Genomic DNA, 72,089 nt, shown 5'->3' with positions numbered 1-72,089 from the left:
TTAAAAATTGTTAAATGATGGCATATAATGTTGAAAATGAAGACAATATTATCAGTCAAGGTCGGGTTATCTTTAAAATCTCTTGTTTGGTTAACTAAAATTAATCTTTTAAACACAAAATGAGTTTGAAGTAGGACGGAATTAGAGTCTCAGCTACCGATTTGATCGGATTCGGTAGCACTTTGGTTCAAATTCTGTATTTGTCTTAAAAGTTCATTAAATGTGTATAAGTTATTAATTTAGAACTAAATAACTTAAAAAATTAGGATTCGAAACTCATATATTTCAAATTATGGCTCCGCATTTAATTTGAAGTAAATAATTTCGTCAAAATAAAAGTTAAGATATTAAAGGAGTGAAATGAAAGTTTTGCTTTTATATATTAAAAATATACTTATTTGAAGTTTAATTATTACCAACATAAATTATATTTTTTTAATTAAAATATTACTTTTTTATATCCGGAGTTGGGCCCGGGCTTAGCACGGGCCTCGTGAGACTAGTATACTCATAAATAAAAGGCTTAATGCATATGCATCCCCCTCAACTTGTTTTTTTTTTTTTTTTCATTTTGGCACCTTAACTAAGTGTTGTTCCTATTGAACCCTTGAACTCGTCCTCAAACGTGTCTATCAAATACAATCTGACTTACATGATATTCTATCTTCAATGTAGCAACATACTAATATATCATCTAATTTAATTATGCAATCTTTTAGCTAAGATTAGCAACAAGTGAGAGGGAAAAAAAGAGTAAGCTCTTAATTAAGCTGGCAGTGGAAGAGCAGAACCAGCAGAAACCGACACATCCATGACCTAAAGAATAGCTTACCACACGTCTAAAATATCACTTCACCTTTATTACCACAGTTTAATTTTTGCTTATAATAAAAATCAGAGGGTTTGATAGATACACTTGAGGATGAGTTCAGAGGTTCAATAGGAACAACACTTAATTGAGATGCCAAAATGAAAAAAAGGACAAATTTAGAGAACTGCACATGCATTAAAATTATGAAATTAATTACTACTATATATAAGCAGCGATCTACAAATTTTTATCGTCCTCACATTCCTTTGTGATCCTATGAGGCTGCTCCACCTGGATCTTGCTTTTCCCCTTTGAACTCTCATTTTCTCCTCATCATTGTCTTAAAGACAATCCACTCGGGCCATTTTAATTGATGTGATTTTTTGTGGATTTTCTCTTCTCTCTTTGTTTATCCGTCTAAATTTATGTAGCACTTATTTTTTTTTAGTTTGTCTCAAAAAGAATGTTACATTTTTATAATGTGAAACAACTTAACTTTAAAATTTTCATTCTGCCCTAAATGAAATGATTTATAACTACGCAAATGCCTAAGGTTTGTTTTATACAACAAATTTTAAAATTCTTCCTTTATTTCTTAAACTTTGTGCCAAGTCAAACGGTGCCACATAAATTAGGACGGAGGGAATAATGGAGAAACATTTATTACAATTATCATTTTGAAGAAGTTCAAACTTTCTTGAATTTTGGGATTGTATGATGTCATATTTTATTCGTGTTGAATAAGTGCGATTCTCATGTAATGATTTTTTTTTCCAAACTAATTTTATTGAACTGCATAAGAAGATTTTGTGAACAATTTTATCCACGCCTTTGAAAAATCTATGATGTTTTACAAACACTAAAGTAGAAGTTATTAATTGGTATCATATAATTTGCAAAATGAAAGTAGTATTATCAGTCAAGATATTTTTTATCTTTAAAAACTCTTGTTTGATTAACTCAAAATGAATATTTTTAAGCACGAGATTTATATATGAAGAATTAAATTGATTATTGAGTTTCATATTAATGGGTTTATTTTTTTTCCTTAATTTTGTTTAAAATTAAGTTTAAATCGCCACATTTAACTTGCATAAACCTTGCCACATGAACTTATGAGTGAAGCTAAAACTTAACAAATACCAAAAATATTATTTTCATTTATAATTAAAAAAATTATATGCACATAAATTCAAAAAAAATCTAATATTTTTCAATTTATGATCCTCACCGAGTCGTAATCATTTCCATACTTTAAATGATGTTACTTCGTAGAATATTGAATTTTGTGCCCCCTTTGTTACTAATTCTCCTTCCAAACTTCCTTTGTCATAAAAAAATTTTCTTTAAAAAAATATTCAATTATGTTACTGAGAAGCTTTAATAATTTTAAATACTCATCAACAAGAAATGATTAATGCACCATTAAATTAAATTAATTATGTAATAGAAAAATAGGACATAAATTATATTTTCTTAATTTAAAATTTTCTAGTTTTATATCATGAATTAAGCCTGGAAGCAACTATATTTTCTTACTATAGCTCATAATTTCAAATTTTGGATACGATGCCAATACCTATGGTGCGATATCCAATTGCGGATTCTTCTCCCTTTGCATGGCTTAAACGTGGTGGTACTATATAGCAATAGCAACAACCGTTTCTTGAGAGATATACACGTCGGCAGGATACATGTTGAGCTAAAGTAGTTGAGTACAAACTACAAAGTTGTTTACCTCTGATGTTTACTAATTGGATTTTGCCATTTGTTTTCTTTTGTGAAGGAAAATATTTTATTTATAAACTCATAAATCTCTTAATGTTCTCTACAATCCGCACAATCTCTCTTGTTTTCTCTTATTTTCTCTTGTCGTGAAAATAGCTAGTAGCACCCCTATTTATAATAGGGAAAAGGGTCAAATATATCCCTCTACTTTAGTTTAATGGTGAAATATAGCCTCCGTTAGTTAAAGTAGATAAATATACCCCTTCCGTTAGTCAAAGTAGATAAATATATCCCTTCCATTAAGAAAGTAAACAAATATACCCCTCAGTTGACAAAATCCCCGATTCCACCATTAATTACCCGATTTAACTTAAAAAAACTCATGCCCGACCCGCCCCGACCCGCAAATTAAATTCTTTCCACCCAAATACACTCACTACCACTAGAACCGACCCAACACAACAACCACCACCACCACTGTTTAGCACTCCCCCTTCCTCCTTATCCCCTAAACAGTTCCGGCAACAATGGTAAGCTTCTCTACCACTATTTTTCCTTCATTCTCTTTTTTTATCCACCTTAGTCCTTAGTTATTGAAAAGTTAAAGAAAAAATGAAAAGAAGTCCTGACGTTTTTCTCGGAAACAGACAAGGAAGTACAAAATAAAAAAAGAAATAAAAAGATTAAAGAAAAAACAGAAAAAGGTAAAAGAAAGAGAAAGGAGAATATTACAGAAGAATTTCATGCAATTCGATTTCGTCAATTTGGGGTTGATAGATTCTCTCTTCTTTATTGTGATTGGTTTTCTAGACATTCTTTTTAGATTTTAAAGGAGAATAACTCTATTTTGGATGTATTTTAAGTCAACTCTCAAACAAATGATTGTTCTCATTTTACACATTCAGTGGTGGCGGTAGTGGTGGTAGTTGTTGTGTTGGGTCGGTTGTAGTGGTGGTGGGTATATTTGGGTGGGAAGAATTTAATTTGCGGGTCGGGCATGGTTTTTTTTAAGTTAAATCGGGTAATTAATGGTGAAATTGGGAATTTTCTCAACTGAGGGGTATATTTGTTTACTTTCTTAATGGAAGGGGTATATTTATCTACTTTGACTAACGGAAGGGGTATATTTATCTACTTTGACTAACGGAGGCTATATTTAACCATTAAACTAAAGTAGAGGGGTATATTTGACCATTTTCCCTTTATAATACTATATGAAAGCTACTTTAACTCAACATAGGAAAGCCTATTTCTATACTAATTTGACTATAAATCCTAACTGAACCTGAATTAAAATACTGAATCCTAATCAAATTTGATTTCTTACAAATTTGAATTATTATTTCCAACATTCTTCCGTAATTCAAAATTGTATAGCTAATTCTTGATCCAATTGTCACCATCTTCAAATTGCTGAGCGACTTATTTCCAACCCATCAATTGTTGAAGCACTTTCTCTTCAACCGTCACTCATCATCTTCTTATTTTGTCGAAGCACTTGTCTTCAACCCCGTTGAAATGCTGTCGATCACCAACCCCAAATTTTATTGAAACACTTGTCTTCAACCTCGTTGATGCACTTGTTACCAACCTTCAATTTTTGTTGAAGCACTTGTCTTCAACCCTGTTGATACACTTGTTAGCAACCCCGTTGATGCACTTGTTACCAATACCAAATTTTGTTGAAACACTTGTCTCCAACCCCGTTGATGCACTTTGTTACCAACCCTTTTTTTAACCCACTTCTCCAATTTCTAGAGAAGATTGTTCCTTCCTCTTGTGCAAATTTGTTTGCACCTCTTGAAACCTGCAATATTTTTTTCAATCATTCTCAGCATGATTATTGTTCATGCCTATATTATTGGCCCGACGTTTGCCATCATAATCATTAGCCAGACGGGCGGCATATATGTTTTATAGCCGCCCGCCGACAGCAGAAGCAATTTGATTATCTACCACGATCGTAGAAGTTCTGATATCAATTTGAAGGAAAATATTTTATTTATAAATTCATAAATCTCTGAACGCTCTCTACAATCTCCACAATCTCTCTTGTTTTCTCTTCTTGTGAACATAGCTAGAAGCACCCATATATATAATACTAGGGATAAGGCATCATTACCCCCATCACCTAGTAGCGTTTTTGCTACGACACACCTTACCTAATGTTTGGTCCTATCACCCCCCTAAACTATTTAAAACCGTAATATTTTACCCTCTAAACGCTGACGTGGCAAGGAGAGTGTGTTTTACTCTCTTTGAGAGAGTGAGAAACATAAAAAACGGGAGAAATTAATTTTTTTCTTAAAAATTTGTATTTTTTTTAAATATGAAAATAAATGTAGTTTTCCAAATTTAGTTTTAAAAACGGGTTTTCCACATTTTAAAAAAATAATTATTTTTTTCAAAATTTTATAAAAAATCAGTTTTTTTTTTCAAATTTTGACAAGAAAAACACTTTTTTTATTTGAAAAATAAAAGTGTCCTAAGAAAATGAAATCATGAAAATCAATATCTTTTAAGACATTTTAAAAAAAATAATCAAGCTTTCCATATTTTTAACAAATCCATTTTTCCATATTTTAAAAAAAATTCATGTTTTCAGTTTTTAAAAATCTGTTTTTTAATTCGCGCTTTCAGTTTTATTTTTTAAAAAAAAATAATCAAATTTTCAATTTAAAAAAAAAAAGGGTTTTAAATTTATTTTTTAAAGAAAATTCAATTTTTTAATTCGCGTTTTCAGTTTTTTTTTTTTTTTTAAAATGGGTTTTAAAAATATTTTTTTTAAAAGAAAAATCAGTTTTTTAATTCGCGTTTTCATTTTTTTTTTAAGAAAATTCAATTTTTTAATTCTCGTTTTCAGTTTTTTTTTTTTTTTTTTTTTTAAAAACGGGTTTTAAAAATAAATATTTTAAAAGAAAAATCAGTTTTTTATTTTTTTATTCTTAAAAATTGACACGTAAGCTGATTTTTTTTTTAAAAAAAGAAAATAAATAAATGCATATGTGGCAAGGAGAGTGTATGTCACTCTCTCATATGAGAGTGGGCATCAGCGTTTAGGGGGTAAAAAATTACGGTTTTAAATAGTTTAGGGGGTGATAGGACCAAACATTAGGTAAGGTGTGTTGTAGCAAAAACACTACTAGGTGAGAGGGGTATTGATGCCTTATCCGTATAATACTATGTGAAACCTACTTTAACTCAAAACAGGAAAGCCTATTCATATATTAATTTGATTATAAATGCTAACTGGACATGAATTAAAAAATTGAATCCTGATCAAATTTAATTTTCTACAATTTTAAATTATTATTTCCAACATTTTGATTTAAATTCACGCGCCGAAAAGTCACACATTAGAGGCAAAACATTCCTAACAAAGATAGATTTTGTATCCAAAAGGCTGAACACGACTCCAACAACCCCTGCTCCTGTAGTTTTTTCGGTTTCCCAGTCTGCCATGTTTTTCATGCATATCACGTTGAGAACAAAGAGTGAGGACTACTTTTGCTATTTATAATTGCGAGGCTCTAACTTTCTGATGCAAATCAAATCCTTCCCATCACTCACTGATCAGCTAAGCAACACTCAAAAAATGACATATATCACCTCTCTCCTCAAAATTGTATAGCTAATTCTTGATCCAATTGTCACCATCTTCAAATTGCTTAGCGACTTATTTGCAATCCATCAATTGTTGAAGCACTTTCTCTTCAACCGTCACTCATCATCTTCCTATTTTGTCGAAGCACTTGTCTTCAACCCCGTTGAAATGCTGTCGATCACCAACCTCAAATTTTATTGAAACACTTGTCTCCAACCTCGTTGATGCACTTGTTACCAACCTTCAATTTTTGTTGAAGCACTTGTCTTCAACCCTGTTGATACACTTATTAGCAACCCCGTTGATGCACTTGTTACCAATACCAAATTTTGTTGAAACACTTGTCTACAACCCCATTGATGCACTTTGTTACCAACACTCAATTTTGTTGAAGCACTTGTCTCCAACCTCGTCGATGCACTTGTCTCCAAACCCGTCGATGCACTTGTCACCAACCCCGTTGATGCACTTGTCACAAACCCTTTTTTTAACCCACTTCTCCAATTTCTAGAGAAGATTGTTCCTTCCTCTTGTGCAAATTTGTTTGCACCTCTTGAAACCTGCAATATTTTTTTCAATCATTCTCAGCATGATTATTGTTCATGCCTATATTATTGGCCCGACGTTTGCCATCATAATCATTAGCCAGACGGGCGGCATATATGTTTTATAGCCGCCCGCCGACAGCAGAAGCAATTTGATTATCTACCACGATCGTAGAAGTTCTGATATCAATTTGAAGGAAAATATTTTATTTATAAATTCATAAATCTCTGAACGTTCTCTACAATCTCCACAATCTCTCTTGTTTTCTCTTCTTGTGAACATAGCTAGAAGCACCCATATATATAATACTAGGGATAAGGCATCATTACCCCCATCACCTAGTAGCGTTTTTGCTACGACACACCTTACCTAATGTTTGGTCCTATCACCCCCCTAAACTATTTAAAACCGTAATATTTTACCCTCTAAACGCTGACGTGGCAAGGAGAGTGTGTTTTACTCTCTTTGAGAGAGTGAGAAACATAAAAAACGGAAAAACTTAATTTTTTTCTTAAAAATCTGTATTTTTTTTTAAAATATGAAAATAAATGTAGTTTTCCAAATTTAGTTTTAAAAATGGGTTTTCCACATTTTAAAAAAATAATTATTTTTTCCAAAATTTTATAAAAAATCAGTTTTTTTTTTCAAATTTTGACAAGAAAAACACTTTTTTTATTTGAAAAATAAAAGTGTCCTAAGAAAATGAAATCATGAAAATCAAGATCTTTTAAGACATTTAAAAAAAAAATAATCAAGCTTTCCATATTTTTAAAAAAATTCATGTTTTCAGTTTTTTTTTTTTTTTTTTTTTTAAAAAAAACATATGGGTTTTTAAAAAAAAATTCAATTTTTTTTTAAAAAAAGGGTTTTAAATTTTTTTTTTTAAAGAAATTCAGTTTTTTAATTCGAGTTTTCAGTTTTTTTTTTTTTTAAAAAAACGGGTTTTAAAAATAAATTTTTTAAAAGAAAAATCAGTTTTTTAATTCGTGTTTTCAGTTTTTTTTTTTTCAAAAAACATATGGGTTTTAAAAAAAATCAAAATTTCAATTTATTTTTTAAAAAAAGGGTTTTAAATTTATTTTTTTAAAGAAAATTCAATTTTTTAATTCGCGTTTTCAGTTTTTTTTTTTTTTTTTTTTAAAATGGGTTTTAAAAATAAATTTTTTAAAAGAAAAATCAGTTTTTTAATTCGCGTTTGCAGTTTTTTTTTTTTTTTTTTAAAAACGGGTTTGAAAAATATTTTTTTTAAGAAAATTCAATTTTTTAATTCGCGTTTTTAGTTTTTTTTTTTTTTTTTTTTTTTTTTAAAAACGGGTTTTAAAAATAAATTTTTTAAAAGAAAATCAGTTTTTTATTTTTTTATTCTTGAAAATTGACACGTAAGCTGAATTTTTTTTTAAAAAAGAAAATAAATAAATGCACATCTGGCAAGGAGAGTGTATGTCACTCTCTACCATATGAGAGTGGACATCAGCGTTTAGGGGGTAAAAAATTACGGTTTTAAATAGTTTAGGGGGGTGATAGGACCAAACATTAGGTAAGGTGTGTCGTAGCAAAAACGCTACTAGGTGAGGGGGGTATTGATGCCTTATCCCTATAATACTATATGAAACCTACTTTAACTCAAAACAGGAAAGCCTATTCATATATTAATTTGACTATAAATCCTAACTGGACATGAATTAAAAAACTGAATCCTAATCAAATTTAATTTTCTACAATTTTAAATTATTATTTCAACATTTTGATTTGAATTCACGCGCCGAAAAGTCACACACTAGAGGCAAAACATTCCTAACAAAGATAGATTTTGTATCCAAAAGGCTGAACACGACTCCAACAACCCCTGCTCCTGTAGTTTTTTCGGTTTCCCAGTCTGCCATGTTTTTCATGCATATCACGTTGAGAACAAAGAGTGAGGACTACTTTTGCTATTTATAATTGCGAGGCTCTAACTTTCTGATGCAAATCAAATCCTTCCCATCACTCACTGATCAGCTAAGCAACACTCAAAAAATGACATATATCACCTCTCTCCTCAAAACCCAATCCAAGAATGGAAAACCAAAACAAGAAGAAACTCTCAGTGAAGAGCTTGATGAGTTTCTCACTTCTCTTCCCAAAGAAAAAGGCTGGAGAACACCCAATCTCTTCCTATTTCAAGGCTTTTGGTGTCAACCCCAAGAAATCCGAGCCATAATTTCGACACAAAATCACTTTAAAGCTCAAGATAGTGACCTTATCCTTGCCAGCATACCAAAATCGGGCACCACTTGGCTAAAAGCACTCACATTCGCCATCGTAAACCGGAACAAATTCAGTGTTCAACCAAAGAACCTTCATCATCCTTTGCTCACTCAGAATCCTCATGAACTTGTACCTTTCCTAGAATACAAACTTTACGCCGATTGTAATCGCCTCCCTGATCTTTCCCTGCTTTCTTCTCCACGACTTGTTGCCACCCACGTCCCTTTCGTGGCACTACCTGATTCAGTTAATACCACAAATTGCAAAATTGTGTACATTTGCAGGAACCCTTTTGATACCTTTGTTTCAATTTGGCACTACCTTGGCAAAATCAGGCCTGAATCTCTGAGCCCTCTTCCTTTTGAGGAAGCATTTGATTTGTATTGCAGGGGAGTTATAGGGTTTGGTCCTTACTGGGAACATATGTTGGGTTACTGGAAAGAAAGCTTAGAAAGGCCAGATAAAGTCTTGTTCTTGAAATATGAAGACATGAAAGTAGATATGTGTGGCCAATTGAAGAAATTAGCTGAGTTTTTGGGGTTTCCTTTTACAGAGGAAGAGGAAAAGGGAGGAATGATTGAAGATATATCAAGTCTTTGTAGTTTCCAGAACATGAAAGATTTACAAGTGAATAAGAAAGGGAAAGGAGCAATTTCAAACTATGAAAACAGAGATTTGTTCAGGAAAGCTGAGATTGGAGATTGGGTGAATTATTTTACCCCTTCCATGTTTGAGAGACTTACTAATGTTATGGAAGAAAAATTAGGAGGCTCAGGGCTTACCTTCACAGTCCGTTGAATTAAGAAACTATTAAGTTTGCTTCCAATTTGGTCAGTTTGGTTCAAAGATAAGTTATGCATGAATGATAATGTGAAGATTAGTACTGCATGAATTAATAATGCGTTGATTGTAATAAGGATTAGTATATGAGTAGTATTTCTTGTATAATGCAGAATATCTGTTTTGTTTGCTATTGTTTAGTAAAGATTGTTTAATGGATGAAAGTTGTAATGGACATTTGAGATATTTTAATCCATGTACTATTAATCAGGGGCGGAGCTAGCCCTTCGAGCGTGGGTTCGGCCGAACCCAATAGCTTTGGTCTGAACTATATATTTATATTAATTTTTTTGTCAAATATGTACAAATTATTAATTTAGAACCAGTAACTTTGAAGAATTAGAAATCCGAACCCACAAGCTTCAAATTCTGGCTCCGCCTCTGCTATTGATCACGTATATTCTTACTCAATCTTCTATTCCTCATAAAATAGATTTATGTAGATTGAAACCTTTGTTACAGCCTCCCTCCCTATCTTGAGCGGAGGGTCTATCGAAAACAGCATCTCCACCTTCACAAGGTAAGGGCAAGGTCCCTGCGTACACTGTACCTTCCCCAGACCTACCTGGTGGGAATATACTGGGTATGTTGTTGTAACCTCTATTACAACAACATACAAGTGTAATTCCACAAGTGGATTTGGAGAAGATAGTGTGTATGCAGACCTTTTCCCTACCTTTTGCAGGTAGAGCCCGTTCCCAATAGACCATCTAACTATTGTAGCCTCCATAATACTTTTGAAATTCAGTATTGCTACTCTTGACTTAATGCTTGTGTTAAGTATACACCAAAGCCAAAGATAAAAAGGTGGACCTGGAAACTAGCAATGAGAAATTAAAATTTTCTACACAAAACTTGAAAACCAGATCATTCCACACAAATTGTAATACTAATAAGAAAACTAAGAAAGAGTGAATTCAAAAGAAGAACTTCTATACAAATTCTAACGTACTCCATTAACACCGCCGCAACATCATCTCTGATAATAAGCCAATTGCGCAAGAGAAGTAGTGGCCGCAGGCGGCGTTAATGGAGAAGCAGGAGAGCTTCTACAAATCGGACAAGTCCCACTCTTCCTCAACCATTCATCGACACAATGCACGTGGAAACAGTGATGACATTCTGGTATACAACGAACTGAATCCTTAGCACAATATTCACACAAGCATATAGCACATGTACTTGAATCACTAATGGGGCTAGGCAATCTCTTGCTTTCACCTAACACTACTTTAGGGAATGACTCTATCACAGGTCGATCCAATCCGAGGAAGTAGCTATAAATGTAACTATTATTAGTCACATTGGAAGATGACGAAGGTGTACTAAAATTTCCAGCTAATTTGAAACGAAGACAAGCATAGGAAGCAAATATGATGAGTGAAATGAGAATTAATATGCCAATGGCAATGGCGATACCGTATCCCAGGCTAATTGAAGAATCTACAGGTGAGTTAGATATGGACATTTTTTTATTTTTTTTTTTGTGTGTGAGTTGTTATGACTTATGTGTAGCTGAAAATGAACGAAGAAAGTTATTAGCTTTGGAGGGGTGGTCCTTGGATGAATTGGGAAGAAATTAACGAGGTTAGACAGGAGAGTAAATGTTGTCAGAACTAAATAAATGAGGAATACTAAGATATAATGTGCAATGTTCATCATGTGCATGAGAAATTAAAGTCTACAGAGGGGTTTGAAAACGAGATCCAGTTCTTCTTTGGGAATTGGGTTTGGAGGAAAATCTGGGAATTCAAAATGTTTAGTTTCTTGTAGAACAAAAGTATGACGTTGATTTCATCTTGAACTTCCCAATTTCCATCAGGATTTTTTTAATATATTATCCATTATCTATATATGTGTGTAAATATTATTAAATAATGAAAACAAAGTTAAACAACATAAGTTTCATCTTAATTTCACGACTCAATCCTCTCCCTCTTTTTTGAGGACTCGATTTTCTCTTATTTGATATAATCACTTGAAACTCGAACTAAAATATATGTCAAAACTCAAAAATTGAGAGTGCGACTCATGCAATTGAAGGTGGTTGAGACTTGAGAGTAGAGATGTCCTAATTTGAGCCAAAGTGGGCACATGACAAATTTACTACTACCTATCTTCATTTACGTATCGCTTTCGTTTATATCTTTCTTTACATTTAAGCCTCTAACAACCCATCATTATCCATTGTTATTTTATTCCATTATCAATCACATGATTTTGTTCATTTTACTACTATCTTATATCTATCTTCAAGCATTTACGTATCGATTTCGTCCATGTCTTTCTTTACATTTAATCTAACAACCCATCATTATCTCTTGTTATTTAATTCCATTATCAATCACGTGATTTAATTTGGTTCATTTTACTACTAACTTTTATCTATATTCAAGCATTTACGTACTGCTTTCGTTTATATCTTCTTTACATTTAAGCATTTAATAGCCCGTCGTTATCTCTTTTTATTTATTTCTACCATCAATCACGTAATTTTGTTCATTTTACTACTACCTTCTATCTATCTTCAAGCATTTACGTAATGCTCTCATTTATATCTTTCTTTACATTTAAGCATTCCTTGGCCTTAATCACTTACCCATATCTCTATACTAGTAAATTTATCCGCGCGAACATATAACTATTGTAAGAAAAATTTGTTGTATTTAGGAATTTCATGCATAGAGAAACTTTTCTGTATATGTCGTTCGTGAAGGGAAGTCTTGAAGCAACAGTAAAGTTATCTCCGTGTGACCTATAGGTCACAAGTTTGAGCCGTCGAAGCAGCCACTAATTCTTGCATTAGAGTAGGTTGTTTACATCACATCCTTTGGGGTGCGGTCCTTCTCCAGACCCTGCTAATTCAGAATGCTTTGTGTACCGGGCTACCCTGCGTATATGTTGTTTGTAAATAATATGTTAGTTATTGTAAATAATAGTTTTTATTATCAACTATGTTTAGGGACTTTTGAAATTTATTATTTATAAATAATATTTCTTGCGTCTAAATTTATGTAAAGGTATTTGAGTGACACGAAGTTTAAGAAAGAAAAAGAGTTTTAAAACTTGTGGTCTAAAAAACTTCAGTTATTTGTGTGTCTATAGATCATCTCATTAATCTGTAACACCTCGTGCATTCGGGCTAGACTTCGACTCGTAAGACGGGGGTATAATAGAACTAATATGAGGAGTATAGGAAGTGTTTTGAAAACTAATCAAGTCATAAGAAGAGTCTTTGGACAAAGCAAAGTCGGAAGCCACTCTACGGAGCATGTTTTCAAGTGAGTTTGCAGAAGGTATTACTTCAAGAGACTATAACCCCTTTATTAATTGGGAATTTGGGAAAATTTCCTTAATGAAAGTTGTAGTCCTTTGAAATATCTTTCTAACGGTATATTATGGAGCTCAAAAGGATATTCATACAAAGTTCTATGGCCATTTCTGAATGGTCGCAGAGAAGTGGGCTCACTGGAAATTGCCATGACTAAATAACGACCAAATATACGGTCCGTATATATGGACCGTATTTAGTGAGAAAATCACCCCTACATTATGTTTTTGTTCCATGAGAATATACGGTCCATAAATACGGACCGTATCTCAAAATACGAACTGTATTTATGGTCATTAATTCTCCAGACGCAGTTAAGTATAAATACACCAGCTTAGTCTTCTAATTCTATTTTTCATTCCTTTAAGCACTAGAACGAAATTCCTCTTCTCCCATCAATCCAAGACATTAAGGTAAGCCATTCCAAGTCAATTCTAACATGTATTCATGTAATCTAATAAGGAAATCATTGTTCCTAACCTAGGATTTCCAAGAAAACCCGAATTTAAGGGATAAGATTCAGGCTTTTGGATTTCTTCTTCAAGACACGAACTTTATCAGGTATTGTGGAGAGATTAAGGTATTAAGGTTTCTATCTACGTGTGGAAACATCATTATTCTTCCCCACGCCACATTCTTCCATGATTATATGAAAGTTCACCAAAAACTAGGGTTCTAGATATGTTCATGATAACCTTAAGTATATGTATCATGATATACCATGTTTGTATTAATAATTCGTTATTGTGTTCTTGATATTCCATTTTGGTTATTGAGAATCTGTCCATAATCCATGAAAACTCATACTTTGCATTCCATGGTTCTTAAATGCAAGATATGAACTATTATGCTTATTTTCATGAAAATCCTGCATGTTTCCATGTTTTCATACAAGTATGTTATGTAATTATGTATTCATGTTATATTATACTTACAATTCATGTCTATAACTCGTGTTTAAGAAAATCATGGGCTCAGATGCCACATATTTTCATGTTCATGTTTTTGGGAGTTGCACAAATTACCAAGAAGGCTCAGATAGCCTGAAACTACGCTTGCTACCGTAGGATAAGGATTGCTCTGCCCAGTTAGGACGATTCCTTCATGTTTTATTGGTTGGATCCTTTCATGTCATGTTTATGTCTCATACCCCTGGCAAGGTATGAGATTGATATGCTGATCGGGCCAGGTACCAGACTCCACGTATCCACTGGTGATTCAGGTTGTCGGTTATATTAATGCTCTCCCAACTATAAATGCTTTTACCCTTGTTTTATACACACACACACACACACACACACACACACACACACACACACATATATATATATATATATATATATATATATGTCAGATGATACTCAGGTTCATGTTCAGCTTATAGATACAGTTTCAGTTCTAGTATTTCCATGTGTCATGCTTATTCCATTCAGTTGCTTTACATACCAGTACAATTCAAATGTACTGATGTCCCCCTTTATTTGCCCGGGGACCTACATTTCACGATGCAGATTTACAGGATGACGGATCAACTCGTTAGGACACTACTCGTATCAGCTTTTTAGTGAGCCCCATCTTATTCAGAGTTTAGTCAGTATTTATATTTCATGTTAGTTTTGCAGTTAAGGTATGCCGGAGGCCTTGTCCCGGTAAATAGCTTAGCAGTCAGACTCATGTCAGAGGTTTCATAGACTAGTCAGTTATATCATATCAGATGTTCAGAGTCGTATAGTGTCACGACCCAAATCTGACACTCAGGCCGTGACAGGGCACCAGACGAGCTTCTAAATGAATAATGTCCAATGTCTCTCATAATATAAAGAAAAGTGCGGAAGCGAAATACAAATACTGAGTTTGCCCAAAAACCCCGTAAAATGTCTAAGTCATGAAACTACTAGGCTGAATATAAAAGTACGAGACATAGCTCAGAATACTACTAAGTCAACTAAAGAAGAAGAAGGCACCATGATCTAATGGTGGCTCACCTCGACTGAACTGGACTGAAGTAAGCTAGAATGATCAAGTATCGGCTACCTGGTCGCCGTTAACCACACCTGCACACATACAAATATCAACAAGCGTGAGTCTAAAATACCTAGCAAGATCATCGACACTCTCAGCTTACCCCTGGGGCAAGTCTTTGGAATCACTGATAATGCATAAAAGCACTTAAACAGTACAAGAATATTAAATATATACAAGAACTGAAGCTGAAGCTGAAATCATGAAGCATAAACAAGCAAGACATGAAATGCACTGAATCTGAATCATGCTCACGGACACAATACATATTTGTCCATGTTTTACCCCGTCTTCCGGAGTGGGCATTATTTACCCACATCTTACTCGAGTCACTTATAATTCTGGCATCTACCTTGAAATACACTGAATCTGAATCTATGCTCACGGGACACGATACATATTTGTCCATGTCTTACGTATACCCCGTCTTCCGGAGTGGGTATTATTTACCCACATCTTACCTGGGTCACTTATAATTCTTGCACCTACCTCGAAATACACTGAATATGAATCTATGCTCATGGGACACGGTATGTATTTGTCCATGTCTTACCCCATCTTCCGGAGTGGGCATTATTTACCCACATTTTACCCGGATCACTTAAAATTCTTGCATCTACCTCCAACCAAACCCAATAGGGCCTGTCAGAGTATGTCTCTCTGAAGATATGATGAAGTGGAACAAACATTCAATCAATACCAATTCTAAACTTTAAATCTATAGCAAGTATCTACTTAAGCGGAATTACGCTAAAGGATTCATACGGTCATTACTTTAGACACTTGAAATTACCCAATTTAGATCATGCTTGCTCACTCACAGGAACTAAATGGTTTAAATGCATACATACAACACAAAACATATGCTTTTTATGAAAAGCAAGCAAACTAAGAGTTTAAGTCTCACTTGCCTTATAATCAAAACACAGTCTCTCTTGAAATGCAAAATACTCTTCAAACAATCTCCAATAGCCTCAATCTATTCAATAACATAAATAAATGGTCCAAGTTAGTCTAGGGAAACTAATCCTATAATTTTAGGTTTAGAACTGAATCCCAACATCCTAAACCTTGATTCCATAATTCTTTTTAAAAAATGAAAATTGTATCTCAATACCACTAATAAATAATTATATAAAATATACACATGCTGTAGTCTCAAAATAATAATAATAATAATTATTATACTGTGTAACATAGAAAGAAAAGAAACTAAAACAAAGATAAAAATAAAAACGACACAGTGAACGAGTTGGAAAAAAATTGGAGAACTTGCAGTAAAGTTAAGAGATAAGGGTAAAAAACACACCCCAACTCTCATTTTTTTTTTTTTTGAGTTTCATACCTAAACTACTAGAAGGTTGAGAAAACTACCTAAACTATCACTAGCTAGTTTGCAAAACACACCTCAAATTATTCTTGAATGGCATGTGATCTACACTCTCCATTTTATATAAAAATGTTGCTAAGTGTTGTCCACGTGGATAAATAATGTCACAATGGCACCAACATGGAAATTAAAAAAAAATTATTTGTTTTAAAAAACAAACTGAATAATAATAATTTTTGTAAAAAAAATCAAAAATTATAGAAAAAAAAAGTTTAAAAATGGAAAAGTTATTTTTCTTAAAAAATAAATAAGAAAACTGATTATTTAGTTTTCACATTTAAAAAACAAATCAACTTTTCCATTTTTTAAATCATTTTTTTTTATTTTCTAAATTTTTTGATATATTTTCATACTTTTTTAGAAAACCAGATTTTTTTTTAAAATGCTGATTTAAAAAAAAAATATACAGTTTTTTTAATAATTTTTTTTTAATTCAAAGTAGATGCCACCGTAGCATTACTTATGCCATGTGGACAATTTTTTTGAGAAAAATTCAGCTTCACTTGTCTTTTGGAGAGTGAGTTCACACATTTAGTTCAGGTGTGTTTGCAAACAAGATAGTGATAGTTTAGATAATTTTCTCAACTTTATGATAGTTTAGGTATGAAACTAAAAAAAAAAGTGATAGTTAGGGTGTGTTTTTAACCCTTATCTCTAAAGTTAATTTCCATTTTGAATACCCATTTTGTCTTATCTGAAAACCCACCAATCAGTTCTACAACTATCAACAATCATAGGGTTATCATTGGTTCACCTCTAAGACTTTTTGTCATCAGGATTTTTACTTAAATATCTACATCTCCACAGTAGTACTATGTACATTTTAAAGATAAAATAAAAATATGTACCTGAATGTGATTAACCCCAAGAGATATCTTCCACTGTAATGGTTGCTTGAACGCAGCAGCCAATGAACTGCCTATGCGCCTTTTTATTTTTTTTTATTTTTATTACACTAGGAATAAAATAATGATTTTTCTGTCCCTCCACTTTCACCTAAAAGCTAACCAGCAGCTGAAGTAGTGGGCCTGACCCACTAATTTACTCTTTACTAATTCACTAACTAATATTATATCATGTAAATAATATTTCAACACTAATATATAGGGAAAATACATAAAAACCCTCCAACGTATATTCGGATTAATTATGACGCACCCAACCATTGCGAGCGACCTATTACCCCCTGACTTTATTTTTTCTGTATTTTTGTATCATTTTCGACTGACGTGGCAAAAAAAATAATAATAGCGAGTGAAAGCAGTAAAAATAGTTTTTATAATTTAATAAAAATTAATTTTTAAAAATTTATTTATATTTTATCCTCTCACCCACCCCCACCCTCCCTTTCTTCCACATTTCAATTGTTAAAGCTACTAATTACAATTTATTTTTCTCTTTCTTCTTCTTTCTCCTCAACCACCCCCACCGACGCCGCCATGATTGAACATAGCCCAGTTCGTGAAATCATGGGCAGTTCGTGCAATTTTTACATTGTTGTTAAATTCCATTCCCCATGAATTTCCATGAAATTTAACAAATAGCAAGAGGAGAGGGTTGGACAAGTTCCATGAAATTTAACAAACAACAATTTCCATTGTTGTTAGATTCCAGTCCATGATCGAACATAGCCCAGAAAGGAAGAAATTGCACAGTTTGTCCTTCAAATGGCAATTTCTTCAAATGGGGGGGGGCAAGAGCAGCGGCTTTGGGGGGGGGGGGGGGCAGCAGCAACAACAGCAGGAGAATGAAAATTGTACAATCTCGAGTTTGGGGAGGGGGGGGGGGGGGGGGGGGGGGGGGGGGGGTTGGTGGCCTGAAATGAAGAAGAAGAAGGGGGGTTTATGATGAAATTGAATGTGCGTGTTAATAGAGGAAGAACATGGGTTGAAGAAAATGAGTTGAATGTTTCTTGAAAATAAGCTCTTTATGATTGATGATTAAATGGGTTGAATGTGTGTGTGTGAATGGAGGAAGAAAATGGGTTGAATGTGTGTGTGTGTTAATGGAGGAAGAATATGGATTGGTTGATTTTCTTGAAAAGATATTTATGATTGATGAAAGAAATTGAATGTGTGTGTTAATGGAAGAAGAAAATGGGTTGAATATGTGTTGTTAATGGAGGAAGAAAATGGGTTGAATGTGTGTGTGTGTTAATGAAGGAAGAAAATGGATTGAATGTGTGTTAATGGAGGAAGAAAATGGGTTGATGGATTTTTTGAAATGAAGAAGAAGAAGAAGAAAAAGAAGAAGGGTTTAGTGATGAAGAAGACAAAATTAATGGAGGGTTTAATGGTTAATTAGAGGTTAATTAGTGCAAATATAATTAACAAAAGAAAAATTGAATGAAAAAAAGAAAGGAAAAGTGGCAGTGACGTGTCAGTGATGTGGCGTCAATGTGGCAGTGACGTGTCAGTGTGCATCAAATTTTTATTGTGCCACGTCAGTCGAAAATGGTACAAAAATACAGAAAAAATAAGGCCAGGGGGGTAATAGGTCGCCCGCAAAGGTTGGGTACGTCATAATTAATCCAAGTATACGTTGGAGTTTTTTTTTTAATGTATTTTCCCCTAATATATATATACATGTTATGTGGATATAATTAATACCCGCTTCCATATGAAATTCGTTAAAATTAGTAAGCTATAATTAAGGAAGTAACTCTAAAATTCACTTGAAAAATATCGGGTAGTTACATATAGCCAGTATTGGCTCAACATTTATTATATTTTCATATTATTTCTGCATCATGTTTAAACAATATTTTCATTAGTATTATGATAACTCATGCTATCCAGACTATCCATGTTTTAAAGTTATATTCCACATTCAGTTCAAGCCCCGTGTTGATTCAACAAGTCATGTGGTTCGTTCGGTCACATGCAGTCAGACACCGAGTGTCGTGTTACGCCCAAGTCATGGTTCGGGGCGTGACATAATCCCATAAAGTATAAATGAAAAATATAATATTTAAATTATTTCTAATTTAGAATATTTCATTTGTTTTTTACTGACTAAAAGGGAAAATGTGTGAGGAGTGAAAGTAACAATTTATGTATGCACATTAAAGTTTTTGAGCTTAGCACATAAAAGTTTTTGAGCTTACATACATCAACTCGACTTTCCATACTGTTTAAATAATAATCATAAAAAAGTACTTATTTGTTATTTTAAATATAGTTTTGTAGTAATTGAATTTAGGCTCTTGCAAAATAAGTGAGATCACTCTCATTCAGTTATTGTTTAAATATTCTTCATAAGTATTAAGTACGGGTACTATTATTAATCATTTTTAAGAAGATTATTAATCGTTATAAAAAAGATTATTACTTGTGTTTAGATGGCATTAATGACAGAAAAAAGCAAACAAAATTAGAGAAAAGATAAACATGTGTTTTGGTCTAAGTTTCACTTCAACTCTCCCAAATGAAAAATATACATCGTCAAAAATACTTTAATATTTTTCATCTTTCCAAAAACAAAATCATTAGAAGAGATCTTCTTTCATATATATTTCATACAAAATTAGTGCTATTGATTGATGAAATCACATATATAAATTGAATTATAGTTAGAAGTTCTTTTTGACGTGCAATTTTCAATTCCCAAACTCTTATTTGTATTCTCAAATTTTAAAAAGATTATTTTGGAGGTAAATTGCATTAGCAAATAATGAAACTCGATTAAAAAAAAAAAAAAAAAAACAAAGTTTTGTTTCTTTTTTTTTTAACGCTTTCCGAATTGGGACTCATTAACAACATTTAGCTTTAGTTGGACCTTTTCGGAGAGGATGATTAAGTATTTATTTTTTTCTTTTACCATGGTTGTACCCCAAAAATGTAGTTAGGAAGCATAAATATTTTTGCTATTCATCAGGCACCCTTTACTCAAGGGAATTTTCAAAAAATGTAACAATAAACTCAGGTTAAGAAAATATGAATAGAGAATGTATTTTTTTAATTATGTTTTACCCCTCCTAGGAGCTCTTTCTTTTGCTCCCTAAGTGATTCAAACCTCGTAATCTTAGGGTTGGAGGTCAAGGGCATGTCCTGTCTTCTGAAATATTACTTCTAATAAATGGAGCAAAGAGGGTTGAGAGCTCGGAGCCAAAATGGGTTTTTTTTGCATACATTCAACAAAAATGGTATGCTTTTTTTTTTATAGACCCAAATGGGCAGTTCGTGATACAATCCACGAAATAGGCAATTTTTTTTTATTTCGTGAATTAAATGAAGAAATTGATTTATTATTTTTTTTTCTTTGCATTTCGTGTATCAATTCACGAAATGCTTTTTTTTTTATTTCCTGAATAAAAAAGAAAGTAATTTATATTTTGTTTTGCATTTCGTGACACAAATCACGAAATAGGTTTGTTTTCTTTTTTTTTTTGCAATTCTTCAATTAAAGAACGAAACTGTTTTTTTTTTTTTTTTTTTTTTTTGCATTTCGTGTAGCAATTCACGAAATGCCTTTTTATTTTCTGAATAAAAAAGAAAGTAGTTTGTATTTTTTTTATTTTTTTTTGCATTTCGTGACACAAATCACGAAATAGGTTTTTTTGTTTTTTTTTTCAATTCATGAAATAAATGAAAGAAACAATTTTTTTTTTTTTGGCATTTCTTTGCATGATTCACGAAATGGCCCTTTTTTTTTTTTGGCATTTCGTGTATCAATTCACGAAATCCCTTTTTTTTTATTTTTTATTTCCTGAATAAAAAAGAAAGTGATTTATATATTTTTTTTTCATTTCGTGACACAAATCACGAAATAGGTTTTTTTTTTTTTTTTTTTTTTTTTGCAATTCATGAAATAAAGCATTTCGTTGCATGATTCACGAAATGGCTTTTTTTTTTTCATTTCGTTGCCCAATTCACGAAATAGCCTTTTTTTTTTTTTTTGCATTTCGTGACACAATTCACGAAATAGCCTTTTTTTTTTAATTTCGTGAATATTAATTAACTTACCTGTATTTTTTTTTATTTTTTAGCATTTCGTGAAATAGTCAACCAAATGGGTGTTTTTTTTTTATTTCTTGAATAAAAAAAGAAATAGGAAATTATATATTTTTTTTTTTGCATTTCGTGTATTAAAAAACGAAATAGGATAATTTTTTTTTATTTTGTTCATATAAAAATGAAATTAGAAAAAAAAAATATATATATATATATATATTGCATTTCGTGTATTAATGAACGAAATAGGTTTTTTTTTTTTTTTGTATTTCGTGTATTAATGAAGGAAACTGATTTGTTTTTTTTTGTTTTTTTGCATTTCGTAATCTAATGAAAGAAATTAGTTTTTTTTTTTGTATTTCGTGAATAAAAAAACGAAATAGGAAATTATATATATATATATATATATATATATATATATATATATATATATATATATATATTTTGCATTTCGTGTATTAAAAAACGAAATAGGAAAATAATTTTAAAATAGGAATACATACATACATACATACATACATACATATATATATATATATATATATATTTTGTATTTCATTTATATAAAAACGAAATAGGAAAATAATTTTTTTTTTCGTTTATATACCAACGAAATGTTTTGTTCCATTTCGGAGGTATATAACGAAACCTCCCCCCCTCCCCCCCCCCCCCCCCCCCTTTTTTACCGTTTTTCTGCTCTCCATATCGCTATGGTTTTAATTTAATTTTTTTGTTTCATTTCTGTTGGTTCAATCAGTTTCAGACGAGCATTGAATACTTGTCAAAATAATATCTTTTACATTTCGTGACTTAATTTGCGAATTTTTTTACTTTTCTTCATTTATAAATATTGTCCTATCTTTACTTATGGTATATCCTTAGTCTTTCAATTTTCTTTTATCCATCTCATATCTTTCATCTATTGTTTTCTCTTATCTGTTTCATATCCTTCAACTTTTATTTTTTCTCTCATATATTTCATAAAATATGACGGAAACTCATGTTAAAGTGTATTTATTTTGGGGTGGTGAAGTTGTGTATGAAGCTGGTTCGGTTAGATACAACCGTGGTCCTGAAATAGGGCAAAGGTTTCCAATTTCCCTAAAATATGATCGTCTGCAACGCGTCTTAAGGAGTAAAATGTTCGTAAATGATCCTGAACTATCGGTGGTTATAACCGGACGATGTCCAAGTTCATTTACAACCGATGGTTCACCAATTTATGGTGAGATGCCAATTACGGACGATGAATCTTTATCGTCATTTCTTCGTTGTCCTGAGATTTTTAAAAATCACATATGCATAGCGGCGCTTGACATGTATGCTACAGTTCAACGCTCTACCCAGGTTGAAGTACCGACCGACAATGAGTTCGATTTTGGAGGTACTACCTATCTCCCAAGTTTGAATATTGGTTTTTCAAGGGGTGTAGTTCAACAACAAACAATTGTAGGATTTGGTAGTCAGTCAAATGATACAACTAATTATGGTACACAGTATGATGGTATGGCTTCAACGCATGATCATAACTTTGATTGGAGTGGACAGAATCGTGAGACGGGAGGACCAAATAATGCTACTACGCAGTTGCATAATTCTAATTGTAATGTACGACACCCTTCACATCCTGGTCCAAGTGAATTGGACAGTGATAGGTAAATATAATCATATTTTATTCACTTTATTCATGGATTGTATAATTGTATTTGACTCGTAAATTCTATGAATTTTTCTTATTTATAGGCATAATGATTTTGAAGATAACCCCATGTTGACTCAACTCACACAAATTGTGAGAAATAACGATTTAGCTAATGATATAATAAATGAGTCGGATAGCGATACTCCATTAGATCATGACGGGACGGACGATGATCAATCGTCTGCTGATGGTGACGATTCTGATGAAGATGTTGCGGCCCCCAGTAATGTTAGTGATAATTATCATTCAAATGTGATCCCATATTTGGATAATACAGAAGAAGTAGAACCGGAAGATTTTGCATACATGAGAGATAACGGGTCTGTTCGGGCTGCACTTTGGAATTCTAGTAATCCTAAAGTTATCAAATCAGGTTAGTTTCGTGCGATTAATTTTTGTAATAATATATTATTTTTGAATTTGTGATTTTAATTGGTGTAATTAGGAGTTGATATTTTTTCTTGGACATGCAAATAGGTATGTTATTTCACAGCAAGAAGCAAATGAAAGGTGCAGTGAGGCTCTATAATATAACTCACAAAAAAGAATATAAAACAGATCAAGCCAAAGGTACATTTTGGAAGGTTATTTGCAAGCGGCATGAGGAAGGTTGTAGTTGGATGATCCGTTTTTCGTTGATCGGAAGTGGTATGTGGAAAGCAGGAAAAATGATTGAGCCAGATAATTGTGATACGGATGATTATACAGAGGATCATTTCAATTTGAATAGCAACATGATTGCTACTTCGCTGATACCATATGTTATGATCAATGCACAAATCAGTATTAAGTTTGTTCAGGAAACTATAAAAGGCATCCATCACTATACTCCTAGTTATAGAAAAGCGCAAAAAGGGCGTAAGAAAGCTTTTGAGATGGTGTATGGTGATTTCGAAGGTTCTTTTAGGGCATTGCCTCGATACATAGCTGCCCTAGAACATTTCAATCCGGGCACTATTGTTGAGTGGACACACGAGTCAACTACAATGCAAGGCGAACACATCTTCAAGTATCTTTTCTGGGCCTTTAAACCAAGAATCGATGGATTCAAAAGTTGCAGGCCGGTCATCTCAATAGATGGCACCCATGTCTATGGTAAGTATGAGATGAAATTGTTGATTGCTGTTGACATTGATGCAAACGGAAATATTTTTCCACTTGCATATGCTATAGTAGCATGTGAGAGCTATGAGTCATGGACTTGGTTTCTCAGTTTATTATGGAGACATGTTGTTTGTCATAGAAAAGGCATTGGACTAATTTCTGACCGTCACCAAGGGATCTTGCAATGTGTAATGACACATGAATGGTTACAGCCACCCACCACACATCATAGATTTTGTGTTCGACATTTAAAAAGAAACTTTAACAAAAAGTTTCTTAACTCTGATCTTGAGAAGCTAATGTGGTTGGCTGCTACAGAGCACCAGAAGAAGAAATACCAAATGAGGATGCAACAAATTAAAACTTTGGCACCTGCAGCGCATATGTGGTTAAGCGAGCTTCCGAAGGAAAAATGGACATTGTATAAGGACGGTGGTTATAGGTGGGGGGCTATGACGACAAATGTCTCTGAGTCTTACAACAGTTTATTGAAGAAAGCCCGTGGATTGCCTGTTACTGCCATGGTTCGCTTGACCTTTAAAAATCTTGTTGATCATTTTGTTAAAAGAAGCGCCCTTGCTGCTCTGCTAATGGTAAATAAGAAGACTTGGCCGCCCAGTGTTGATAAAAAGTTCCATGAATATTGGGATAGGGCCGCTATGCACACTGATATGATGAACTATAACATTGTGACTGGGGTCTTCGAGATTCTGACATTTGCACACGAAGGTAAGGGTGGAAATGTCCATAAAGTCTCTGACAATGGAAAAAAATGTTCGTGTGGGAAATGGAAAAACTACCACATGCCATGTTCCCATGCAATTAAATTTTGTCGGATCCGTAAAATTCAGCCTAAGGACTATGTTAGCAAGTACTACAGTTGTAGGTATTACAAGCAAACATACAGTGGAAAGTTTTCTCCCTTGGGTGATGAGGCATATTGGCCTGCAAGTCCCTTCTGTTTAATTGCAAACACTGCATACGAGCGAACTTCTGGAGCCCAGAGAACAACTAGAAGGAGGAATGAAATGGATATTGCTCCTGCTCGCATGGCTAGGAGGTGTGGAACTTGCAGGCAAACCGGTCATAACAAAAATCGTTGCCCCAATCGCACTCAGTAGTTGTTGTTGCTTGTTTACTGTTAAGTTTTTTCATGAGTTCTATGTTATTGTTATTTTATGTAATCTTTGTTATCTTATGTAATCTTCAATAATATGTTGTCGTCCTTACTTTAAAATATAAACGGTTCGTATTGTAGAGTTTAATTGTCTTTAATTTAATAGTTATTGTTGGATAGAACTTACACAACACTTTATTGAATGAATATAAAATTACATTATAATTGAAAATTAAAAAACATAACACATAGTTGGTCTAAGGGAGTTCGTTAGGCATGTCATCATCCGATTTGTAAAGTTCGTGTGCTAAAACACTTGCTCTTTCATGTTCTGTTAGCGTTCGATTTGTTGCTGCAGCTTGTTCTTCAGCGAGCTTAAGGATATACTACCTACAACGTCTCACCAACATCCTATTATTCTCCTTTCGAATTTGTTTCACAGCTATCTCATATTCTACCATATCCCTGCGTTCCATCCACACAGAGAATCGACGTGGCTTGGGTGCCCCCAGTTGCTCAAGCTCATTCATGAGCATATTTGACTCATGGTACCTATGCTCCCATTCACGGCGTAATCCGCAGTAGTACTCACATGGATCTGATTTTTTCAGCATCCGAAAATCATCCTCTCGTTCGTCAAGCATGTGCGGGCTGTACATGTCCATCTCAAAATCATATGGATCCCATGTTCCGCAGTCGCTGTTGGGTGACTCTGAACTGGAGCTATCATTTCTGTTTTCCGGGAATGCCCAAGCAAAAGGTGAGGAAGAGCTTCCAGGAGTGTTCTCTTTTTTGTTCGACATTTTTTGGATAGTAAATGGATTTTTAAGTCTCAGTCTAAGATTTTGGATAATTTGCGAAATGCAAAATAAAAAAAAATGGCTCTTGCTTGTAAACGCTCACCTGAAGATAACAATGACCGGTTAGAGTTATTTATAATGTAAATTTTGTTGCATTTCGTTGCATATGCACCGAAAATGTAAAATAAAAAATTGGAGTAATCCAAGTTTATAAATAACTTTTCGTCATGGACTTGTCAAATTTAAGTTTTTTATATGATGACGCTGAACTTGCGAAATGCAAGGATAAAAAATGGTCAGAAGCTTGTCAATAGCTTTCAATTTTTTTTTTACTTGGAAATTAGTTCTTTTCTTTTTACATGGACAAGTCAAATCCATTTTTTTTTTAAGAATCTTGTCAGAAGCTCTATTTCCAAGCTTTTATATTTCGTTACATACTTTGCGAAATGCAAATCTAAATAATTAGACAAGTCAGAAGCTACAAAAGAAGCTAGTTAGTAGCTTTCAATTCATTTTAAGAATCTTGGCAGAAGCATTGTTGTTATATTTAATTTTCTCCAAGCATTATTGCATCCGTTCAGAAGAAGCTAAAAAGGAAGCTATTTAGTAGGTTTCAATTCATTTTAAGAATCTTGGCAGAAGCATTGTACACTTTAACAATTTTCTCCAAGCATTATTGCATCCTTCAGAAGAAGCTAAAAAGGAAGCTATTTAGTAGGTTTATTGTACACTTTAAGAAATATCTCCAAGCATTATTGCATCCTTCAGAAGAAGCTAAAAAGGAAGCTATTTAGTAGGTTTATTGTACACTTTAAGAATTATGTCCAAGCATTATTGCATCCTTCAGAAGAAGCTAAAAAGGAGGCTATTTAGTAGGTTTATTATACACTTTAAGAATTATTGTTGTTATATATCTTTTATATTTCGTTGCATACTTTGCGAAATGCAGGGACAATTTTTTTAGCATGGGCAAGTCAAATCCCAATTTTCTTTACACGGATTCCTTGGTCTTGACAGTTGAAAGAGCTAACATTTTCTTACAATTGCATTCATCCAATTTATAAATAATCGGACTACCTCCATTCTCCATTCTCCCTTCTCCATTTTCCGTTCTTCCTCTACCTCCATTCTTTCTCTTCTTCCGTTCTTGATTCTTTTCTTCTTCTTCTACTAATCCTATCACAAGGATTTCTCAACTTTTGCTCCATAATCTTCTTCAAATTGAGGTAATTTATTAATTTTATAAGTTTTTACATATATTTTTTGATTTAGTCATTATAAATTAGTTCACATTTATTTTTTTGATTTATTTATATGTTATACTTAGTGTAGTAGACTGTAATAAAGAAAACAAAAGTTACAAGTTTAATTAATCAATAGTTGGTAATTTCAGTCGTTGCTTCAATTAAAAAAAGCTTTTAAAAAATGTTAGTAGAGTTTATTGGTTAATGAACTACAATTAAAATACTTAAAAAATCATTGAAGCTACTGATTAAAAAGGTATAAATTTATATTATAAAATGTTCTTTTAGTTAGTCATTTTCATAGAACAACAGTTAAAAAAAAGATGAAAAAATTGTGAGGAAAGTAAGATTGTTAAATATAACATAAAGTAAACAATTCTGTAATGTGTTGTCCATTATTCTAATAGCAGTGGCTTGGTGTTGCAATGTTATAGATATGGATCGCCCCAAAGTCATTGTACATCCAGGTCCAGAAAACTATGATTTATTAATACTCCAGCATGAGCATCGATCCCAGGCTGTGTGGGATGGAACATTGACTGGAAAGAACGCGTGTTTAACTATACATCGTGCGGATCATGAATTCTGGAATCACGTGAGGCAATACCCTTTAAATAATCGCATCCTTAATTACTTTGAGAGGTGTGGATTTGGGGGAGTTTTAGCAGTAGGTAATGTGCAGTATGATGAAGGAATCATCACTGCACTTATTGAGAGATGGCGTCCAGAGACGCATACATTTCATATGCGGACTGGCGAATGTACTATCACACTGCATGATGTCAAGGTGTTATATGGCATTCCTGTGGATGGCGACCCGTTGGTGCAGAGAAATGTTAAAGATATAACTAAATCAAGGTGGCGGGAATTGATGTACGACCTTACTGGTTGGTTGCCCGGAGAAGAAGCAATTATAGGTAATAGCATGTTGGTAATAACACAATTATCTAATCAATTGGAAACCTTGATTGCCAATAATGATATTATTGATGAACACACTGATGAGGCTGAGGTACAAAAGAGGGTCAGGTTGTACATGCTTTGGTTGATTGGTGGCAATATATTCCCTGATAATAGTGGTTCAAAGCTTAGTTTACACTTTTTGCTTGACATAGTAGACCTTGATGCAATAGGCGAGAAAGCTTGGGGAGCAGCAGCATTATCATACTTGTACAGTTGTTTATGCCGTGATGTTTGTGGATTTATTGCTTTGTTACAGGTACGTGAATTTCAATAATATATTGTTCTACTTCAGTAGAAATAAGAGATGAAGCAACATTCTTATAACCACCATTACCCAAATTTTGAAAAATGAAATTAGGAATCGAAAGTCGAGCTTTATTATAAACACTAAATGTACCACTATATATAATGCAATCTGGATTATTAATATTTGTGTATAATTCTAAATGTCAGCTAACCATATTTCCTTGAGTTGTCACGCTAACAATTTTAAAGTATAGCTTGATACAAGTTTAAATAGTCAACTTCTCTGCTATCTTTTAAATAATACTTTAGATTTCCTAGTGTTATAATTTGTATAATAAATCATTAAAGATTATAATATTGTCAAATAGCTTGCACAACAATATTAGCGCATTATCGGAACCCAACCATAACAACACAATTTTCATGTGTATTATCGGGTTATTTTATTTAATTCAAAAAATATTTATATAGTTAAATTTACTTATACAGGTTTGGGCTTGGGAGCGAATAATCCCGATGCAGCCATTACTTCGTCCCCCAAGAGTAAACGAACGAGATATTGTATTTGCGCAGAAGTGGACTCGTCGTGGAGTTCGTGAAAGCGAGGCACGAGCTGTGCTAGTAGTTTGTAGGGATGTTTTAGACAACCTAACTGATGATCAGGTATTTTTCCTTTTAAATATTTTTGATAAGAAATGTGAAAAATATAACAACAACAACAGAGTTTTTATAGATTTGTTCATTTTTTGCTTAATCGTACTATGATAATGGGTTAATTTTATTTTAATTTGTTATAGCTAATTTGCTACAACTTGCTACTTGTTGTGATATTTTTTAGATCCCATTCATTCTTTTAGCATAATTAGTATTTTGTCTAGGTTTGTTTTAATGGCTAGAAGGTTACTAAAGTATTTTATTTTGTTTTTATTTCCATCAAAATTCATTATGGAATTTTCAAGTTAGCCTGTTCTTGTTATGCTTTGGAACTGAACAAAAAAGAAAGTACTCCTAGCAAGGATTTGGTCATGATACGCTTTCTACTATTGAGTATTTTTTATTCTTCATTTGCACGGTTTGGAAATGATGAAATTTTGTGTATTTAGAAGGAAGGAAATTGCTTGAATGTTCTAATCTTTACTTAACTGAAAATGCATAATGGATGTTTGTTGTAATGACAAAATTTATAATTTGTAGTATAAATTATAAATGACTGTATAATATTTTTGCTATCGTAGTTTGTGTGGGAGCCTTATACACAGGCCATCAATGAAGGACTTCCGGAGTGGTGCCGACGTGGTCAAGACATTTGGATGGTGCAGTTGCCACTCATTTGTGGGATCTACCGAGAGTGGCACATGGCGGGTCGGGTCAACAGACAATTTGTTAGCTGTCTGTTCCGGGACCAATCCCCCCACATAAACCATTTCATTTTTCATTGGACAAGCGATTTAAGATAAGTCAGGAGATGTGGAAAAAATTTGAGGAAGCTGAATATTTGTGGGAACGCCGTCGGGAACTAATAGTTGAAGCTCCATATACTACTGTAGCTCCAGGACCGGATTCTGAATATTTTAAATGGTACCGGAGGTACTCCCTCACCTTGATAGGAAATCCAGAACGTACCGTGGATAGGGGATACCAACACCTCGCAGGGAGGCATGAAGCACTGGTACCTAACTTTTGGTGCATGTCAAGTTAAATAGACAGTTAATGATGTACTATATAGTTTTCTAACATTTGAGTAGAAACAAAATTACTGGTAGTACTAATTTATATATCTTGAAAAATAGTCTAAGAATTTGACTTACTACACTCATCCAATGCCAGTATTCAGGCAAATTTACCATGAAAATCTTAACCTAGGTGCTTCGATTTTTATACTTTATCTCTTTTGTTATTTAGCAAAAAGACTGTATAATAATAAATTGACCATGATTATGAAAGTAATTTAATTATATTTTCTAACTAAATCATCATATAAAGGATTTGGAACCGATTTACATGCAAATACATGTGTATCATATGTATTAAATATTATAGTAATAGTAATAACTATATCGTATATGATACACATTAATTTCTTTTTGCCAATCAGTGGCTTTTTTACGTCACTGTTTGTTATATATTTTTTTGTAGGCTCGTGGAATTCATGGAGTTAGACATTTGGCTTACAGTGTTCAGGAAAGTCCGTTAGAGTGGTATTCAGATTCTCAGGGTATGAATGCATTGATGCAAAGGTTTATTAACATGTCAACCGAGTCTCTGAATGCTGCTGCAATGGGGACGAGGTTGACATTTGATCCCGATTATGTACCACTAACAGTTTATGAGGCACCGCCTAAGTTGCCAACTGGTCGTCGGGATCGTGCAAATGTACGTCGTGCTGGTAACCCACGGGGTCGAGGTCAGGTGGCGCACCAGCTTATTGATGACGATCAAGTTGACGATCTAGAGCCACACCCAGACCCGGCTCATGCATTCTGTTGTAATGTCGGCCCATCTATGACTGCTTCCTCTCATCCACCTACGCATTTACCCACCCCACATCACCCATCCAGTCCACATGACCCACATACGAATTTATCTAGCCCATATTATCCGTCGATGGAATTTTCCGACCCATCTAATATGGTCACTCCACAAGGTTTCACCCCATTTAGACCTTCCTCACAACCTTGGAGCCAACAGGCTTTGGACAACCTCCTTTTCCAAGTTCCTCAGACTAGTACCTCATCTCGACCTCCAGTTAATTTTCCCTGTGATGGAAGGAGGCTCAGTTTTAATGATGCATATGCACCTACGCCAGATGTTCAGGACTTAGAGGCACAGGTTCGTTTTGAATTTAAATTTTTATATATATAATTTAAGTGTCGCATTAAAAAGTAACTTTTATTTTTGTATGATATTTATAGGGTGCAGAAGGGATGCATGAGGGGGTTCCTCCGCGCAGATCTCGTAGGGATCGCCGGCCAACACAATGTGGCACTGGTGGGAGGAAAAGCTGCACACGTAGGGATGCATGAGGAGCTTTAACAACTTATTTTGAAAATTTATTGTGTATCTATGACTATATATGACTTATTATAGCGACATATATTCCGTCAATATGAATTATGGTGTATTTCTGACTAATTAGACTTCTATATGAATTATTTTTTAAATAAATACGAAAATTGCATGTGGGGTTTAGACCTTTATGCACCATGTATTTTTGTATAAATAGTCTTCCATAGTACCTTATTCATCTCACCACGCTAAAACAAACTCTTTCAAAATGTCATCGTGGAATCCATTCTTCTGGTAACGCGGCCCAATGACATATCACCCAGGTGACATTTTTGAGTCAATGGGTAGGGAATGGGTTTTGGAACGTGAATTTGAGTACTCACTTAATCCGAGCGAGCGCTACAATAGACAATACATTAGCAAAATGAGGAGAGAATGGAACTATCGCCTGGATGAAGCTCATAATGTTGAGACCGATTTAAGAAGTCGTGGCCTGCACCGTCCAAAACGCCGTGCAGTAGGCATGCCGCTCACATCACCCCAAGAACTGAATGTTGCATTGAACCGCATTCGCGAAGAAAATAATAGGATGCGTTTGCGATGGTTGCGTTTAGAGGGACACAAATTGGGGTTAATAGTTACCCCTGATTGGAACTCAGACTGCGAAATGTCTGATGAAGATGATTTTCCATAAGCATTTTCTATTCTTATGTTGGCTAGTTAAGTATTGTATTTGTACCTTTTCAGTTTTCAATGTTATTTCAATTTGTATTTTATGCGAAATGCTATCGTATTCATCTTCATCTTCCTCTCCATCTCATCCATCTTCATTATCGAGTGAGCGATTTCCTCTCCTTTATGTTTATTTTTTAAACCGTCCACTGAAAAAAGGTTTTTTAGACATTAGTGAAGTTAGTTCGATTGAGATATAGATAATCGAATACGATGAATATTGGTTGAAAGTTTATATTTTTTTGGTTGAAATAGTCCGATTATTTATAAATTGGATGAATGCAATTGTAAGAAAATGTTAGCTCTTTCAACAGCCAAGACCAAGGAATCCGTGTAAAAAAAATTGGGATTTGACTTCTCCATGCTAAAAAAATTGTCCCTGCATTTCGCAAAGTATGCAACGAAATATAAAAGATATATAACAACAATGATTCTTAAAGTATGCAACAATGGAAAAGATAAGTGTAGCTTCTGCCAAGATTCTAAATGAATTGAAAGCTACTAACTAGCTTCCTTTTTAGCTTCCTCTTAACGTATGCAATAATGCTGAGAAAATTAAATAAGTGTACAATGCTTCTGCCAAGATTCTAAATGAATTGAAAGCTACTAACTAGCTTCCTTTTTAGCTTCCTCTTAACGTATGCAATAATGCTGAGAAAATTAAAAGTGTACAATGTTTCTGCCAAGATTCTAAATGAATTGAAAGCTACTGACTAGCTTCCTTTTTAGCTTCCTCTTAACGTATGCAATAATGCTTGGACAAAATTAAATAAGTGTACAATGTTTCTGCCAAGATTCTAAATGAATTCAAAGCTACTAACTAGCTTCCTTTTTAGCTTCCTCTTAACGTATGCAATAATGCTTGGACAAAATTAAATAAGTGTATAATGCTTCTGCCAAGATTCTAAAGGGGGGGGGGGGGGGGGGGGTCGTTATATACCTACAAAATGTAACAAAACATCGTTGGTATATAAAAGAAAAAAAATATTTTCCTATTTCGTTTTTATATAAATGAAATACGAAAATATATATATATATTCAACATATTTCATTGTTATATGAATGAAATATATATATATATATATATATATATGCATTCCTATTTCTTCCTATTTCATTTTTTTTATTCACGAAATACAAAAAAAAAAAAAAAAACCTATTTCGTTCATTATATTACGAAATGCAAAAAAAAAAAAAAACAAATAAGTTTCCTTCATTAATACACGAAATACAAAAAAAATAAACCTATTTCGTTCATTAATACACGAAATGCAATATATATATATATATATATATATATATATATATATATATATATATATATATATATATATATATATATTCCAATTTCCTTTTTATATGAACGAAATAAAAAAAAATTATCCTATTTCGTTTTTTAATACACGAAATGCAAAAAAATAATTATAATTTCCTATTTTTTTATTCAACAAATACAAAAAAAATTAAGTTAATTAATATTCACGAAATTAAAAAAAAAGAGGCTATTTCGTGAATTGTGTCACGAAATGCAAAAAAAACAAAAAACAAAAAAGGCTATTTCGTGAATTGATACACGAAATGCCAAAAAAAAAAAAAAGGGTCATTTCGTGAATCATGCAACGAAATGCCAAAAAAAAATTGTTTCTTTCATTTATTTCATGAATTGCAAAAACAAAAAACAAAAAAACCTATTTCGTGATTTGTGTCACGAAATGCAAAAAAAAATAAAAATTACTTTCTTTTTTATTCAGGAAATAAAAAATAAAAAAAAGAAGGCAATTCGTGAATTGCTACACTAAATGCAAAAAAAAAAAAAAAAAACAGTTTTGTTCTTTAATTTGAAGAATTGCAAAAAAAAAAAAAAAAAAAGGGCCATTTCGTGAATCATGCAACGAAATGCCTAAAAAAAAAAAATTGTTTCTTTCATTTATTTCATGAATTGCAAAAAAAAAAAAAAAAACAAACAAACCTATTTCGTGATTTGTGTCACGAAATGCAAAAAAAAAAAAAAAAAAAATACAAACTACTTTCTTTTTTATTCAGGAAATAAAAAAAAAAAGGCATTTCGTGAATTGCTACACGAAATGCAAAAAAAAAAAAAAAAAAAAAACAGTTTCGTTCTTTAATTTGAAGAATTGCAAAAAAAAAAAAAAAAGGGCCATTTCGTGAATCATGCAACGAAATGCCTAAAAAAAATGTTTCTTTCATTTATTTCATGAATTGCAAAAAAAAAAAAAAACAAACCTATTTCGTGATTTGTGTCACGTAATGCAAAAAAAAAATAAAAAAATACAAATTACTTTCTTTTTTATTCAGGAAATAAAAAATAATAAAAAAAGAAGGCATTTCGTGAATTGATACACGAAATGCAAAGAAAAAAAATAATAAATCAATTTCTTCATTTAATTCACGAAATAAAAAAAATAAAAAAAAATCGCCTATTTCGTGGATTGTATCACGAACTGCCCATTTGGGTCTATAAAAAAAAAACATACCATTTTTGTTCAATGTATGCAAAAAAAACCCATTTTGGCTCCGAGCTCAGAGGGTTGATCACCTTGACCACACATAAACAACAGAAGCATTTCTTTGAGAAGATTATCATTCAAATAGACATCAACTAGAAAAATCTAGACTAATGAGAATGTAACAGAAATAGAAAGACATTGTGTTTACTTACATATAGAAGCGTATGATGAATGATGAGTATGTTTATGTAGTAGTCTTCAAGATTTAATGGGGAAAACTTCTTCATATTTTGTAATTACGATTCAGAAGACTTCAATTGCTTGACACTCAAAAGCCTAGGTTCTTTGATATTACTTCTTTAAACCATCTCAATAGTCAATAGCCTCTATTTTTCCCCCTCATATCCGTTTGTATGTTCTTCAGCTTAACTGTTAAAGCTTTTGCTGCTTCCCTACTATCTCAACTATGATTCTATACAGGTTGAAAAAAAAAAAAAAAAGAACCAACTTTTTAGTAGGATAAGGTGAATAAGTAAGAATATTTGTAAAAGGTGGGATAAAAGAAAATTAACTTACCCTCCAGCATGGTTTTAGCAATAACATAAGAGGCCATTGGAGGCAACACTATAAATATTCTGATTATTGCACTATCTAATATTCAAATTAAAGAAACGTGTCTATTAAGTGCTATGCAATGAAAAGAAGAATCGGTTTTAAAGGAAACGGCTTATGGGGGAAGAAAAACCAATATGTAATATTAAATTAAATAGACACGACTCTAAACTAAATAGATACAACGTTTTCCCCTTTTAATGTAACAATAAATGTAGATAATTATAGACTTATTAATGGAGTGATTTTACTTTTCAGCAAATATATTTTTGAGGAAAATATAAGAGAAAAAATTTAAAAAATTGACAAAAAAGATAAATAACAATGGAGGTCTATATATAGAGAGAGATTAGTTTACACTCCAATAGTCACGGACTAAGACCTTATGTGAAGTAATAAATATAGATACGCAAGTGAAGTACAATGTCTTTCTCCAACATAGATGTTTGTTATGAGTGGTATTATGGAAAATTTGGCTGGTTAGAATTTTTCACAAGCAATGTTTTTTCCTAATCTACTATATATTAAAAGCACGAAAGGCTTTAAAAATGTTGATTGAATTTTTTGTCCTTCGTTAAAAGACTCTACAATAGACAAAATTGTCATTTACTATTTTCATCAAATTATTATTTAATATACTGAGGATTGAGGAATAGTCATTAATTATTTCCAATATATTTAGGACTTCGAAACTAACTAAGGTGATATGTTTTAAATCCTTCCTTTAACCGCTAGATTCTTTTAAACTATTTTAGGTAAATATTTGGAGCACTTTCAATTTCTTTTAGGTTTAGGACTCTTCATGTGTAGGGAAGAAAAAGAGTCTAACGTGAAGGGTTATTATATTTTAATATTTCTATATATTAGTTTCTTAAGAATTAGAGTTGTTATTAAATGCTATTTTCAGATTTTAATGGCAAATAATATTCTATTAGGGTTAGAAAAGTAGATGTACATCTATAAAAGCATTTTAGCAATGGTTGGGGGAAAACCCATGTTCATAGCCTTTTCTTTGGAGATTGTGCTCTTTCTTAATTATACAATCTTTTATAATTTATATAGGTTAAAATTAATCTTGGTTGATATATATGTGATTAATGATCCGGTTATTTTCTTATTTTTTCATAGATTGGTTGATCCATGCCACAGATTATGTCGCTCCATCTTGCTGGTATTTTCTACCTTGCTACCTAGCTCGAAAGCAAAAACAAAGTTAGAGTTTCTTATTTTAATCATCAGAGATATATTAACATGCATATCTTTATTTGCACACACATATTTATTGATATATATACATTCATCAATAATACATAAGGCTAATTAGTGAAACTTGATTTAAAATTTGTATAATACGACATGAATTATGTTTTCATATTTTTATTCGTGATGCTCCTATGCCAACATTGTTAACTCTAAGAATTAAGTTTTGGAATGTTCATGGTTCGATTTGGATCAACTTTATCTAAAAGCTAATCAAACTAAATAAATCAATTTATTAAATATAAGAATCAAATAAAATCAAGTAAGTCAGTAGACAACAATGTTCACAGAATTAAGCTTGCCGATTATTTGAGGACAATAGACAATAAAGCACACATGTATCTATACAATAAATTCTCAAAATATTATGCTTGGAACTTCAGCCAATTATATAGGCAAAATGGAAAAGATTTTTAAAAGATCCTACAATTACAATTTTATTCAACAAGCGATTCTTGTTTGAAGGAATAACACAAAGTGCATTACACATGGAATTGTAGATACATAATCTTAGTTGATTTGAGATTCTTAAATTTGTATTGCAACAGATTGATGTGGCGGTGCTTGAGAACATACACTACGGCAATGAAAAGAGAGAAATAAAAAAGTTATCCCTTTTCCAAAACTAATGATTGCCCGATTGGGATTGGGAGGAAGGATTGAGCTAAAATAGTGCGAAACTTATTTCCTTATACACTTCTTCAATTTTTTTAGTAGTATCAATATCAATTGGCAACCTTGGCCGTGATTTGTTTGGAAATTGTAATCACCATTTAATACTTTTTCCGCTGTTTGAAAAAATTGCAAATAAGAAAAAACTCTTTTTCTGCCCTTAAAAAAGTTAGAAATTGATAACCACAGTAGGTCGACATATTCAGAGAGGTAAACTTTTTCGTCTATTCTTTATTTGTGCAATCAGGGTCTGTTGGTAGTTGGTTTGCAGATGAGTTATGTATGTATTATATCCTGCATATATAATATCAGTTTGGTAGCCAGTTAGGAAGTAAGTTATTTATGTATAAAATTAATACGATGTTTGATTTGCAATTTAATAACCCGCATGAGGAAATCTGTGTATTATTTATGCAAGGCAAAAGGTGAAATAATTAATAAATGAATAACTAAACTCTGCATAACTAATGTCTGCATAAAATAATACTAATTCATATATTACTATTTACTAATACCTGCATAACTCTAATATACTACCAAAAGAACCCTCATGAGGTTCTTTTCTTTTCAATTTGACGTTGCATATTTGTTTACTGTGCGTTTGAATATTTTTGCGCCTCTTTTCATCTTTAAATTGCGAAAGAACTGGAATTGAAGATTTTTTTTTTCCACTGAATATAAATTGGAATTGGAATAGACAGTAGTGACTAGGTGATCAGTAGAGAATATGACTAGGAGGAGAATAAAGAATAGCCATCAGCTATCAAGCCACTGAAAATTAAGACGTCGTATCAAAATGTTAAACATAGAATTATTATCACAAAAATATGTGTCGAGGAAGCAAACAAGATTGTCCAATTGAAGCACACTTAGCCGCAATTAGAAAAGCTGAACAGTGGTATAGTCTAAATTAATTATATTATTGTACTGTTTTCTTAAAAAAAAATTAAATCATTATTAAAAGGAGATATAAAATTAAACTTCATTGAGCATTTTGTCTATTTTAATGTTTACTTTATTAATACTTCATAATTTCCAATGCTTAGATTATAAGAAAGAAACTGAGATGACGGAGTATAACATATATTATATCGTATTTGCACTTCGTATTATTTGACAAATATTTGAAGAAGTGTGATGAAAGAGTTTTTGTTGGTTTGTTTTTAGTATTAAGTCACAAAAATAATGGAGTAGTAATTTTCGTAAGATATATCTCCATATAAGTCCTTCGGCATAAGAAGGCATATGAGATAATTCGTCGTTAATCCTATATCGACGGATTAGCGACGAATCACTAAAACAATTTGTTAGCTACAGTAGTTTAGCGACGGATTATCGACGAAATACATAGCTAAATCTAATTTTTTGATGTAGTGTTTGTTGTCAAATGCAATACACATTTTGGTCTGTGTACACTCAAACTAGTTGATTTGTAATAAAAAAGAAGGTGCTAACACCGTGATTATAAATAAATAAAGTCCACTTAATAATAAAATAAAATAAAAAGAAGGTGCCAAATACAAACAGAATCATCTCGAAAATTTCTTTAATGAATAGCTTAGACATTTTGTTCAAGTATAATCTCATAGATTTTTATTTCTCTCTCATATAGTACAGTCTTTTTACCTGGCAAATCTTCTAGTCTTTAAATGAATTTAATCTAATAATACCATCAAGGGACGGGCATGACGAAATTCCATATGGTTAATTATAACAGTTTTTTGGATGGCGCAAATTGACGATAAAGGATATAGTTGTCATTCCAACATTCTATAGAAAGAGAATGAACTCTAAGAGACCTAACCCACTCAACGTGCATTCAAATCAAACCACAAAAACCAAACCATCCTTAATATAAAAGGATTTTCAAGGCTCAAACACAGCCAATCGAAGAAGCAGGCAATTCTACAAGTGGCTCTGCTTCTTCACCTCAGAGAGACACAACCATCTGAAAACTTAAAAAATAATTGCAGTCTAAAGAACCCAAAAAACCAGTAAAGAAAATAATGGCTTGTGCTGCATTATCAGCAAACAGCTGCACCATAGCCTCATCTTCTAGTGGAAGATTGAGCTTTTGCACTTACCAAAAGGACACAAAATTGAGGCAGAAGCATAGTCTAATTCGATTCAGAATTCGGGCTTCAACTGATGAAGATTGCAATGATGAAGAATGTGCCCCAGATAAGGAGGTGAAATTTCCTCTTGTTTTTCTTGAGTTCATATAATTCTTTTGTTTCTTGAATTTGTGTATGTGGATTGATATTTGTTGACTGATGTAGAAAATAGGGAGTGGGTATGTACAATCTTGTACCCCTCAAGTGAAAAATTTCCTTTTTTGTTTTTTTGTTTTTTAGGATTTGTTTAGATACGTAGTGAACTCTAGAAATGCTTAAAAGAGCGGTGTTGGATAATAATTATGGCTACTTCTGAATATTTTGGGAAAGAACAAAATATTTTCTGTAATTCTAGATTTCTTTAACGAAAATTGAGATAAAGAATTGGTTCTTCCTACAGAGTCTTAAAAAGTTTAAAGTATGGGAAGTTCCCTTTCCGGATACAGTAAAGTTACTGCCTACAGGGTGTAAATACTGCGCTCTTGCATCTGAGGGTGATAATGATAGTTTGATTTCAATGTTACCTTCTCAAAAAAAATAAAAAGATAGTTTGATTTCATTTAGAGTGTATAAGGCTGCCGAGCTAATGCTGGAAAAGCTGCAAAGGAGAGTTTTATTTGTTTATGCATAGAGGCAAATGGAATATTTTTTTTCCCATATCTAGTGAAGAAATCGTTAAATAATTGCTAGTATGAGTTAGGAGAAGACTAGAGCAAATTGTTTTTTGTTTTTGTTTTTGTTTTGGGATAAGAGACCATTTGATATGGCTAGCTGTTGGAAGGTTGTGGGTAATGAAGCTTTCGTGTTTTCCTTAAGTGACTTTGTGAAGGATGAGTTGTTAATCAACCCATTCATACACTCTATGCGATCGAATATTTCTTATGCACATGAGCAAACTTGGGAGTGTGCGATGCGAAAGCATGCTGAAATATCTCAGAATCACAGATGATTTTAGTTTTACCTCTGATTTCATCATCTTCAGTTTCAATATGCACTTCTATGTGGCCTCATATTTTCTCCATGATGGTGACATTGGATAGTTTTTTAGGCGTTTTACGTCTCAACAGTGTGCCATTATTCAAATTTCCCAATGAACTTTCCTATCATATTTACCTAGACATGGCTGAAAACTGGTCACAAGTTCTTATCTTTTGGTTGCTGTTGGTAGTTGGTTCCAACATTGCAGCAAGGTTTTGTGGTATTGCTCCGTTGTGGATGTCTTGATATCTTCTCTTAATTTTCAAATACTGCTTACTACGAGATCTCACCTGATTTTGCTTGTAATTTATGCTTTTTCAACACATCAAATGTATGTTTCCTGCTTCACAAACTAGCTAAGTCCTTAGCTCAGACACAAATTGCAACTTCTATGTGGAGCAATTACATGTAATTGGGTGATGCGAAAGTGTGCTCAAATATCTCAGAATCACAGATGATTTTAATTTTACCTCTGATTTCATCATCTTCAGTTACATGTAATTGCTCCACATAGAAGTTGCAATTTGTGTCTGAGCTAAAAACTTAGCTCGCTATGGGGTCAAATTTTTATTTCAGACATTAATACCTAAAGAAGTACTCTCCAGCTAGCTAATTCAAGTTTTAAGCTAGAAAGCGCATAATTGGAGTCTCATAAAAAGAAATAAGAAAACTAAAAGCGCAATAGGCATCTCACGAACACTGTTAAGCCATTTTACACGTGTATAAAAGCATGTAATTGTTATTTTTCATTCACAAAAAGAGTTGCAAACAGTACATGTACACTTTATTTGGTAATTTTGAGTTTGTTTGTTCCTCAGCCCTTACTTCATTGTTTTTTAACAATCATTAGTGGATCAATATTGCACGTTTTACTGTGGCAAGACGGTAATTCATGCTGGAGAATATTGTGACACATTTCTTATATTTGAAACAGGTTGGGAAGGTGAGCATGAATTGGGTAGCTGGGGACAACACCAAAGTTGTTGGAACATTTCCACCTCGTAAGCCGCGTGGCTGGACTGGGTATGTTGAGAAGGATACTGCTGGGCAGACAAATATATACTCTGTTGAGGTTAGTACTTCTATTTTCTGCAATGACATAAGTTCTCTTGAAACTACATTGATCAGGTGGCATGGAGCAAAGGAAGTTTCATATTATGACATGCCTTAGCTCTTTACATGAGAAACTATCTCGTAGTGAAATCTGTCTGTCGAGTTGCAAAAACAAATCAATCAATATTTCATTTTGTTGAAGTTCAACTTCAAGTATCAATTTAGTATTACCTCTACAGCTATTATAGTTATGGGCAAAAATATATATATGTATCTTGGCAATGTCACACTGACTCAACGTATTACTATTTGAAGACCTGTACGGATGCTGTTATTTCATTTGTGTTATTAACATTGCTTATTTTCACAACAGCCTGCAGTTTATGTAGCAGAAAGTGCTATCAGCTCTGGGACATCAGGCACCTCGTCTGATGGAGCAGAGAACACCGCAGCTATTGCAGGTGGGTTAGGCTTAATTGCTGTTGCAGCTGCTTCATCGATTCTCCTTCAAGTTGGGAAGAACTCGCCTCCTCCAGTACAAACAATAGAGTACTCAGGACCATCCCTTAGCTACTATATCAACAAATTTAAGCCCGCGGAAGTTGTCCAAGCTTCAGTAACCGAGGCACCAACTGCACCAGAAGTTGAAGCTGTCCAAGCTTCAGTAGGAGCACCAGAAACAGAAGTACCAAATGCACCACAAGTTGAAAGTTCTGCCCCAGAAGCTCCTGCTCCCCAAGTTGAGGTCCAATCTGAAGCCCCTCAGGACACTTCAAGTTCAAGTTCTAACATCTCTTAGGACAAATCATTTTGTTTTCTTGTATATTTTATTTGTAGAGATGACCTAGTATACATATTCCAGTAAGTATTTGTAATACTATTATTCAAATAGAACTATTCTGCGTGTCAAATATCAATTATGAGTTCTTAATTGAGTTAGTTCAATGATCATACCTCTATATGAAATCTCTCTATATGAATCATTTATGTACGCTATTTAGTAAATGAGATCTTCCCATGTCTATCCAATAGTGACTGTTACACATACACATTGATCTATCCAAATCGCTAATGTACTAATCAAATTACGAACTCATTTAGCCCTCATTTAGGTGTGAATTTTTGGTCCTTGACCGACCCACACCTCAACTTGTAGCTCATATAAACGCATTCATCCGCTAAATTATTTAGTAGCATAAGAAGGATAATCCTCTATTTTCACAGCCTTAAAAGGTAAAACAAAAAATTACTTATTAAAATAAAGAATTAAAGACATATTTGCTGCAAAATATTTCCGCTTGCTCTTGTCAACGATGAAACATGGGCGCCCACAGAACTGTTGGAGAATGTAAATTAAAAAAAAAAAAAAAAAGGTCCATAGAACGAGATGTGGTTGGTGAAATGGACCTACCTGAAGTAGGTTATGATGTTTGGTGATTAAAAAAAAAAAGGTATCGGCAATGAAAGGTTACAATTTAGGCATAATATTAACCTTGCTATGACGTTGTATTATTGACCTTGGTGATCAGTTAAATAGCTCGATTGAATGTTTGGGCTAGATGAATTTGTTTGGTTTAATTAATAACACCAAATATCTTTCAAGTAGCACTTCAACTATGGAGATTCAGAGAGGTTCTCAATCTTGTAGACTTTATGTCCTAAACTAAACACTAAAAAGTTAGGTAAGTATCAATGATTAAGGTTCTTTCTTTTATTTTATTTTTGGGTAAAGAAGGACATTATCGTCTATTTGACATTTAATTTGGAATACTCTTCTGAATTTGCGTCTAAAATGAGTCGGAAAGTTTTAGAACGTGGTTTCTAATTTATATTTACAAAATTTACAACAACAAATCCAATAATGGACAAAACAAGAAAAATACGGAAGGTGTTGCAACTTTTACCTTTTTCCTATCTATATTTCAAAAAAATGTTACAAAATGCTTCATCAGATACCAATTTTTAATCATTTTAACATATTGGAAAACTCAAAATAATGGACATTTGAGGGAAAAACAATAACAACAACATATCCAATGTAACTGTACTAGTGGTCTGGGAGGGTAGAGTGTGGCAGACCCTCGGCTCAAAGGAAAAAAGTTTCAAAGCAGGTCGGAAAAAGAAATAGCGGAAGCAAAGAAACCAATTTTGTATTATTTTTTTTTAATTCACCCTTACTCTTTTAATTAGTAAGTGTAAATTAAGTGGGGCAGTCAGGAATAAATAAAAGACACTTTAAAAAAAAACTTTAAAAAAATCAAACTTAGAGTTAAGACCACTACTGTTACATATTCTATTAAGGAGCCTTTGGATATGGTTTGAATGTTCTCTTATAGACATAAAAACATCACAAGTTGTGAAAAATATCAAAACATTTCCAATTCTTATACAATCTTACCAAATGAGCAAGTCATAGTTCATAACAAAATTAATACATTACTAGAAGGCCTTTTTAAAAAATACAATATCAATTGATCAAACTTTAGTTCAATAAAAATGAAAATTTAATATGAATAGTAATGAGGATGGTAGACATAAATAAAGGTTGGTGGAAGTTAATGAGCTTGGTAAATGGTTAATAGGAGTAATTGTTAAAAATATCTACCAACTTATGAGTCAAATTTTATATTTAAATTTTTTGAAACCCCAAATCATGCTTTTTTGGATGATTTGGGGTTTGAAATCATGGTTTAAAACCATGAGATGAAATACATGTCCAAACGTTGGTTTAAGAATGTAAAAAATATAGAAAAATCGATAGTATATATCGAAGATAACCTCACGCTTCCTTAACAATTTACCCATTGACAGTATACTTCCCTCACCAATCAAAAATTCACTAGATTCATTCATATGCCTAATTTTTTTTTTTTCCAATTTAAAAAATCCCATACATGTTCCCATTTTCTGAAAAAACCAAGACAATACTCTTTCACCAAAAACACCAACAACCGCACCTCAAAAGACCAAAATACCCCTCACCAACTCCCTCCACCACCCTCACTAATATATAAAAAACCCAACTACCCTTCATTTCTTCAAACATCACTTAACAAATGGCTATTCCCTTAATTGCTTTAATCCCTCTATGTTTCATCTTAACATACATAGCTTATCATCTCTACTTCCGTCTCCGGTTTAAGCTCCCACCGGGCCCAAGCCCATGGCCCGTTGTGGGTAACCTCTACCAAATCAAGCCCGTTAGGTTCCGTTGCTTTTACGAATGGGCCGAAACATACGGGCCTGTAATATCAGTTTGGTTTGGATCAACCTTAAACGTTGTCGTTTCAAGTTCGGAGTTAGCCAAGGAAGTTTTGAAAGAAAAAGACCAACAATTAGCTGACAGACATAGGAGTAGATCTGCTGCTAAGTTTAGTAGAGATGGACAAGATTTGATTTGGGCTGATTATGGGCCTCATTATGTTAAGGTTAGAAAAGTTTGTACTATTGAGCTTTTTACGCCTAAAAGACTTGAAGCACTTAGGCCCATTAGAGAAGATGAGGTTACTGCTATGGTCGAGTCTATTTATAGAGATTGCAATAATCCTGGTATGTTTTTTACTGATGTTTTGTTTATTGTCTTAATGTATTTTTCAGTTGGTAATTTTAATTTCTTTGTTAGAAGTTTTTAGTTGATATGATGCTCAGACACATGATCGAGTAAAGGCATATAAAATATTATTTCTAAATTTCCCTATTAGATTTTAGTAAGTTATTGAGAATGAATATGTCTGTTAATTTTTTTATTTTTTTTTTTGAAAAAAGTTTAGTATCTAGATCCCCTTTTTTTTTTTTTTAAATAATTGGATATACCCTCTCAAAGAATATTGAAAAGAAAGCATTGCTCCTTCTTTTGTTTGTGGAATTTGAAATTTGTTATTGTTCGTTCTAAGTAGATTTCTTTGATATATTAATATGAATTGAATTCTTATTATTATATTGACAATGCAATTTCTTAAATATTAGTATTTGTGTATTTTAACCTCTTGTAGCTAAGAACTTGTCTTAGAGCATGTTTGGATTGGCTTATTTAGGTGCTTTTAAGCAAGCACTTATTTTTAAGGCAAAATAACAAATATAAGTCAAAAAGTCATAAGTTAGAATTCCTAGCTTATGGCTTTTTGACTTATAAGTCAAATGTCATAAGCCTATCCAAACGGGCTTCAGGTTATTAGTCTCACTTTTTTATCATACTTGCTTACGGGGAAAAAATTACTTAGAGAAATGGAACTGTATTCATAGACGTGGTTGTAGATAAGCAAAAGTGTATTTTTCAAGTAAGAGGTTGATTTGGTTAACGTTTGGTGGTCTTCTTTTTCAAATAAAATGATGGGTTGACTAATATCAACCTACTATCATTTTCCAATAATAATAAAAAGAAAAAGAAATGGTGAATAAACACAACATTAAGTAGCAGGCATGGTTGGTGGGTTGGTAATGGTAGACCAAACTTTGAAAAGACCCGCTATTATCGCTAAGTTGGTCTGGCCAATCTCATGTAAGAATCACGTTACATTAATGTTACCCCTGCAAACAATATAAAACTTATTACTCTATAAATTACACTAACTAGGCATAGTAATAATAAAACATAAAAGACAACAAGTAATCTTCTATAGCTGGTTAAGTCCGTTTAAATTGTATTATAAGGGGTGATGAGAAACAACTTTTTCTTTCTTTTTTAAAGTTGAGAAATCTTTTCGAGAGAGATTTGGTTTTTGAGAAAGTGAAGTTAAGAAACCTGAAAGCACATTTTAGGATTTTTCCATTTTATTTCTTTATAGTTGGTGAATGGTTGAACAACGAAGAATTCACTAGCATCTTGGATGGGAATTTTAATTTTAAGTACTATTGTGATTCAGTGAAATTAAATCTGATTTTTTTATATTTTTTTTTTTTTTGATGAAGAAATCTCTCACTTAATGTTATGAACTTCTCTTTATGTTAGTACTATTTATTGGAAATTACTCGAGTACATGTATGAATAAAAAGTTTGCAGATATATTCCTCGTTAATGGTCAATAATTTTAGAGGAACGATATGTTCGGGTTTGAAATTACGGCAAGCAATATTGTGAAAATCTCGAGTACTCGAATCTTGAACCACATGGTGCTAAATCAGAGGCAGATTCAAGATTTGAAGTGTATGGGTTTTATAATGACCTCAAGTTAATATACAATAATAACTTGGTTCATAGTCAAATATTAATAGATATTCATACATATATAAGGTATAGGTAAAAGCTATTGGTTTCATGTGAACCAACATGTTACATTGTGGTTCCGTCCCTGTGCTAAATTCCAAGAATATGGTTTTTGTGTAGATAATATGGGAAAGAGTCTGCTGGTGAAGAAGTACCTTGGAGCAGTGGCCTTCAACAACATAACAAGGCTTGCCTTTGGGAAGAGGTTTGTGAACTTTGAAGGTGTGATGGATGAACAAGGAAACGAGTTCAAGGCGATTGTCGCCAATGGATTGAAGCTTGGAGCATCCCTTGCCATGGCCGAGCACATCCCATGGCTTCGCTGGATGTTCCCTCTTGATGAGGATGCGTTTTCTAAGCATGGGGCACGAAGAGACCGTCTCACCCGAGCTATTATGGAGGAGCACACCCTTGCTCGCCAAAAGAGTGGAGGAGAGAAGCAACACTTCTTTGATGCATTGTTGACCCTCCAACAAAAATATGACCTAAGTGAAGACACCATCATTGGCTTACTTTGGGTAAGTATACTGCTCCCTCCGTCGCAGTTTATGTGACTCACTTTTCTTTTTAGTATATCCCAAAAAAAAAATGTCACCTATACATATATATTTAGAAACAACATAACTTTAAAATTTCCGGTTTACCCTTAATGAAATGATTTATAGTCACACAAATGTCTAAGGTTTGTTTTAGATTACAAATTTCAAAAGTCTTTTTATCTTTCTTAAACTTTGTGCCTAGTCAAACGGTGTAACATAAATTGGGGGAGTAATAAATTAGTATACACTCTCCTCACAGAATTGCTGTCGCGATCCACTGAGATTTTGCCCTTTGTCGCTCTGAGTCACTCGGATACTCATAAAGAGCTCAAATGAGATTATGTTTAGATGAAAACCTATAACAGTGAGTGCCACTTTGCGGATGAACTTTGAACTGATCTCACTTTAATTGCAGGACATGATCACAGCAGGAATGGACACAACTGCAATCTCTGTTGAATGGGCAATGGCTGAGGTGATCAAGAACCCAAGAGTGCAGCAGAAGGCCCAAGAAGAGCTCGACCAAGTGATTGGCTACGAGCGTGTCATGAACGAAACAGACTTCCCCAACCTCCCATACCTACAATCCGTGGCCAAGGAAGCACTAAGGCTGCACCCTCCAACTCCTCTAATGCTTCCACACAGAGCCAATGCCAATGTCAAGGTTGGTGGCTACGACATTCCAAAGGGCTCCAACGTGCACGTGAACGTCTGGGCAGTTGCTCGCGACCCCAAGGTGTGGAAAAATCCGTTGGAGTTCAGACCAGAGAGGTTCCTTGAGGACGATGTGGACATGAAGGGGCATGATTTTAGGCTACTCCCATTTGGTGCTGGTAGAAGAGTGTGTCCAGGGGCACAATTGGGTATCAACTTGGTCACCTCTATGTTGGGCCATCTGTTGCACCATTTCCATTGGGCTCCTTCTAATGGATTGAGCCCAGAGGAGATTGATATGGGTGAGAACCCTGGGCTTGTTACCTACATGAGGACTCCATTACAGGCAGTCGCCACTCCAAGATTGCCTGCTGAGTTGTATAAACGAATTGCAGTGGACATGTAAAAGAAAACAAACCAAAGGGAAGAATTGAATTACTCAGGTGCAAACAGCCACTTCCCAGAAAAGTTTTTTTTTTTTCCTTTACTTTCTCTTTTGTTGTTACATCAAGAGTCAAAAAGTTACAACTTGAGCCTGAAGTACAATTTCGTTTGAATTATATTTTTACTTTAATATGAGCTAGTAGTCGTGTTCGAAATCATAATTTTATATTTCTGGGGAGTGACATGAAGTTCGAGAAACGGAGAAATATGACAGCTGAAACTCGGATAAGTTTCTTGATTTATTACATTCGGAGGGAGAGAGAATAGTTCCGTTCATTGTCAACTGTCAAGTGACTGAACAGTTGTCGGATTTTTATTTTCTTTTTTCCAAGGGATAAATAACAAATTACAGCGTAAGTTCACTACAACTTTAAAATATGTACCAAAGTTGACAAAATGCATAAGCTACTTCATAACTTCGCATTAAATTTCGTTCATCATCAAATAGGTTTTTGTACAATTTCTAATTTGCAAACACGGAACCTGTCAATTTGACACTCAGCTGTAAAGGGTCATTTCGTTTGCAGACAAATTTATGTAGGGATTAGTAATTTGTGTATTGTTTAGTGTATATACTTTTTTGTTGGCAGGTGTTCGGCTCATTGGATTAAAATATTGAATTTGCTCAATATTGTGGTGGGTAATGAATTTGCTACGATATCAATGTTCTCAACATCCCCATCGTATAGTAAAATATTGTAAAAAGAGCAAATTCAATTTAAGTGATGAAATAGACGAGCATTTGCAAAAATATCTTGGCGGAATATTACCAGACATGTACTTAGAAAGTTCTGTTAAGAAAATGAAGAGGACGATATGTGCATTTTCATGCCCCAGTTAATACCAGACTTCTAAAACCTCTGTAAATTGGGAAAGAATAATGACTACGCTTGCGTGGCCTTTTAATCTAATATATGCTATACTACCACGCAAAGGGTAAGTGGGGCTTAGCTTGTGCAAAAATAGCAGACATGTATAATCTTTATACAAATCACTATTCCAGCCTAAAGTCCTCCAGATTTCTGATCATCCTTTGCAAGAGCTACGTAGTTTAGGGGTATTGCAACACCAACATGACCACTCCCTCTCTTTTCCTTCCCTATGGATGCACCATAACGACCCGAAGGTGTAGACATACGCCGACTATGTGGAGTCCCCGGCACTGTGTTAGCATTACCCAGAGGTTTCTTCGCAGACTTCGAACCATAGATTGTTTCTTGTTCTGCAGCAAATTGATCTTGGAGCCGTTTTTGCTCCTGAAATATATACACTATTCAATCATCCAAATCTAGAAGTGCTAAATTAGTTATCGGAAATCAACCAGGACAAAGTAATAATGCAAAATCGATGAGATCGATTCCCAGTTCCTCTCTAACGTCTGAACAAAAGATTCAGAAACAAGTATCAGACGAGAGAATAAAAAGTAATACCCGAGATCTACGTTTCTCTTCTTGTTTTTGCTGTCGCGAGATGATGTACTCTTCCAAAGTATGCAGTAGAGGGGCCTAACACAAAAAAAATATCTGATCTGAAGGTGCAGTTCCACAACATAATATCATCTTAAATGAAAAACAATGTTGAACTCACTTTGTGATACAAAAATGGCATTCCTCTCTCCTTCTCCCAGGCCTTTATCTTGGCAGTCAAGTTTTCAACAAGAGCTGCATTATAGGTTCAAACTTCAGTCACTATATGATAATTGCTGACATTCGATATTCATAACACACTTTAGATTAGAATGTGTGGAAAATGCATTGATGTAGAACCTAATATAAGGTAGCCCTCCAAGAACATAATTTAATTAATGATTACCACAACAGGTATGGGCCACGAACACCTTCTCAGGCTTAACTGATCAATGAAAGTTAATGTAATACACCAAGTAGCAAAGAACAATAAAACGAAAAATCAAATCAATAGACCTCAATGATACTTTAACTTCAAGTACCAAACTTGTTCAGCCATAACAAATAGGCCATAGAGTAGCACCATCCGAAATCAAATATCAGTTTCCACTTTCCAGAGTAGACAACCAAGTTTGCAAAGAGAAATAGGTGAACTAGTAAGTTTGTAACCAGAAGAAGAGATGAAATTTGAAGGTAGGGGGGAAAAGGGAACTTCTTCATATAGTAATTAACAGAAATCCACAATTATGCATAATCCTCCTCCAAAAGCAAAAGGAAACAATAGTGCAACATGAAGCTACTAATACTGGTCTATCAGGAGAGGATGAGTACATCAAATGAGATAAAAGAGTACAAGCTCACATGGTATTTTGCTGACCAAAATCCGCGCTTTCTCTGCACGTTTCAAATTGATGTGGACACCTTTCCCAGCACTATAACGATTTTCATCCTGTTAAAACAAGTTAATCATGATTTAATGGGGAACTCAAGTTGCAAACAGTATCTTATAAAACCTCAGATCCGTTTTGCATCTAAACTATCAGGTACTTGACCAGTGTTTTCTGTTCCCTCAAGAAGCCTGAACTAAAACTAGGCAAGCCAGCCAGGCATAGAAAAGGTAAATACTTGTGATTGAAGAAAATGATACAAGTGTATGGATGAGCAAATCGAGTTATCACTTGATTTTGCTGGACTGCACTTATGCTTCAAATTTTTGAGAAGGAATTTTTTTTTTAATTTTTTTTTTTTAGAAGGCTTATGCTTCATATTTTATATGTGGGACGCATCCAATTACCACTGGCCAACTTTAAGCAATGGAACTGAATAATTAGACTGATTGATATAAGCTTTTAACAACCAATTGTGCACTACTTTGACTGCACTTATCCACAACATTTGTTACTAGCCTATAAGCACAAACAACTTAGAAAAAGCCAGCAAATTAACAATACATGAATCCTCAGGCATGCCTTTGTTATCACAAAAAACGTAGAAAAGCATCAGGTGTCTGCTAGGTATTTAAGTGTTAGCTTTAGTGAATAAAGGATGTAGATGAAGAAAGAATCGGAAAAATTATAAGTAACCAAAAGAAGAAAAATAGCTATATTTACAACTACAGTTATATGGACCAAAGAATTGAAAAACTGCAATAATTGGAATGAATTTTAAACCTCCTCAATCAAGTTCAGAACCATTTTGAACTATTTTAAATTATGATTCATATGCAAGTTGCTATTTTATTGGTTGCGAATTTTCATTACTAAATTTCTAATTTCCTATGCCAAAATACTAATATATTTTATCCAATTCTTAATAATTAGGATATCGCTTTGAAAACTATATTTATTGTTTAGTGTTGTCCTCTTTTAAGACAGACTCGTGGATGTATTAGTTGTATGCTAAAGCGCTTTTTAGTGAAGCAAAGCAGCAAGTCCGCACTGCATTGAGCTTTAGGCCTTAAGCTCGCCATAAGGGGGCCTTTTCCAAGACTAAGTTCGAGATGCCAGACTTCCCTAAGTAGCTTGCAACAGGTATTAGATTATGACATATCTACGAAAAATATAAAGTTGACCTACAATATAAGGATAAAAGAACCAATTTGGTAGAGGTGCCCTTTATGCACGCATGCTCCATATGATTCATAACTGAGTATAATTCTCATGTAAACACTTGTATTTATGTAGATGTATACCTTTTCATACTCATCAAGCCAGCTTTCCTCTTGAGATGCATGTTTCCACTTGTCCACTTTATCCAAAACTTCTTTCCTGCTAGCAGCTTGCTCTTTGGCTTTCACCACCTGATCATCCATGCTTGAAAGAAGATCAGAGAGATCACTGCCTGTATTGGATTAGAATAAAATAATGTATAAGAGAACATAAACCTAAAAAAAAAAAAAAAAAAAAAAAAAAAATTGATCAAGTAAATGTATTTCATTTCATGAACAGGCCATAAACCGCCGTATACAAAAAGCTTGCACTAAGCCAGTGCGATTAAACCTAACTACAGATCGTGCAGATCCCAAATTATATCTAAAATTGCATCCACATCCTGTACAAACATAAACCTAATATTAATGAAGTCTATCTTTCAATTCTACTGATGTTATCAATAGACATGCTAAGATGCAAGAGGCCTGGACACATTTGCATTCCTGCTCCAACATACAGGATAGTGTGTTCAAAAAACGAAAAACATGAATGAATGCACAACTCAGCTAAAAAAGACATATCCTCTTCTGTATCATTATGTATATCAAAGTTGTAAACAGTCAATTGATATTGACAGTAACACTCTCCCCTAGCAATTTTCATATATATTCTCTCACCAGAGGTATAACGGGCATTCATAGGAGAAAACAAGGGAGGAAATCATATCTTCCTGTGAGGACAGGAATAAAGGCTACAAAGATCAGAAGTCACAACCTAAGTACTAAGTCACTGTAGTGGCAGCTTGTAGAATTGCTTTACTGCGAAAAGCTTAAGCTTAACTTACTAGAACTGTGGGTCTCATCTGTCCACTACTAAGCCTTAAGTAAATGGAATTAGGAGGATCCATCTAATAGTTTAATGACTTGCTTGGGCCATCAAAGAAGTAAGGCCTCCACCCATCGACCATAGGTTAATGTGTTATCCCTGTTCTTGTTGCAGTTGAGCACTCATTCAGAGGCCCTTCAGAAACTATGGAAATAGTTCTTTGAAGCCTTTAATCTTTTAATATAGTGTGGGATGATTCAATGGCTACTGCCAGGTTCCAACAGTTTCTACTAATTAAATGGCTAAACAATGAAAGAAAACGTACAAGGTAATATTCATATAATGCCCTTAGAGTATCTTGTTGAAGAAAGACCCTTATGAATATAAAACTATTGCTTCATGTCCATCTTATATCAAACTTTAGAAAGTCTAAACTTGAGGGAACATCATAGAGTTGTTAGGATCTAAAAAATATGGAAGTCCTCTTATTTGATATTTGCATGCAACACATCATATCAGCTAAGATAAGTTTTAAGAAGGGAATACTGTGAGCCCCTCAGTCTCATCAGACGGGGTTGCTACTTATTGTGAATAGAATTTTCCGAGAGCTATACATTGCCCTTGCTATTAGATATAATGTGGCAGTTGAAAAGGGTCATTTATCACTCCATTTTTCATCCATCACAGGGTATATTTTATTTCATGTATCGTTATCTTTACATCAATGGGAACACTGTTTGATTTCATAGGTGAGCCATGTGTACCTCATTCTCAATAGCCATGTCTTCTTTTCAAGAATTGCTTAGGAATCCGTCCTCCAGGTCTCATACTAAGTCATCTTTAGAGCACCAACAATTTTTAACTTTATATTAATTTGTCTACGTCTAGTATTAATTCCTTTCACATGGTTGTGATGGCTAGTGTTGGTATTTGAAATGCCTATCTGAACTTATAATTCATGTAGTTTATTCAAAATTTTGTGCAGTAGATTATTAACAGTTTAAGATGAAAATAGATCATAGGCTAGTCTCTCCTTTATTACCAAAACCTTCAGTTTACTTGTGCATATGGTTAAATCTAGAAGAACATTTGCACTAGGTGCCAATTGATCGCCATCTCTGAAGGAGATGTTGACTGCTGAACTCAAGTTGTAACCAACAAAAGTTTCTTTAAAGTTGACTATTCAAAAGAGGGAATTTGCAAGAGCCGAACATGCCATCAAGGACTACATCATCTCAAACATAAGACTTAGATTTTACACTAACTGTTCTTTTCCAAGTCAGAAGTCAAGAGCTAATACCCAGTCAAATGCATTTTAAGGTGATTCGACTGAGAGATGCCAAATTATTTCCCTTAGCATATGAAAGTAAATCCAAACCAACCATTACTTCAGAATCCACCCCACAAACTTGCCTCTACCAAAAAAGCATGCACAGTGCAGCTAAAATATCAGAAATGGATTTAACAGTTTTTCTCACTTAAAACCCAGCACATAACAATAGAACAAACAATAAGTTGGAAACAAAATAATGAAGTTGAGAATAGGAATAATTCAAGCGAAAAATCATTTTTTAAGAGAAAATTAGCTTTTGTTTTAAGAAAAAGCAGTTAAATCACATCAAAGTCACAGAAAAGAAATGAGGGTACGGTAAACTGAATGTACCAGACTCCATAAGCTGGATTAAAATCTGGCGTGCAGTCTCGCTATCTACATCCATATGAACACCCCTATAGATTTCCTCAAGCTCATTTTGTCTCTTAAATATCAATTCTCTCAGCTTACTGGTCTTTAGGACATTTAAACGCTCAACTTCCACGTCAGCCTACCAACATAGAAATGAGAAGCAGTAAGAGACTGTAGTAAAGAAAGCAGGTTAGTTTAAGTGAAACCAAGTCGAAAATCTTCGCATGATTTCTTCCCGCATCCCCCAAAGACTAAGATGAAAAAAGAGAAAGGAATAATGACTTAATGTACCTGCTCAACAATGTGAATGGCAAGAGATCCTTGTCTAGATACCTCATCAATAGAGGAAGAAACTAAGGATGTAATATGGTTAAACCTCAGTTGTTCCTCCTTTGGCATGTCCATGAGGTTCCAAAGTTCTATTAGAGAGCTGCCAAGATCTTGAAGCTTCACCAATAAAATAAAATAAAATGAACAAAGAATCAGCATCATTTTTTATTAAGGAAATGTTTTATACATGTATCAGTTTAAAGTTTATGCCTGCATAGACATTTGAGTACGTCAAAAGCAGCTCTAACAGATTGTGTATAGAGCTAATGAGAGCAACTATGGCTTCTACTTTGTAACAGTCCTGTACATAAGCGGCGTTGACTCCAAATGAAAGAAGAATCAACATCATAAACAGAAATAGTGCGCCAAATGATATATGAGGCCATTTGGTTCACAGACAAATTATCAACAACAACAAAAACCCGGTGAAATCCCACAACGTGGGGTCTAGGGAGGGTCAACAACCCAGTGAAATCCCATATAGTGTACGCAGACCTTACTCCTATCAAGGTAGGGCGGCTGTTTTCGAAAGACCTTCGGCTCAATAGAAAGCATAAAAAGAGGTCAGATAAGGCCAAGAAATTCAAAGCGATATGGAAATGAAAATAACGAAAGCGACTAAGCCATGATGAAGCAGTTTGCAAAGGGACAATAGCTACCATAGATAAAATAAGATAATCAAAGTAAGATAATCAAAGTACATGAAATAACAAATAGTAGCAAACATCAAAGCACAAGGAACTACAGCGCGATAATGCAACTACTAATATGAAAGGATAAACGAGACCACTAGCCTTCTACCCTAAACCTTAATCTGAGTCCTTCATACCCTCCTATATAAGGTCATGTCCTCGGTAAGCTGTAACTGCGCCATGTCATGACTAATCACCTCTCCCCAATACTTCTTCAGCCTACCCCTACCTGTTTCAGGCCAAACTCTCACACCTCCGCACTAGGGCATCTGTGTCTCTCCTCTTCACATGCCCAAACCATCTCAGTCTCGCTTCCCGCATCTTGTCTTCCACCGAAGCCACTCCCACCTTGTCCCGAATAGCCTCATTCCTAATCCTGTCCCTCCTAGTGTGCCCACACATCCATCTCAACATTCTAATCTCGGCAACTTTCATCTTTTGAAAGTGAGAGATCCTAACTGGCCAACACTCCGTTCCATACAACATAGTCGGTCTAACCACCACTTTGTAGAACTTGCCCACAGCCAAATTTATCAAGGGCTTATAATACATTGCTTATTATGCAGTGAATAATAATATAAGAATTGCATGTAGGGCTGCTTTCTGAATAGGGTAGTCTAGATCTGAAATTAACCACAAAAGCAGATAACATTCCATACAATTCTCAATCATGTTTATCCAATCAAATTCTTAGTTGTTAAAATTTTTGTAATAGGTAACATTTTATTGATCGTTTAATTCATTTTCGCCGAAATATGACTTGCAGAAATGCAAGTTTCAAAATGTTATGTGGCGAGAGACTGATACAAAACAGTACTTGTAAGTTATCATATTTAGTGCAGTAAAAACAAGGAACTTGCACCACTAGGCGCACTGAAATGATATGCCGTCATGCAAGTCTACTCAAAACAAATTAAATACTTGCGAGCGCTTTTGGTCCCTATATATTTTAGAGAAACTGTTCCACCAAATGTGAAGTGCAAAACATAGAGAGATTGTGGTTGATAATTCACCCACCCTTTCTAGCCGCTGCTGTTTCAATTGCTTCAGTGAATTCACTTCACTTGTCAAGCTAGCAAGTGTTTCATTGCTTATGCTCTTTGATTGTACACTCAAATGAGTCGCCAAACTTGGATTGATATTAGCTATTATCTTCTTGAAATCAAGCGACATAACTACAGTAAGATCATGAATTGAGCTCATATAGCTATTTACTCGTTGCAAACGGAGGTTCTGCAAAAAAGGACGAAAGTTAACAGCTTGAATTGAAATGATACGTAATTTGTTTTATACCAGTAAAAGTTAAACGCAGAAAATCAGTTAAGTAACCTTTTCAGACTGAAGCTCCTGAAGATGTGACTTCAGTTCTCCCAGTGTCTTAGCTGTCAAGTCTTGTTCATTTACTTGAATATCTGTGGGACTGATAACTCTATCGTTTCCTGCTATTTCTGCACATATCGAAGCTATCTGTGTTTCTATGTTCAAGAATTCCTTAATCCTTTCATGTTTCTTTGTCCTTATGTCTTTTAACACAGGATCAATAACTGCCAATTTCTGCTTAAGGGTACCTTTCATCTTTCCAGACTGAAAAAGAAGAAAGGAGTTTAATTGTTAAAAAAATGAAAGCCTGAATCATGGAGAAGTTTAACAATTCTAAAGAAACATAGGACAAACCAATTGCAATGAAGCTTGTTCTCCAAGGGCAGAAACAAGTTTGGAAATTTCTGCCTCAGCCTCAGCTAATGACTCATGCAACTCAGTTTTGTATTTTCTCTCCTTATCAACATTTCTACGGTAAATGTCAAGGCATTCCTGCTCAACCTGTAGAAGCTTTCTGTCCCTCTCACTGTCACTCTCCCCAATCTCATCCCATATTTCCTTCAGACAAACAATGACAGATTATTTTAATATATTCTACCTCCAAAAATGTAAGTGAAAATACAGCATATTATACCGACACAAGTGGGGAAGTAGGAGGAAAATGCATCATTCTCCAAATTAGGGAGACAGAGACATCAAAGATAGTTACCATAGCAGGCCAAGCAAAGTTATTTAAATGATAAATTACTTTCAGGAACTTATTGAACCATAAGTATTTGGGAACACCAGTGTGTAAGGGCATGAACCACAATATAAATGTTAACGCGTGACGGAGTCTAAAAAAAAAAAAAAAAAACAAACACCTCTCTTCATCTGCTTTTATGAAGACAAAAACCTTCTCATCTTTATACAACTAAAGAACCTCGAGGGAAGTGTTTGAAGTACATAATTTGCAATTCGCATTTGCATACCAAATGTGTAAGCCAGAAAAACGAAACAAAGTATATTCTGATAATGGCCAAGCAAGAAGCAAATTACTAGAACTAAAATGAGAAAGCAAATTATATAAGCAGCAAATATTTTTTGCTAAAGTGACATGGACAACTATAAATGTGTATTCTAACAACAATCAAGCAGGAAACTTATCATGAAATTGGATCAACTTTGGAAAGCACTTGCAGCAGATTTGAACTATAGTTTCAAAAGTGAAAACATTACTTACAAGATAAGAAGCGGCACGACAAACATGGAACCAAATACAGCACCCATGCCTAATCAATACAGATACTGAAAGAAAACAAGTACATAGTAATACCCAGAGAAACACAGGATTATGCATGGAAATGCTTATGCTACAGAGGCATGTATAATACCAAAGCATAATAAATAAAATCACTTTTAGCATTTTAAGCCGCAGCCTTAGGCCATCAATATAATTTGCAATCTCTGCTCAGTTTTAAAACTAAAAGCTACCACATCTCAAATTTCCAATTTTCCAGAAGTACAAGTTTAATTGTGCCCGAACGAAATGAAAACAGTTTGCAAGATCTCCCCAGTTCGGAAAATATGTACTTTTTCCTCATCAAATCTTTGTAGCTATTAAATATTTTACACATACTCCAATACAATAATAGAACATATGGCAACAAGAATACAAAGATACATGAATAACCACACTATTGACATGTATACTTGAAAATTCCAAACAAGAGCCCATAAAGAATATAACAAACCAACCTGATATCGCGAAAAACGTTTCGCAGTATGTTGAAACATCCAATTCGTTCAACCAACAACGAAGAGAATTCTACTTTCATAACTCTCCTTCATTATCAATTCATTTATGGAAAAAAGAAGATATCAATGATTGGCATATTCAATCATATTCCACTAAATCACACACCCTTATGATCACAATTCCAAAAACTTCCATCATGTTTCCCAATCCCAAGAACAATTAAAAACAAGTCTTGGGTCTTCTTATTATCTATGTAGGTACATATTTGTATGTATATTTGTGATAAAAGGAAAAAATAACATAACAACAACAACAACAATATTTCCCCAAAAGAAAGAACAGAAAGACCAAAAATCATTTTCAAAGATACATTCGTGCAAATAAAAAGATTTAGAAAAAAATAAAGAATTTTCTTTTCATGACTTTCTAAACAGTTATGGCTACTTCTCACAAATTCCACTGCATCTCCCACACATTTAAAAAACAAAAAAGTAAAGAAGAAAGGAAAAAACAAAAACCCTAAATCTTTAGTGAACAAATATACTTAAGAATAACTCCAACTTAATATTTTTATTAGTGTGTTCAAGAATCTCTTAGTACCCAAAAGAAAGAACCCAAAAAAAAAAAAAAACCAAGAATCATTTTCAAAGACGCAATAAAAGGAATTGAAAGTGTTACCTGCAATTCTTGGAGAAGAGAGCCACAAGTAGTAGTGGCAGATTTAGAAAGAGAGAGCGGAGAAGAAACACTGATTGACATTACTCAGATTCTTTCTTCAAATCAAACCCTAGCAATTACTGAAGAGAATGGTGTTTCAATTTTCACATATAGGGTAATGTTTATCTGTACAAAACTTAAATTTTGGCGTTATAAAAGTACTCTGATTTTGCATTTTTGGGCGGGAAAACTGTTCTAATTCCCCCGTTTCTCTCCTTTCACCTTTATTTACACCTTTTTTGTCTTTATTACTCTCTTCTTCTTCTTTTTTACTTTTTTTTTATTTTCCTTCATCAAGGAGTATGGCTATTTTAGCCAATTTACACTTAAAGGTGTATTTTTTGTTCTAAATTACTTTTTTGGTTGTTTTAGACAATTTACACTTAGGGTGTATTTTGTATTGAAGTTTTCTTATAAAATAGGAGTATGTAATTTTATTGCTTATTTTCTGGTGTTAAGTAAGCAAAAGAATTTGCTCCTCATCAGGTCATGTGATCAGGCGGTCACGGGTTCGAGCCATGGAAACAACCTCTTGTACAAATGCATGTGAGGTTGCGTATAATAGACACTTGTGGTCTGACTCTTTCCCGGATCCCGCGCATAGCGGGAGCTAGTGGACCGGAATGCCCTTTTTAAGTAAGCAAAAGAATATTCCAAAAATATTTAGATGTAATCTAGGAAAACATTAGGGGTAGGACGGGGACCAAACAAAAAAAAATTGAGAAAATATTTTTCTTCATACCAAACACACCCTTATGCTTAGTTAACTGGTACAGAAAAACAATATCTTGTTCACATTTTGAACAGAAAAAAACCTTTGATCTCAAAATAATTAAAACATTTCCAAATTTTCAAGAATGTCAAATGCCCTCAATTACTTCGGATTATTGCAAGTTTTTTCTTTTCTAGAAATTAATAGCATTATGTAGAAATTGGAATTCCTTACCATTTTTTGAATTTCAAAGTCTTTAGTTTTCTTTATGAGATTCTTTTTTCCTTATTTGAAATTCTGGATATATCTTGATTCTTCTTTTTATTATACTACTTGTATAGTAGTAAATAATTGTTATCATATCGGAAGATGGCCAATCTACGAAGAGGCCAATCAAGTGGCACATACATTAGCAAAACATGGATGTAATTTTGGAGTTGATTGCTCAGTAGGTCATCCAATTAGTGAAAATTATATAAAACAATTTTTTGTTTTATTTTTTCACAGAGTCACTTGTGTTATTGCTATTTTACACTTAGAAGTCATCTTGGTGCTGTTTCCAGCAACATTTATGATATGGCAAAAAATTTAAAACAATAAAAAACCTCCCAAGCGGACTTAATGATCCCAAAAAAAAAAAAAAAAAACCCGACCGTTATAATTCAACAACAATATTGCTGGAAACGGAGGAATAGGGGGTGTTTTTAGAGACCATACATGTAGCTGGATATTTGGATTTTCCAAACACCTTATCTCTACTTCCATTATCCAAGGAGACCTACTTGCATTGTTACATGGACTACAACTCGCCAAGGAACTGAACATCATTTCCTTGCAGATTGAATCTGACTCACAGGTGTTATGCTCTATGCCTAATGGTGTAAATGAGAGACATTCACACATTCTTACTATTTGCAAGGTCACTACTCGACGATCTTGGAGGGTCACCTGTCCAATAAACATTCAGAGAAGCCAACACCATAGCTGATATTTTGTCCAAATATGGTTGTTCTAATAGTGCTATTACTGTTCTGTCACGCTTTACTTCACCTCCTTCATTTGTGTATGACTACTATACTAATGACCCTTCAAATCAAATTATGAGGAGAAGGGTCACATCTTGTAACAATTAGCAATAAATGAAATTACATTTGTGTAAGGAAAAAAAAAAACAATATCAAGGTTATAAAATATTCCTAATCTTACAAAATCCCAGAGCCAAATATTATTAAACCGTAGGCGGATGAAGCGTTGCAACATTAGATTCATCTAAACCCAATATTTTCGATGTGAAACTTATTTCTTTTTTGTGGGAAAATCCATTAAAATTACAACAAATAGTATACTTGAACCCATAATTTTAGAAATAAAATGGGTTCAATGCCAAAAACATTATAGATTGAACTCATAAAGTTTAAATCATGGATCTGCCTCTGACTAAAATCAATTAGTCAATTATCATCTCTTTATAAAATAGTTTGCCTTTGTTTGGAGATGGTCCTTTATGTTTGCGAGGAGTCTTCCTTCTTCCATATTCTTCATGAGTACTATTGGATGATGAAGGACTCCACCTTTTTTATGAAGATGAAGAAGTTGCTTCTGTTCCAAGGATTTTATCTTCTTCATTGCCTTTGCCATCCTCATGTTTACTGTTATGATCATTATTACCTAAATCAACACATGAGCTTGATTCTATGGAGTTGAAGTCTATAGCATAATCAGCATTTCCTTCCATTATATGACTCAAAGTTTTAACCACCTGCATTAACAAAATATGTATAACAATCAATAAGTTAAGAATAACAACAATTACAAACTGATGCGTCAACAGTGCAGGAAAGAACCATAATGTAAAGAGTTTTATATATGATGGATTGAAGGGAGACCTTTATACTGAAATTCAGTATTGCGGTTTTAAGATCATACAGATGAAGATTATAACAGTTTAAAAAAAAAATGATGGATACTAGTAATCATATCTTATAGAATCATCCAATAATAAACAAATCCCCCCCAAAAAAAAATCAAGAGAGGATTAAGTCATTTTAGTTCGACATTACAAGCAAAACTTACCCATTCCATGGTTTGCCTCTTATTAGGATCCTTTTCGAGACACTTTTCCGCTAACTCAACCATCCAAAATAGCTGATGGAAATCATGGGAATCCATAATCCTTTTGTCAATTAGACATGGATAATTCCTTTGTTCCAAAAGAGGCATTGCCTGCACTTGAAAGGTGCAAGTTATCAGTAGCAATATATTGCCTGCAATTAATGTGATAACGTTGTTTCACAGAACACACGAGGATATAATACTATTACAAATAAAGAACTAGTCGTGTCATAGAACAATAAATAAGCATACGTTATATGGTGAAATGGCTTTTTAATTTACCCATTCAACAAGACTTTTATCTTCAGGATATTTATCTGTGGTCTTGAGTCCAGTGATAAGCTGCAGCAGAACAATCCCAAAAGCATAAACATCTGTTTTAGTTGAGAACTTTCCACTAGCTGCATATTCTGGTGCCATATATCCAAGAGTGCCAACCACGTTGTTACCAGAAGAATTTTGTGATTCATCATACCCAGCTTTTGCAAGTCCAAAATCTCCTAGCTAAGACATAAATGTAAGATAAAAATATGTTTAACTTAAAACACCTAAGGAAAATAACTGTCACTTGTCCATGCATTATAGGATCATATCCATTTCAATCTCCAGACTTTAGACCAGTGCGTTTCACCTTAATTTGCTTGAACCAATCTAGGTTGTAAGTTGTTACATGCATTTCACCAAGACTGAAGAATGACTGTTACACGTGCTTTGTCTGTCCTGATTTTTATGATATGATTGCTACTTAGAGAGACGAACATAATTTTCTTGGACTATCACTCTCTGAAATATTTTTTAAACATTTTAATTGTTTATAATGGTTAATAATAAGTTGTGTAGTCTCTAAGTATGTAACTGTTATTTTAATAAGAAAATAGTACATTCACTTCCAATATAAAGTGAAAACTAATAAAGTTGATCAGTACTCTGAACCGTTGTGGAACAGTTGTAGATTTTGACATAGAAATGCACTATCTTGTTATTCCATATGTTATTCTGTTCTCCTTCCTATTCTTTCAAATAAATACACTAAAATCAGGAATTTTATACATTTCAAAAGAAGCTGATGCCGTATGTAGAGTCCTATAATCAGGAAGATGGAAAATGATCTTTTATCCTAGATCAAATTCATGAAGAGAATTTATATATTAGGCTAAGAATAAATGAAGAAATTAATATACTATGCATATAAGTAATCCATGGACAACATACCAGTGATTCATAATCATGTGTGATGAGGATGTTGTTAGGTCTGATATCTCTGTGAATGATGTTGTGTTTATGGAGATATTCTAAGCCTCTGGCAGCACCCAAAGCTATTTTTATCCTCCTCTCCCAATTGAGAGGCATCCTTATATCTGCTGCAAAGTATAAAATAATAATGAGTGAGCATATACAGATTCTCAAACATGGACGGGTTGGGTATATATATTGGCAGGTCATTTCGGACATAGCCCAAATTTACCCGGTCATCTTAACCCAAGTAAACCTTGGGCGAAGTATGACCTAACCGATTCATTGATTTGAAGTGCACCAGGGCGGCCCTGTTCATTGATTCGATCTATTTTAATCCGAACAATATAGCCCAACCCACCCATCCAACCCCTCGTTTTATCATTCTAAAGCTAATGCATTAGCAATTCAAATATAAACTTTACCTGATAAAAATTGGTCTAGTGAGCCATTGCAAACATACTCATAGACAAGCAACTTTTGGTTTCCTTGGGAGCAAGACCCTAACAACATGACCAAATTTGGATGTCTGGCCTTGCTAAGAACATCAACTTCAGACTTGAATTGTTTATCCCCTTGAAGGCTCATAGCTTTATGCTGCTTCACAGCAACTCTTAGCTCATTCTTTAAAACCCCTTTATAAACAGAACCAAATCCACCTTCTGACAGAAAGTTCTCACTGGAAAATCCTCCTGTTGCTTCTTCAAGCTCCTTATAACTGAAGTCCTTATGCCATCTCATCTTTGGCCTTCTGTTCTCGCAAATGGAACATTCAGATTTTTTGGATATTACACCATAAAAGTATTGATCATTGAATATCTCCTCTTTTTCTTTGTCCTTGACATTTTGATGATTTTGGTTCTGGTCATTGGAGATGTCAGAAGGTGAGTTTTCGGTTGTTGTTTTTGCTTTCTGATGAAAAGAACTTGAGGTACTATTTGGGTTTCCCAAGCTTGAACTTGAATTTACTAGGTCACTTGAATTCAAGTTCAAGCTTGGAAAACCCGAATAGTTCCTCAAGTTTTCACAAAAATCTGAGCATGGCTTTCCAGGAATACTGCTCGCTTGTTCTTTGCTTGAGGTTCTCACATGTGAAACAACTTTCAAATCTACAATTCGTTAAAAATAAATAAAAACAAAGCACTGTTAAACATAAAACAAAAGCATCTAAGGTGTATGATAAACGAATTGCTCATACATATAGCTGGAGTCCTTTTTTGAGTTTATTTTACTTACTCCGTTAAATACTTCCTCAGCTTCAAAACAGTGTCATACATACCTAAGTTAAAATGGTTTTATGTGAACCAAAAGCTCCCGTTTGATTAAAATATCTACATTTCAGTTATGCAGAGCTATATATGTTGCTTACTTTGTTGAGAGGACGAAAGTTCTTCTGACGAGTCATCGTCTCCTGGGATCATTTCATCATAAGAAAACCTATTTCTGGTAAGGGAGACCTTGGCATTCTTTATTAATGCTAGTGGCCCTCTCACATCTTCCATGGAGTTGTCACTTTTGAGTTTTGATATGCCACATGATAGCTTATCCATAAAATACCTCTTCTCCTTTTTCATTTCCCTACAACAAGAAAAAAAGTAATGCCACCAAAAGTTATTAAAAAGAAAAAAAGAAGGCCCAAAGCGATAACATTTTATACTAAAAACTTCACGCAGGTTCAAGTTGATGATAGCTTGGCTATTAACCCAACACCAATATGCATGGGCGGATCTAGATAAAGTAAGGGCGTCGGAAAATTACTCTGTATATATACGATTAAATATATGTTTTATGAATGTATATTAATGATGAGTCTCCTTGACAAATGTCAAAACTTTGCTCAGCGGGTTCAAAGTCTCTTTGAGAACATATGTTCAATTCCAACTAACCACATTAGCCATTTTTTTTTTTTTTTTTTTGAATCCCCTTGGCAAAAATCCTGCCTCCACGATTGTCAATGCGAACAGTAAATACTATGTTATAATTACTGACTCTTATGGTATGCAATAATTACCAAAGTACTCGCTTAAATTTCAAAGTTAAGTAAATACCATGTTAGCAAGTCCATTTGGCTATGTCCAGTATGAATCACATTCATATTATTAGCATAAACAGAGCAAGGGAATAGCAAAGAGAATCATATATAGGTACTAGTCAACCACTTATATAGTAGTAGAGCTTTACCAATAGAAACAAGTATTAGGTAAAGACTTCTAAAAACTATACTAATGCATGATTTAGTTTGGAGTAATTTATTTAGGGTCAAGTAATTACGCAATATAGTAATTTTGACGTCCTGTTTGTTTGTCATAACGTAATTACAGTGTAACTACAAGCGTACTATTTGGTTACACAAGTGTAATTACACAGTTTGATTAAATTTTAAAAATAAAAATTAATAAAAATTAATCATCAAAAATTAAAAGTTAATATTTGACAAATATGTGCTTTTGTAAATGATACTAAATTAGATATAATCATATATTTGTAACTAATATTTTGCAAAATAATTGACATATATATTTTCATATTAATAATATTTTAATTTAAGTAATTATAAAAATTAAAAGCATACATTCTGTAAGAATATCATGGACGCATGTTTGAGAAAATATTAATATTTATAAATATAATTCCATAATATTATTCAAATGTTTGACAAAAAAAATAATCTATCAGTTCTAATTGAAAAATGAACGGCATGTAATGTGAAATAACAAGTCAATACTACTAAAACAAATAAATTGGACAGAAAATATACCATAAACTAAAAAAAAATTACAATAATACTTTTATGTCAAATTCCAATATAACATAAAGTAAGTTCCAACATAACTTAAGTAAAAATAATTCAAAAGAAAAGGAAAGCATAAGTCTGAAACCTCATTCAACAACGAATTTATACTTTAATGACATCATTCGTTATATGCCAAGTTTGTTAACGACTCATTTTTTCCTAATACTAGAAGGGGTAGTTTTAAAAACTATAATAACATATTTACGCTAAGTGAAGAAAGTAAAGAAACGTGAATAAGAAATAAAAAGATACAAGCAATTATATGGAATTACAAGAAGTAAATGTTAGAAAATGAAATATAAATATGTTAAAAATATAAAACCAATTTAAAAAGTAAAAACAAAAAAGAATAAAAATAATAGAAGTGATAAAATAAATGAAATTAATAGAAAAAAATTTAAAAGAAAAGAAATTAAAGTGATAGAAATAAAAAAATAAATTTAAAAGAAAAGAGATTTAAAAAAAAAAATGTCATGTAATTACACCCCTTGAGAATTGGAGAGTGTAATTATATCCTCACAATTACACTCAATTTTTTTCTAATTACCTGGCCAAACAAACAAGCTAAATTGTGTAATTCCAAACAAGCTCTTTGAGAACCGTGAGTTTTTCATTTACGTGCTTGATAGGACAAAAACGAAAGAAAAAGAAAAAAAAAACAGATCAATTCCTTTGAATAATTAAAAAGGAAACAGTATCAATACATTATCACTAACCTATCTAGAATGATCCAAGTCGGTCCCAATCTTTTGATTGCTATCACAGCTACCACCTTTCGTGAATTTCCAGCTTGAACCTCTATGTGAAACTTGACCTGCAATTCCAATATTCAACGAATTAAGTGGAAATAAATTTGAACTATGAATTCTGTCATTTAAGATTCTAGTGGAACTTTCTTATACCGTGCACAATTTCCGGTTTCACTGGATTGCAATTAACAATTAAGAGGACATGGATTTTTTGACGATCACCTGACGATTCACAGTGCAAAACCCTTATTGAATCCCTACAAAATGCCTCATTGTTTGCCCCTTCTTCCCCCCCCCCCCCCCCCCCCCCCCCATAGAACAGATTGTGTGTGTATTATAACAATTCCTAAGGTCATATAACTTTTTGTACATAACAAGGGAGTCTACATTTACCTCTAAATTGCTCAATTTTCACATTCATTATGTACTTTTGATTCGTTCATATTTTGATGTTACTAAATCTTCTCATATTTGTGCTTGTCTTTAACGGAGTCTCACAATCGATGAATTTCAAGTGTCTAAGAAAAATGGTCAAAATTATCTTTTAACTTTTGACTATAGTTTAAACTTATTCTTAGTTTGGAATTGTGTTAGACGTCAAATACAAAAATATAATTAATGCAGCTTATGATGAAAATGAACGGAAACATTTTCATAGGTGTTTTTGACCGCTTCCAATTGGTATCTTGTTATTGCTTGCATTCTTCTTATACTATTTCAAGCTGTAACTCATATATAATATTCCAAAATCCTAATGGTGCACTTCTGAAAACTACCACGCCTACACTTTATATGTGAAACATTCTTACACATGGAACTAAGATAAATTTCATTTTTCCAAATTAAAAAGTATTTTCCATTTGAAACTAGAGAAAAACGTATTTATGTAAGATGTAACGGGACGTAATTATATTTTGCTGAATTTCTTCTTGTAATTTTTCAACCGTGCATTCTATTTTTTTTTTTAAGGGATGAGTACAAATTGCTAATTTAGTCTATAAGGAAAATATAAAAACCAAAGCAAAATTTCTATAATATATTACGTGACCAATATATGAAGTAAGAGTTTTAGAGACTAACCTTCTGAACTTCACATTGTTTCAACAGCACTAGCATCTCCATGCTCTTATTATACTCATCCATCCTTTTAACTAGCTCTTCTTCCACCTGTTTCTGGTCTACTTTATTCCGTTGTCCTACTAGAAAAATAAACAATTTGAAGTAATAATGAGATATTCTAACATTTTTTGTATAAAAAAATGAATCCTTAAATAGTTCCGTATTGCTATAAAATGTAACGATACGAAGAGCTCAGGTGAGTTCATTAACAGAGAAATTAGAGAAAGAAGGAAAAAGAGGGAAAGGGAGAGAAAGAGAGAGTTATAGAGAGTAAAAGATATATTTTCATTCAAGATAACATTCAGAAGTGCATTACATCTAACGCCCAACCCAACCCAACCCAGCCCTAAAGGGCCAAAGAATTAAATGGGCTAGGACGGGCTGGTCCGTTTAATTGAAGGGCTTACAAAATGGCAGCTCAATCCAGTCCTAAGCGGGCCGCGGGTTAGGACGGGCCAGCCCTTTAAGTTTTTTTGTCTTCCGAAATAACATTTTCTAAGTGATTTTTGGTACAATTTGAACATGAAACTTTTGCAATATGAAATAGAATCTTCTACCACACCTTTCTTAAGCAAAATCATATCATAGAAGAAAAAAATTTAAGAGAACAAATATAAATTATTATTTTTGATCGCTAATTCAGATCACGTTCAAAAGAAATTAAGCATAATATAAATTCTAAGACTAAAAAGTATTACTTTAGTTTCTAATTTACTACTTAGTAGTAAGTACATTCTTTTTTTGTCATTACTTTTTATCTTTTTGTTTAATTTACTTATATTTTTTTTTAAAATTAATTAATTTATTATTTTTTTCTGGCGTCAAGGGCTGGCCTCAGCCCAACCCTTGAGACCAGCGGGCCAAGAGAGGCTGGGCTTTTGAGCCTCACTTCTATATGGGCCAAAGAAATCCTAGTCCAACCCTACTTAAATGAAGGGTTGTGTTGGGCCGGCCTCGCGGGCCAAGCCCATATTGACATCTCTAACATCAGTATATAAAAGAAAGGGAAAACATGCAAAAAAGTTAACTACATGGGTAAAAGTAGAAAATGCTATTGTATTGATTTTAGAACTAAAGTGTAATTTCAAAAAGCTCTGTAATTCTAGCAGCCACATTTTCATCAATTCGTTACATAAAATGCACGTATGAGAAGGGGAATTTTAGAGGAACATTGAATTGTCTCCGTTCGTATGACATATAGGTCTTACGGGTTTGAGCTGTCGAATCAACCACTAATGCTTGGATTAAGGTAGATTTTCTACACTACATCCTCTTGAAATGCAACTCTTTACTAGATTCAAATGCGAAATGCTTCGTGCACCGAGCTGTCTTTTTATAAAGTAGACAGATGAATAAAATTCTGTATATATATAAGTCTTACAGAATTTATATAGAAGACTTACGAAGTTTTACAGTGCCCAAAAAAGCTGACGTAGTAGTTGAGTTATTAAATTGGTGAACAACTCCAAGTAGTATGAGCTCATCTCCAGCCCTCAGACATAAATTATGAAGAACCCCTCTAATAGCAGCCCAGTTTACCTCTTTTGATGTATCATGGACCACAACTACTCTCTTGCTTCCCATTATAATTTTTTACTTTTTTTTTTAAATTACGCTTTTTCAAGAAAAAATTGATGGATAATAAAATTGAGAGGTGTGTGAAGATAGACTAAGTTACGATTTTGGTCGTGAGCATAACAATATTAACGTGTCTGATTTAACGTGTTTGACTGTGAGTTCGACTGGTCGATCAGAGACGAAAGTGGGGTGTAAATGAAATGAAAGAGCAAAACTTGTTCACGAATGTACAAGGATGAATCCAGCAAAAGGATCCAACTTCTGTTCTAAAACTGTATAGCTAGTATAAAAAGGTTACTGGTCGTTAACTTCTAGGCTAATTAAGCTGTCCGAAAGAAAACAGTAATTTAGCTGATGTAAGTATAATCATTAATTACAAGATATATAATCATTAATTACAAGGTATCTAATTTGTTTGCAAGTGAATTGTTTAATTTTGGGGAAAGATTCATCTGCATGCGGTTGATAAAGACTTGGGCTATTACTCCCTCCTGTACAAAATAATTGAGGTTTTAGCCTCTAAAAATTGTTCCAAAATAATTGATATTTTACAAACCCAAGAAAATGTTTATTTCCTCCGTCCTATATTATTTGGCCACATTATTAAAATATATGTCCCAAATTATTTGTTCATTTACAAAATCAAGATAAAATTAATTAAATCTTTCCCATCTTACCCTTAGTATTAAATGTTCTTGAAAATAATCAATATTGATTAGAATGTATTTATTAGAAAGAGATAGGGGTAAGGTAGAATACATCTTTTATTTATGATTTCTTAATTAGCGTGCAAAAGGGAAATTGGCCAAGTAATATGAGACGGAGGGAGTAGTTCTCTTTTCCAAATTTTGCCCTTGCACATTCACATATTCCCACAACAATTATGTCAACCTAAAGAGCTAAGAAAATCATAATTAAGGATAGTATATAAGTCAAAACCATTCTTAACTTTTAGAAATTAGTGAACTACTTATTCCATGTGCTCAAGCTTAAAACCTCAATTATTTTAGATCGGAGGGAGTATAATTTATAAAGTTACTTATTAAGGTTATATTGCATATAGTTTTGTAATACAATATGCTTTATCGATCTTCTTTTAGAAAGTCAAAATTCTCATGTCTGTGATGACGTAAAAAAATATTTTTTTTCTCCTTTCACTGCGAAATGATTTGAAAAACACGATTTAAGTAGTTCTATGGCACAAAATACCTACAAATCATTTTATTAATTTTTGTAAAAACTAAATTACCTCATACTTGTATCGAACTAAATCAGCTATAGAGCTAGTTCAAATGTCAAAACATAAAGCCCCCTCTCAAGAGAACATGTATTTGCTTTTAAGTGTTTGTTCTCCTTTAAGATTATCGAAAAATACTTTTAAATTTAATGAATGCATTAAACATCATATATGGAGAGAAGTCATGTATTTGATTTCCAGCAGTACTACTACTCTCTATTCCAGTAGGGACCTGTCGAGACTTGAAGTTGACAGATTTCTATAAAATAAGGAGTTGATGAATCTTAGAATCTCCAACGTAGGCAAATTCCATATATTGTCGTGTGTTGTTAGAGTTTGCACTAGTTACATTACATATATCTATATCTTCAAAATTCTTTATCAAAGAGAAAAACAACAATACGCAAAGAGGCGGGTTAAACTGAATTTAGACGGAGGTTTAGATTAGGATGAAACAAAAAATGAGCGAAGCATCAACCTATCCAAATATTACTTGAGCTAAAATAGGTTAATAATATATCATAGCTCAATTCGTTCAACTCTAACAAAGTGTAATTTTTTTTATTTTTTTTAGTATTTATCAAAATTTCCAAATAAAACTCTTTGCTGTATCATTTCTATATCTAACATGTCAATTTACAAATAAAATAAAATTATACTCTCCATTAGGTCATTTTGAGATATATCAAAACCAAATCAACCTAACTTTGAGACAGACTAATTTGGATTGTACCCAATTTTACCTGCCATGAAAATGTGCCTAATCCTACCCATTTAAATTGTCAAAACTATACCCTGTCGAACCTATACAAACTTGGGTGAATAGAATTGACCGTATTTTAATCAGCTAACATTGCCATGATACTCGATGCTATAAATTAAATGATGATTAACAATTAAATGCCTTTCGCAATCCTATATATGATGTAGTTATTTACTCCAGTTTTAAAATGTTTCCAGTTGAATTACAGAACTTTCAAGGTAAAATACTCCAACTATTTTTAATATCGTTTACCTTGAAAGTTCTGTAATTCAAATGAGAACATTTTAAACCTTGCTCTAAATATAACACTCTATTCCAAGGTAAAAGAGTTCCTGACCAATTAGAAACAAAAAAAAAATAAAAACATAGTGCCAATAAAAGGAACTCAGGGCCCATATTCTTCTCCAATTTGAGTTATACTCACATCTCGAATGAATTCAAGAGTCCTTTTGCATCATATCTAAGGAATTTTTCGGTTCGGACCGAAGAAGCAATGTCACTCGATCATTATCAAACTGATGCAATCTTTTTCTGTCCGTGAATAAGGA

At 33.3% G+C, this 72,089-nt stretch overlaps 6 protein-coding genes across 6 annotated transcripts; 3 read left to right on the top strand and 3 right to left on the bottom strand.

The window, feature by feature from the left end:
* The first annotated feature begins 8,500 nt into the window (after window positions 1–8,500).
* Window positions 8,501–9,951, top strand: LOC132645357 (cytosolic sulfotransferase 14). Its single transcript, XM_060362305.1, has one exon. It carries the CDS (start codon window positions 8,652–8,654, stop codon window positions 9,732–9,734), a length of 1,083 nt encoding a protein of 360 aa, XP_060218288.1. The 5' UTR covers window positions 8,501–8,651; the 3' UTR covers window positions 9,735–9,951.
* A 798-nt stretch (window positions 9,952–10,749) lies between these two features.
* Window positions 10,750–11,244, bottom strand: LOC132644360 (putative RING-H2 finger protein ATL69). The gene has a single exon (XM_060360956.1). It carries the CDS (start codon window positions 11,242–11,244, stop codon window positions 10,750–10,752), a length of 495 nt encoding a protein of 164 aa, XP_060216939.1.
* A 27,938-nt stretch (window positions 11,245–39,182) lies between these two features.
* On the top strand, window positions 39,183–42,508 carry LOC132645356 (protein MAINTENANCE OF PSII UNDER HIGH LIGHT 1). Its single transcript, XM_060362304.1, has 3 exons — window positions 39,183–39,586; window positions 41,424–41,561; window positions 41,916–42,508. The coding sequence occupies exons 1-3, from the start codon at window positions 39,404–39,406 to the stop codon at window positions 42,339–42,341; spliced, it is 747 nt and encodes a 248-aa protein (XP_060218287.1). The 5' UTR covers window positions 39,183–39,403; the 3' UTR covers window positions 42,342–42,508.
* Window positions 42,509–44,574: 2,066 nt separating this feature from the next.
* LOC132645355 (cytochrome P450 98A2-like) lies at window positions 44,575–48,517 on the top strand. The gene is made up of 3 exons (XM_060362303.1): window positions 44,575–45,091; window positions 46,866–47,263; window positions 47,700–48,517. Exons 1-3 carry the CDS (start codon window positions 44,599–44,601, stop codon window positions 48,342–48,344), a joined length of 1,536 nt encoding a protein of 511 aa, XP_060218286.1. The 5' UTR covers window positions 44,575–44,598; the 3' UTR covers window positions 48,345–48,517.
* A 641-nt stretch (window positions 48,518–49,158) lies between these two features.
* LOC132645353 (65-kDa microtubule-associated protein 5) lies at window positions 49,159–59,514 on the bottom strand. Its single transcript, XM_060362302.1, has 11 exons — window positions 59,206–59,514; window positions 57,144–57,347; window positions 56,799–57,053; window positions 56,487–56,702; window positions 54,739–54,894; window positions 54,427–54,586; window positions 51,980–52,128; window positions 50,650–50,737; window positions 49,970–50,043; window positions 49,813–49,887; window positions 49,159–49,638 (listed from the first exon to the last, which is right to left on the bottom strand). Exons 1-11 carry the CDS (start codon window positions 59,284–59,286, stop codon window positions 49,387–49,389), a joined length of 1,710 nt encoding a protein of 569 aa, XP_060218285.1. The 5' UTR covers window positions 59,287–59,514; the 3' UTR covers window positions 49,159–49,386.
* Window positions 59,515–61,153: 1,639 nt separating this feature from the next.
* On the bottom strand, window positions 61,154–69,547 carry LOC132644359 (probable serine/threonine-protein kinase PBL5). The gene is made up of 9 exons (XM_060360955.1): window positions 69,367–69,547; window positions 67,925–68,043; window positions 66,812–66,909; window positions 64,671–64,879; window positions 63,727–64,410; window positions 63,281–63,429; window positions 62,351–62,572; window positions 62,030–62,179; window positions 61,154–61,715 (listed from the first exon to the last, which is right to left on the bottom strand). The coding sequence occupies exons 1-9, from the start codon at window positions 69,545–69,547 to the stop codon at window positions 61,533–61,535; spliced, it is 1,995 nt and encodes a 664-aa protein (XP_060216938.1). The 3' UTR covers window positions 61,154–61,532.
* Window positions 69,548–72,089: the final 2,542 nt, after the last annotated feature.

Source organism: Lycium barbarum, chromosome 6 (assembly GCF_019175385.1).
Source record: "Lycium barbarum isolate Lr01 chromosome 6, ASM1917538v2, whole genome shotgun sequence".
Taxonomy (NCBI): domain Eukaryota; kingdom Viridiplantae; phylum Streptophyta; class Magnoliopsida; order Solanales; family Solanaceae; genus Lycium; species Lycium barbarum.
The sequence above is the reverse complement of the archived record's forward strand: the minus strand, read 5'-3'. Positions and strand labels throughout refer to the sequence as shown.

What these genes read in the sequence shown, in the direction of transcription:
- LOC132645357 (XM_060362305.1), top strand. Translation starts at nt 8,652, where the DNA reads ATGCAAATCAAATCCTTCCCATCACTCACTGATCAGCTAAGCAACACT.
- LOC132644359 (XM_060360955.1), bottom strand. Translation starts at nt 69,547, where the DNA reads ATGGGAAGCAAGAGAGTAGTTGTGGTCCATGATACATCAAAAGAGGTA. An exon ending in CACATGATTATGAATCACTG is followed by an intron (nt 62,573 to 63,280) that starts GTATGTTGTCCA and finishes TTTATGTCTTAG; the next exon opens with CTAGGAGATTTTGGACTTGC. An exon ending in ATAAAAGTCTTGTTGAATGG is followed by an intron (nt 62,180 to 62,350) that starts GTAAATTAAAAA and finishes TTTCAAGTGCAG; the next exon opens with GCAATGCCTCTTTTGGAACA.
- LOC132645353 (XM_060362302.1), bottom strand. Translation starts at nt 59,286, where the DNA reads ATGTCAATCAGTGTTTCTTCTCCGCTCTCTCTTTCTAAATCTGCCACT. An exon ending in AACAAGCTTCATTGCAATTG is followed by an intron (nt 57,054 to 57,143) that starts GTTTGTCCTATG and finishes CTTCTTTTTCAG; the next exon opens with TCTGGAAAGATGAAAGGTAC. An exon ending in AACAGCAGCGGCTAGAAAGG is followed by an intron (nt 54,895 to 56,486) that starts GTGGGTGAATTA and finishes TTATTGGTGAAG; the next exon opens with CTTCAAGATCTTGGCAGCTC.
- LOC132644360 (XM_060360956.1), bottom strand. Translation starts at nt 11,244, where the DNA reads ATGTCCATATCTAACTCACCTGTAGATTCTTCAATTAGCCTGGGATAC.
- LOC132645355 (XM_060362303.1), top strand. Translation starts at nt 44,599, where the DNA reads ATGGCTATTCCCTTAATTGCTTTAATCCCTCTATGTTTCATCTTAACA. An exon ending in TAGAGATTGCAATAATCCTG is followed by an intron (nt 45,092 to 46,865) that starts GTATGTTTTTTA and finishes GTTTTTGTGTAG; the next exon opens with ATAATATGGGAAAGAGTCTG. An exon ending in CCATCATTGGCTTACTTTGG is followed by an intron (nt 47,264 to 47,699) that starts GTAAGTATACTG and finishes CTTTAATTGCAG; the next exon opens with GACATGATCACAGCAGGAAT.
- LOC132645356 (XM_060362304.1), top strand. Translation starts at nt 39,404, where the DNA reads ATGGCTTGTGCTGCATTATCAGCAAACAGCTGCACCATAGCCTCATCT. An exon ending in AATGTGCCCCAGATAAGGAG is followed by an intron (nt 39,587 to 41,423) that starts GTGAAATTTCCT and finishes TATTTGAAACAG; the next exon opens with GTTGGGAAGGTGAGCATGAA. An exon ending in CAAATATATACTCTGTTGAG is followed by an intron (nt 41,562 to 41,915) that starts GTTAGTACTTCT and finishes TTTTCACAACAG; the next exon opens with CCTGCAGTTTATGTAGCAGA.